This window comes from Pinus tabuliformis, chromosome Q (genome assembly GCF_031772625.1).
Source record: "Pinus tabuliformis cultivar Carrire ecotype Pingquan chromosome Q, CPIR1, whole genome shotgun sequence".
Classification (NCBI taxonomy): Eukaryota; Viridiplantae; Streptophyta; class Pinopsida; order Pinales; family Pinaceae; genus Pinus; species Pinus tabuliformis.
The window spans coordinates 925,296,969-925,369,057 of record NC_142296.1 but is presented as its reverse complement, the minus strand read 5'-3'; the positions used below and the strand labels follow the sequence as shown (position 1 = coordinate 925,369,057).

The window sequence follows — 72,089 nt, the reverse complement described above, 5'->3', positions numbered from 1 at the left end:
TTTATTTATTTATTTATTTTCAATAAAGTGTTGTTTCTTTTCTAATTTCTCTTATGCTTTTATTTTTCAATTGTTGTTTCTTTTAAATTCATGACTTTTGTTCCTTCATCAAAATAAAATAAAAAAGTTCTTAAGTTTTATGTTGTTGCTCCACATCTATCCATTTGTTCCCCAAGTCTTATGAAGTATATGGTTGCCTCATATCTAATATTAAACATTCTTATGGTAAGTCTTGTGAGGAATGATTTACACTTAATTACTCATTATATTTTGAAGTGACTATGACTATTGGATGACTAATCCTTTTCCATGTCACCTTGCTAGGATTGCCCATTGAGATAGTTTTTGACAAGGATTTCCACAATCATACTTGATACTTCATGTCCACAAGCTTAAAATGGTATGGGTAGTTTCGAGGTTGTAACATGCAATAATGGTACTATTGGATAAATAAATCTCGAATCATAATTGTTGCTACATTAGCTACAGTTGTTGTTTCCTCAGTCACAAATGTTGTTTCCTGAGTCACAGTTGTTGTTCCCTTAGCCACATCTACTATTCCCTTAGCCACAAATGTTGTTCCCTTGGTCACAATTGTTGTTCCTTTAGCCACAACTATTATTTGTGTGGTCACAGTTGTTGTTCCCTTAGTCACAATTGTTGTTCCCTTGGTTGCGGTCGTTGTTCCCTTAGTCACAACTTTTGTTCCCATGGTTGTGATTGTTGTTCCTTTAGTTACATATTTTGTTCCCTTAACCGCAAGCGCTATTTCCTTAGCCACAACTAATGTTTCCTTACTCACATTTGTTGTTCCCTCAGTCACAACTGTTGTTTCCATGGTCACAACCATTGTTCCATCATTCACAACTATTGTTTCATGAGTCACAGTTGTTGTTCCCTCTATTATAGCTGTGTTACCTAAGTCATGGTTATTGTTACCTAATTCATAATCGGTGTTACCTCAGTCATAACTATTGTTATTAGCCCATTTTTCACGCTTTTGATTCAACACTTGTAGGTCTTTCTGACTTTTTTCTCCTTGGTGAATGGGAAATACTTTTAATGTTCTAGGTCCTCTTTAACATAATGATTTGGTAGTCAATTTATCTTTGTTTTATATATAAACATAATCTTATTTTAAAGGAATAATTATGCAAAGATGATTTCATCATGCCAACTTTCAACTTTCTTAATTTTTCAAGTCCCTAATCTTGTAAACTTTATGATGATTACTACAAAATTATACTTAAATATTTCCGTCACTATCTAAACAAACTGTTCTTCAACCCAAATCTTAGCAAAGCAAAATATAGTCATCAACAATCATTTTAAGGTTATTAGTTTTTGAGAATCAAGACTGGACAAGTTGAAAATAGTTATTACAAAACTTTTTCTGCCATCGCTAGCTCTTAAGGAGTTGACTTGCCACCCCATCTATTTAGTAATATTTTGTTGATTAAAAATAAGCATAGTTGAATTTTGAACATAAATAATCAACTGAAGGATAGGAGGTCGCATCATGAGCCGACCTACCATGATCATAGGTCCTAATAAAGTGACATTACCACTACTGGTCACCAAGCCAAGGTAATGGCCTTCAGTCGTAAAGCTGAAGGACAAGAGGTCTCATTACGATCCAACTTGTTCACTTTTGTTAGCTCCCATGAATGGCATTATAATTAACTAGTTACCAAGAAAGAACAATGATCTTCAGTAGACATCTAAGTAAATTGAAATGATCTTGTAACTATGTATTTATATCTAATAGATGGGACACTGGCATCTCAATGGGTTAAAAATGCATCATTGTTGAGTCTATGGATGCCCGCTGGTAGTAGTGGCCATGCCTATTGTATAGAAGTTAATTTGGTACTATGATATACTTCGTTACCTTGTTTTTTCAAAACCAATTTCTGATAAAGCCTACTATTTCATATATAAGTTTTGCTAGAACTCATGGTTCATGGGGTAATATTTAACCAATTCTTAGATGATGATGGTAATGGTTTATATCTATTAATGAGTTCTAAATATTCACTTTACATGTCAGGGACGAAACTTTTAGGATATTTAATATTTGACATTTTGTATCATCTAATCTATCATTCCTTTATTCTACATGTTTCATTTATTTAACCAAAGATAGTTTCTTTTGCCAATTAGTTGCCATTTATTTGTAGCTTAACAACACTACTATTATTTTGGGGTAGAGTAGAGAGGCCTAATTTTGATTGTGAATGCTATGTAATTTTTTATATCTTGAGAAGAAAAGATTGAGATAACTAATTCATCCCATGTATCACCATTTGTGTTCCCATAATAACCAAAGCTAATGGGTCTAGGGAATGCATCTTTTTTTTTATTACCATTTTTACCCTCTTTTATATTTCCTTTTTATCCATTATTATCCCATGGCATTCATAACATGATTATGTCATTTTTATATATAATGAGGTAATTGAGGTGACAAATTATTTATTGAGGCTACTCATGAGATGTGTTATAGAAACCTTGATGACAGGGCAATTAATTAGTTTGGGAGAAGGAAACCTTGCTACACTTTATGATTACTTTCTTTCAACTTGCATGGTTTCCACCTTCCATATCACTTTCAGCATCAACTCAATCTACATCATCTTCAACAAATGTCACTCCATCCATGCCATTCCATGCTTTCATGGAAGTAAAAATTGAGGTAAAATAACATAAGTTTATGATTTATTAAAAGTTTAGGAGAATGTCAAGAAAATCCACTAAGCATTATTCACTCATATTTTTCAACCATTAGTTCCACTTGTTCACCACTTCCCATTTTTTATAAAATGACACAAAAGATTTCAGTTTGAGGAAGTGTATTTCTCATTAATTTATTTATCATGACCATGTCATCAATACTCTTTACATCCATCCATATCCTTATTCAATATAAAAACCTCCTCCAATCCTTGTTGTTTTACACCAAGCAGAGATTTCAACAATGATTGTAGCAACAACCTCAAATTGAATCTTTTCTAGCGTAGAATGAGGGCAGGCTATTTTTCTAGTTTGGGGAAGGAGTTGACATGCATGATGGATGTTTTCTCTTTTCTTCCTCATTTAAGGCATACAATTTCATTTTTATACAGTACATAAATTGATTCACATATATCTTTAAAACTATGAACTAGATTCTTGTGATTTTTGGACAACAAAGAGGTATCGTTAAAATACACAAACCCAAAAATTTTCAAGTTCCATAAATAATGCACTGTCACCTACAATAATTTTTCTTCTATTTCGAGATCTGTCGATCAGATGGCTTTCATTTTCGGAGTGGAGAAATATTAATATAATAGAAATATTCTTGCAAAATTTAGCAAGATTTGGTTATAGTTTTTGATAAAATGTTTAATGAAGTTTGATGTTACTTGTATCATATTTTGCTACAACTTCATACATATATTATTGAAAGTTAATGTACAAATTGTTATAGCTTCACCAACGTTTATAGAATTCAAGAACTATTGTTTTGAAGAAGCCTTTTTCTTCCATCAACATCTTGAGTTGGGGTGAGTGTCTTGGTTATTGAGTCACAAATTGGTTGGTACAAAGGCATTGGGTTGCATGAGGACATGCAACATGTTTAGTTTGGGGGAGATGTTGGGCCACTAAATTTTCATTAACATTACCATTTCTTGACATATATTTCATCCATTCCTACCATTCTTTATCATGTAATTTATCATAATCTATCATATAATTCCATTTCATAATAGTTAATGCTCTTGTGGATTAGTGATGTTTATTCTCCTTTATTTTTAATAAATTCAAGATTATTATGCATGATTTTTCCAATGATGGTTCATTAATGAATTTGTTATAACATCACTCATGATTTTAGCCTCCAAGATCTCTTTGAGATTGAAAATTTCATATTCAGCTCATAATCAAATATTCCAACTCAGAAATTCGCTAGGATAAAAAGTGATGGTTTTTCATTCGACATTTTGGGAAAACGAAGATGAAAATTAGAAATCCAAGACACGAGTTTTGTGTAGAAAAGACAATTCAATTTTCCGTTTAGAAATTTTTCAAAATTCGACCTAGTTTGAGAGAAATGTAAGGTTCTTTGAAGGCAATTTTCACAGATTTCCTATTGTGGCCATTTTCCAAATTGTCTCAATTGCAATTCCAGATTCGATTTACTTCCAACTGAATGTTGATGGGAAGTTATTTAAAATATCATCTTGCTTATTGAGATTCTGTAATCAATCTAAACTGTAAGGGAAATGATTTTGTAATCAATTTTTTATAAATTTCCCTTTGATGTTTATGTATTTAAAATGAAAAAATCAGAGAGAAAAGGGAGATAACACATATAGAGGAGATCATATATTAAAGGATGAAATCCATACATTGTAATCATTCTTGAGCTTCATTAATACAAAGCTGAGCAACATGGTTTGGATTGTTAAATTTATTATGTGAGTTCTTTTTCTTTGACAGACCGATTCCTGGTAGTTGGGTTTGCCTCCCTATTGAGGTATTGTTATGTAATTTTAGTAGATTAGTTATTTTTTTTGTTGTTTTAGTGTGGTTACTCAGTACTTCTTACAAAATTTCTTTGTTGGTTCCTCCTTTACTATTCTTGAAGCATTCCATTTGTTGGTCCCTTTGTTAAATGGTTTTTGTTGCTTTGACATTATTTGCATTCTTGTTCCTTTAGAACAGAATTGTTGTTTCCTTCAAAACAGTTAATATATATTTGGTAATTGGATTGTTGTTGCTTGCTATTTAGCATTTATTATTATGATTGTTTTTTCCTATATCATGAGAATTTAATTACAGAATTTTTTTATTACTTTTCATTCTAGACTTATAAATCAATTTTAAATTTCATTCTCATTTCATCTTTTAGATTCATAGTATAAGTTTCTATTCACAACTTCTAGATTAGTATTTCGTTTTTTTGTTGGGTATGGTAGCGTAATATTTAAATTCAGCTGTGTGATGTAGTTGTGAGTATATATTTGAATTCTTCCATTTAGTTTTTGCACTTTATTTTCTGAATTTAGCCATGTCATTTCATTTCTTATTGTTGTACAATGAAGAATGAGCTTGATAGTTTAGAACACAATCATATAGAACCAATATTAGTGGTTGGTATCTACTTGCATATATTTTGCAAACAGCCTTGAAACAAAAAGACGTTCCTCTGGATGATAATTAATGTCTACGTGATTAGTTGCTTTATTTATTAAGCAATTAATTTACCCAATAATTTGTATGAGGGTAGGAAGCTACTCAATTTGTTGACATATTTAAAGAGTAAGTTATAGGAGAAGAATCATGTAATAGAAATTTTTTATGTTAGTTATATATGTGTGCAAGGAAAGTAGTTATGTAGTAGGTATATATTAGCAAAAGAGGCGTGTTGTCAAGGGGAGATATTTCAATCATGTACACCCTTTATCACTAATGTCAAAGGGGGATAAGAAGTGTCCAAGCATTGTGATACACGAAGAACAACTAAGGGGGTGTAGCATCTAAAGAGAATTCATCCATGCAAGTGATACATCCAAGGGGATAAGATCCTGATAGGTGTCAAGGGGAGTGTAACATTGCTAAGTGTTGTTTCCATCAATGCTTCAACAGTGTCTTTTAAGGTTGCCTTCAATTCCAAAGGGGAAAATTGTTGAGGAAAGTGTTTTCATTGATGTCAAAAGAGTTTTAATTGATGTCAAGGAGTATCAAGATCAAGGGGAGATTGCTAGAGATTCATGTTATTTGTTGAGAACCATCATAGTAGTAAGATAAGTGATTAATCTTTAAAAAAAATCTGAATATGTAAATGATTGCTAGATGTATGATATAATGACCTAGATTGCTAGATGTATGATATAATGTCCTATTTTTTAAGGAATTTTATCTATAGCAGATCACGATAGATGCTTTTGCAAACTGCCTGTTTGAATAGTCCTCAAAAAGACATTTCCAACAATATATGGCACTTTGAAAAACTCCAAAGGGGTAAGGAGTTATAACTTATGGTTTTTCAAAATTTGGTAAGGTTCCATTGTTGTACGATTCCACATGCTGACGAAAGTTGTGGGATAGTATTTTTCCCATTAACTTGCCTATTATTTGATAACACAACACGAAGATTTTGATTGGAGGTCTTAAAAATTTCATAGTCCCACAATTAAAAGAAAATGCAAGACGAATATATGTTTGTTGTTGGATATTAGAGAAATTCACATCCTTTTGCAGGAGATTTCGTATGAGTATTTGTGTTGTGAGTTGATGGGGCACGAAACGATTAGCGGGAGCTATGAAATGGAAATAATATCATCACTAACATTTAATGAGAATTAGTGCCTCATGCCATTTCCAAATAACAATGGAAATCAATTAAAAACATAGAAACCCTGAGTTATCCTCCATACTTGATGAGGTGGTAGAATGATAGATGGAAGAATATGATTGGATGATGAGGATGATGTGGTATCTAGTTGGCAGGATAGATCAGCGTAGTGACGATGTGGTAGGAGACATGTGCCGTAATGTGATAGGTGACATGTGGAATGATGAGGAAGGTGACATGTGGCATGCATATTTAGAACTTTCAAGTGTCCAAGTGGCCCTTTGTTGGGTGATACATGGCACCATTCACAAGGTGACATGTGGTAGAATGATGGCATAGCATGACATGTCACCACACTATAAAGTTTCAATAAAAAGGTTAGCAGAGGTATTGATTTGGAAATAGTCATGGTTCATGGTCTCCGAGAGATGAAGATATGTCTGTTACCAGGCATGAAGATTCATAGAGTGTCGTGGAAGGGTAGTAAAAAGGTTTGTGGAGTTTTACCAATGGCATGATGTCATGTTTGATGGACTCTAAGGGATGAAAACTAGTTCATCACTTGTCGACGAGTTTCTTGGTGCACTGCAGAGGTTCTATATGAATGTCTTGCAATGGAACATTGACACAGTGGGCACGGTGCTAAACAGAAATCACAAGATAGAGAGAGAGAGAGAGATTTAATTGGGTAGAAAAAATAGAATCTAATGTGAATTTGTTGGTCTAAGTAAACTTTGAATAACAAAGAAAAATCTTGAAAATCACGGAATCTGAGAGACCCATCCATACTGGTGAGAAGTATATGCCAAATTGGTGTGACATAGTAGTACAGATAATGTGGAGCAATAAGGAAGAGAAAAGTAGTAGTGAAATGACACACATTATGACATGGGGCATCGTAAAAGAGATACATGGCAAGTGGAAATGACCTTATTTGATGGCCAAGTGGGCCAAATTTGAGGGACACATGGCATCACTTAGAGATTGCCTTGTGGAAATTTACTATGTCAGTGGTCGACGTGGAAAAACTATCGGATTTGTGCCAATGCTTCATTCCATAAAGCTACCATAGTATAAAAGTGTCAAGCACTTTTTTGCTAAGGTTTTGTTATAGCCCTCAAGCGTACAAAGCCTAAGCACTGAGGGTTAAGGGAGAAGTAACTACACCTTTGTAAAGACAAGTTCCCTCCATGTAGATAGCTTGTTTTCACTCATAGTTTCATGCAATAAAGAGTTGAAGGGATAAGTGCACAAAATTATCCAAGTTTTGCATTTCAAGTGCCAAAATAGTTAAACCACTGATAGTTTGAAAATTCCAAATTAAATAGTCAAGGTGTATAGATTGGGTTGATTGATGTTTTAAAAGGAAATTTTAACTAAAGCAGGTCTACAACAGGCTGTGGGTGCGTGGAGGATAAAAGAGCAGCTTCAGGACCAGATCCGTGAGACGGATATAGCCCCTTACACATAGTGGTTTTTGTTTTCTTGCTGAATATGCTCCAGGATTAAACGGACACTAAGTTTTTTGTTTTTTCTGGTGGCATATGTTTCTGTGAACGATTATCACACGCTTATTTCCTTTTTCATAGACTTGGGAAAGTTCATAAAAACTCTGTTTTATATTTTGTCAATATGCGGGTTGTTTTCCTGTAAATGGAGACCCGGGTTTTCCTTAACAGCCGTTGTATCTTGTTATGGCGGTGACAGGCCGAGTTCAGCTGAACTTGGTGGTTTTGTCTTTCTGCTAAAGACATGCTCGATGACTTCACGGAGAAGGATGGTTTTCACCTCTCTATCTCAGGCAGTTTCTCTGCTGAATGTTTAATCATCTGCTTTGTAGCTTTTTTATTTATATTAATAGAAAAGCTCGGTTTTTTTCCTCGGAAAAAAAAAAAGGAAATTTTACCATGAGTAAATCTAGGAAACGGATTTCCCATGGAATTCAAATTACAGTAGTCTATAAAATGCATGTGGACCAATTGAAGGAGTTGTTGATTCAATTAGAATTTAGAGTCTAGGATAGTGTGTTAAGAGTGTGTCGATGAAATTAAAGAATGACTTGTAAGCTGGTTAAATTTGCAACAAAAATTGAAGGTGTGTCAATTTGATAGGTATGGCATGAGAAAATTGTATTTTGTTGAAGTTGAAGTAGTTGTGTTGTGAGTAAATGAGACATCAATAGAGGAAAGGAAGTTGCTGAATAATTTTGCAAATATAATCAAAGAATTTAGAATTAAAGACATTGCCTAATAAATCAAATTGAAAATGTATCAAATATAGATCTGATAGGCTTGTAAACAAGTTGGTTCCTGTACAGATTTGACGTTGGTGCTTCTGGAAAGTTTGTGTTTACTGATTAGAGGGGGTTGGGGCTTCCTGTGAGTCATTGCACATAAATAATAATGTAATCTGAAGTAGGGGCTTAAGTTTTGCATCATAATAAAACAAGATTTTGTGTTTTTTTCCTAGAATGGTTTCCACGTTAAATCATTGTGTACAAATATCATATGTATGATTCTTTGTTGAGTTATTTACTACATTTAATTGAGAAATTATTTAAATAGCTTTAAAATTCATGAAATTTCATTCACCCCCCCCCCAGTATTTCCTAATTCACAAAATCCAAGAGCTCATGCTTCTCTTTTTATTATGATGGATTATTAAAAGACCATGGAAAATACCATGGGTCATTTGAATACCATGGATCACTTTTCCTTTATGAAATAAAGTGATTTTTTTAGTATTCTCTTTTCTTAGCCACATTTAATTAATTAGTTCTCTCATAGCTTGCAATAATTTTTTAATTTGTATCCTAGGCTATTGAGATGCTCTCCATTCCCAATACTTAGAAAAGGGACATTGCATTTTAGACTCCTTATCATGCACAACACTTAAAACACAACTATAATTAGCATACACAATTCATATGAACCTCATGAACATAATGGATGCTTGTGTAGCTTTGAAAGTAGAGAAATAAGACCATATAGTCATGGATAGGCAGTGCAACAAGTTATAGAAGCTCATGGATGATAGACGACTAAATAACAAACACATGGAAAAATAGAGTGATATGTTTCATGCCACCATAGTTGCTACAACTAAAATGGTGGTCAATCTATCAAAGAATCAACTGAGCGTAGAAGAAGAAAGCATTCTTAACAAGGGGCTAGGTTTTGTAGTTCCCCCAAGGATGTCCTAGTTGATGACATTATTTATTGTATCGAAGATGACATAAGATATTTAAATGATGAAGAGAAAGATGTAATCAGGAAATAATATCCACTCATACTAAGAAAGGTTAAATCGCCATGAAGAAACCTCAACAAAAAAAGAACATCCAGAAATTAAAAGCATGAATAACAATGAAAACATAGTTGTTTTGAAAGAAGACAAGGGAGGGCCACTGTGATTTTAAATAAAAATGATTACATTGCAAAAATGCATAGGAATTTTAATAACAGTGGAAATTACATGAACTTGAGAAATAAAGCAATTATCAAAATGATCAAGCAAGTTAAGAAGGTATTGAAAGAATCCAATCTTGATGAAATGATAAAAATAAAATTATCTCTGAATACATATACCACTCCAAGAATATATGGTCTTCCCAAAATACACAAAGAGGGGGTGCCACTCAGCCCCCTTGTTAACATAATTGATTGTCCTATGTATGAGCTAGCTATATACATTGGCAAGTTCCTAGGTCCTATAGTTGGTAACATATATTACTATATTAAATAATCCTAACGTTTTGTTAAAATCATTGAATAAGATAGAGTGAAGCATATATATGATAGTTAGCTTTGACGTTGTTCAAATTTTCACTAAAATTCCCATAAACAAGTGGTGCAAGTTGTTAGAGAAGTAAATGAGATTGATATATCCAAATTTGTGGATTTTTGTGTGAGATGTACATTCTTTAGTTTCCAAGGATAGTAATATGAGAAAATAAGCAGGGTAACAATGCAGTCCCCACTCTCCCCCATTATTTCCAACATTTTTATGGAGAAGTTCGAAAGGAAAGCCCTAGATTCCTATTTGTTTAGACTAGTAAGGTGGAAGATATATATATAGAAAATACTAACATGAAATGGTCCCATGGAGAAGAAGATATTAGAAATTTTACGACTCACTCACCAGGAATCTCAAAAGACATACAATTTATTATGGAACTTGAGGACAATTTGAGTATTCCCTTCTTGGATGTTCTAGTAACCAAAAGACGAGATGGTACCCCTAGACATCAAGTCTTTAGGAAGAATACCCACACAAAGAGCTACTTGCATGTTGATAATCACCATCACCCTTTATAAAAATTATATGTATTAAGAACCCTCGATACAAGAGCAAGAAGAATATCTAACAACAAGAATCGAATCACTTGAGAAAGGTATTTAAAATGATTGGTTATAAGGAAAGAGACATTAAGATGAATTTTATAAGAATAGGAAGAAAATCAAGCAACACCCAATGTCTAGGTGATACCACTATATATAAGGGATTACTGATAGGATTGTTAAGGTCTTGAAAAATAAAAATATTATAACATATTTCAAACCCTTCATTAGTATGAGATAAAGGACGAAATCTATTAAATATGGTGTTGAAACCCATTAGCTAAAATGTTTCAATGGAATTGCATGTTCATGTGAAAGGTGTATATTGGTGAAATAGGGAGATCCTTTAAAACTAGGATAAGTGATCCCTACCTTATATATAAGGGATTACTGATAGGATTGTTAAGGTCTTGAAAAATAAAAATATTATAACATATTTCAAACCCTTCATTAGTATGAGATAAAGGATGAAATCTATTAGATATGGTGTTGAAACCCATTAGCTAAAATGTTTCCATGAAATTGCATGTTCATGTGAAAGGTGATATATTGGTGAAATAGGGAGATCCTTTAAAACTAGAATAAGCGAGCACAAAGCTAACATGAAACATAAAATTATATGCTCTTTAGCACTAGGTGAACATTCAATCCAAATAAAGAACCATGTACATATAGAGGATACTCAAGTCCTAGCAAAAGAACAATCATCACTACAAGCATCATGTAAGAGAACCTTGGATATTATCAAAAACCTAGAAAACTTGAACAAAGATGGTAGTCTTGAAATTAGTAGAAAATGGCTCCCATTGACCAATTAGTTTCAAACACTCAACAATGAGGCTTAACTTAACTTGATTCCTTCCCTAGTTTAATTTTCTTCCTTCTCCTAACCCCTATTTGTATATTTACATATTACCCCCTTGAAACCTCTCTTTTACCTTCTTGCTACCTATCTACCTACTATCACTCTCTCCTTTGTGCCTTATTCCTTCCTTATTTGTTTTTGAACCTTCTCCCCTGGATTTACTACATAATATATTATACTTTAGATTGTGATCTTAACTATTACTATTATTTTTTTATTTTTATCATTTTGTATTAATTAATATACATTTAACCATAATATATTTAATATATCATTATATTACTGTAATATATTATATATATTAATTTATGTAGTATAATTATGTATTACTATTTCATTATATATTAGTATGTACTATCTTTCATATTTATTTATTTATTATATTATTACTATATTAGTTTAATAGTAAATTTAATTTACTATTTATGATATCATGATATTTTTAATTCTATCTGGTGAAGGTTTCCTTTCTTTGTTTCTTATGTAGATTTGTGATATTATTATATTCTTTTGAGTTTTACATGATAATATAATGTTATATTAACAAGTTACTTTATGTTATTTGATAATATTAATTAGTTTGGTTTAATATATTAAACTGTAATAGAATATATTATAATATATTATTTACCGATTAATAATATAAATTATTATTATTTTTTAATTAATTTAGAGTAGTTAATATTTTTCCCTATATTTATGATCTTTTTATTCTTTTCTTGTCTTTGGATTTTATGTCCGTATTGGATTTGAAAATTTGACTATTAAAAATATGTAATATGGAAGCGACGTCAATGAAGTTTGGATAAACTACCAATCCTTTATTTATTTCTTACGGTAAATAATAATCATGTAAGTTCTTTCTTTCTTCTACTATATCATTTTCTCACTATATAAACAAATTAAATTTTTTATACACATGGTTGTTTATGATTCTCGATGTTGAATATATAGATTCATTATGTATTGGTCCAAAAACTTTCCCACTATATAACAAATTAAATTTTTTTATACACATGGTGGTTTATGATTCTCGATGTTGAATATATAGATTTATTATATATTGGTAAAAAAACAAATGCTTTAATTTTCAGTTGTTTGATTTTTCCTTATTTTCTAGTTCTCATTATATTATTGATTATCAAGATTCTTTCTCTTATTTAAAAATTTGTATTAAAAAAAAAAAAGTAGTTAAGGGATTTCGTAAAAAATAATTTTGAAATACTATTCAAATTATTTTATTTACAACAACGACGATGATGATGATTAATGTCCACTAAGACTTATATTGTCCATCAGACCTTAAGAGACTAAGAGATTAATTGAGATTCTAACATTTTAAATCTATGATCGAAAAGAAGGGAGAGAAGTGTACCCAAATCATTAAGACAAGAAGGTTGGTAGTGTGGAAAATACTTTGAAAATTAGAATGGATGTAAGAGCTAGGAAATTGTTGGCCTGCCAACCAATCCCCTGCATTTTTTGTCAAAATTAAGGGGCCCCCATTATAAATTTTGAAAAAAATCCATTTTTATTGGCACTTGGGTGGTTGATGGTTCCTCCTATCCTTATTGTTCAGCTTTTAAGCTTTTTTGTTTCTTCAAGATTCGATTGTGTTTTGACTTACCTTTCGTTATGATCCTTGCGATTGTCGCTTTGATTACTTTATCGTACTTGATTTTCACATATCAATTTTGATTTCATAAAGCTTGTTTAGTTTCAAGTGATCTATTATTCAATGTGCTTCTTTCGATAATCTTCTTATGAATGGCTCTTGGCGCATTCCACTTGCTATTTTGAGGTTTGACTACTTTCGTCATTTTGACACCTTGCTTTGATGAGTTCTTTTTTGATTTATTAGATGACATTAATTTAACTTAATCTCCACATAACATTTTCATAATTCATTATTTTAAAAATATGCAAAAACATACATATATTAACCAACTTTGTGTGTATATATATATAAACTTGTATTACATTATGAATCTATTTTATATATAGTTATGTTTTATATATATTATTATATTTTGTTGTTAATAATCTATGTATATATATTTCATATCCATATTATAAACATTGTGATATAAAGAACAAGCACACTAATAAAAGAAATTTCGAATGAATATCACATATATTGTATGTATTATAAATTAAACAAATTACATATATGTAATAAAAAGTGTGAAGTCAAAACCCACGTGCATATTAAATAATAGCATAATCATATTTATATTAATATCAATGTAGTTGATAAAGGTTGATAAGCATATATTGTAATAATTTATATTAATATTATTAGTAATATGAATAATAATAACCATTTAAAATAATTTTAGAAATTAATAATAGCACATATAAATAAATATTATAAAAAATAATTGAACGCAATTTAATAAAACAAAGCATGATATTAATAAAAATTAATAATTTAAATATATAACATTATTTATGATAGAAAAATATGATAAAACAAACAATAAAATATTAATAATAAAAATTAATAACCTGAATAGAAAAAGAAAATCATATTATTAACCAATGTGAAATGTTGCTAAAATAATGTTTGTAATTAAAAATATAAAGTAATGTTGGTAATTAAAAATCTAAAATAATGTTGGTAATTGACACTATTAATAATAATACTATTTGTTAAAATGGAAAATATTATTATTCAAAATACATTAATATAATAAAATATAAAAGAATATAAATAAAATTAAAATAATAAAAGATCAAACAATATAAATTGAAAAAAAAAAAAAAGTTTAACATCGTTGTATAGTTTGTTTTCTGTTCTATTTTCTGGTCAAATTTCATTGGGACAACTTTCTTAGCTAATCTCAGTTAAATCTAGCACTAGAGTTGTATGATGTTTTTTTAGTAACTTAGAGAAAGGTGTATCTTGTTAAAAGAAAACAATTTTGACATTCCTTTGGTGTGCAGGAGTAATGTGCTCTGTCACAAGGTTTGTTGAGCTTCAACCTTGAGGTTCAAAATTTGGCCAAAAAAAAAAAATCAGAGGTTTTTCGAACCTCATGGCTGAACCTCAAGTTGAATTTGAACCTGAATTTTTATGTTTGACAAACCTTTGATTTTTTTTATGTTTTCCAAATTTTGAACCTCAAGGTTGAAGCTCGGCAAACCTTGTGACAAAGCACATGGCTCCCACACACCAAAGGAATGTTAGAATGGTTTTCTTTTAACAAGATATGCATTTCTCTAAATTACTAAAAAAAACATCATCCTACATACAACTCTAGTGCTAGATTTAACTGAGATTAGCTAAGAAAGTTGTCCCAATGGAATTTGACCAGAAAATAGAACAGAAAACAAACTATACAACGATGTTAAACTTCTTTTATTTAAATTTATATTGTTTTATCTTGTATTATATTAATTTTATTTATATTGTTTTATATTTTATTAATATAATAAAAGATAAAACAATATAAATTTAAAAAAAAAAAAAATTAATATAATTACAGAAAAATAATCTTAGAAAAAATATGTATATATCAATACAAATATTGAAGAGTAAGTATAAGCATAGGAAAAAGTAAATGCATTGAAGAGAACATAAATTTCCACATCAACAACAATTGTTGTGAATCACTAACAAGCATTGACGATAGTTAAGAAAGGACGATTATGACAATCTCGGTCGCAATGCGACAAAAAAATGAGATGAAATTTTAAACATTACAGGACCAATGACAACAACGCAAAGTTTAGTAACATTGAAAGAAATAATAATAACAATAACAACACATTCCACAACAAAATTCAAGTCTCAACACTCGACCAGAACATAATTATTTGATAGCAGCCTCTTCCAAAACACACCCAGAGTAGTGGCAAAAGCAACACCAATTCAAATCAAAAGGATAATGATCACGATAAATCACGATTTCAAGCCAATCTCTTCTCATTTTCCTCCCTGATTCTCTTTGGTGCAAACGATATAAAGTTTGAACCTCTGATTTCATTCCACTCAAAACACAGATATGTTCATTAACAAAATCAGGATGGAAGCCATGTCTTCTATCAAACCTTGCGCGAATAAAGATAACAAAACCAATGGTTTTCGTAATAGAATTAATCACTCTGATGTAATAATTACCATCATTTTTCTCCATATCTATGAATCATTGACAAAAGATACAATTAAAATCAGTACATTCAAAGAAAACAAATTAACAGAAACAAAACTATTGATTTATGATTTTGGTTATTTCATATTCAAACATAAATATAAAAGGATTCAAAAGAATGAGAGAAAAAAATGCAAACAACTACAATTCAAGCAATCAAACAACAATTGCTTTGAAATAGTCAATTTACTTACTTCAGTAATCAACAATTGTATTGAAATCAACAAAAAACAAAAAAGAACTTATGAAGGTGCATACAAATAATTGCAAAAAATAATAACAACTAAAGAGAAGTAATCTTATTTTTTCTTAAACACATGCATACAAATAATTGGAACCAAGAAGAAAAAATAAAAAATAATAATTCATGAATAGTAAATTATATTCAAGATAAATACCCCAAAAATGATATTGACTTTAATTGCTCCTCCTCTTTCTTTCTAAGTGTAACATATGCACTATCTTTCATTTTTTCATAACGTTGAAAAGAAAAAGGCAGTGAAATCCGCAAACCATCTATTGATTTCACTCTCGATATAGCTGTAAATGTCAGACCCTGCCTCTCTCTGTCTCCAATATCTACAGTGGCTCGTTGCAAATTCATCCCCTGTGATTTGTGTATTTTCAACGCCCATGCCATTTTCAAAGGCATTTGCCTCATATTCCCCCTAAGAACAGGCAGAATCGATACAAAAATTGGAGAATCCTTATCAAATGGAACACCACAATACTTTTCAAACATAACTGTAACAAATTGTGGCGTCTTTGGACCAGGCGCAAAGAAAATATTTTCAATATATCCAAGTGCAACATTCAGTAGACCAGCTTCAACCCACAAATTACACATTAACATCACACACTCTCCACAACATAGCATTACTTCACTCTCCAACATATAATCATCACTATCACTTATTTATGTTCTTCTACTGCTTTCTGCAACACATCTCGCAATAGGAGAATTTAACGCTTTAAGCATTTTTCAATTGTGCAAATTGACGAGATTATTCACCACAAATAAGTGAGGTTTGAAATATGGAAAATTTAAACACACATTATTGAATTATTTCTCACAAAATCATTCTCCTAGTTAGATAAATATTATAAAAAATAATTTGAGAGAAAGCTTTTTAATTGATTTATTTGTTGTTTTATGGAGATCAAAACAAAATTTTGTGGCCAAAAATTCCTTGGTATATGTGGTAGAGAGCGCTTATCAATGTTTTCATTAGGGTTGCAAATAATAAATCTTATAATTAGCAACCCACTCATGGAAAGCGTTATTAATTTTTTTTTTACATATAACATTTACTTAAGGTATAAAATGAGTTTACTTGCACCTCTCAACAGTTAAGGTGGAAACAGTAATTTAAAAATCCAGTTCGATTCACTATGATATACATGATTTTATTAAATACAGTATAACATATAGAATGTCCAATGTAGTTTGGTATATGATTAATTATTTATGTGATTAAGTTTGTGAGATGTGATGTATCCAGGTTTAGCAAGTGTAGCACTTATAATACTCCAAAAGTATCATGAACTTTCTCGAACTCTGCCATACGCCTGACACCTGGATCAGCTTCCATCATTGATCTCCTTCATGATTAACGGCTTGGATTAGAAGGGAGGTGGTTAGGGTATTACCCTCAACCAAACCCTCAACTTGGTGTTCATTTTCCACCGCCTTGGGTCGCGAAATTACTCTGCGTCTGGTGGTTCGTTCTGTCCGTCCAGCCCATACAACTGTACAAATTTAGTGTCACAACTTCAGATATGGGATAGGTAAGGTTATTATGTTTAGTTCTTGTTAGTCAGGGTTTGTTTCTTGTTCCTCTAATCCCGACTTACACTTCACCAAACCTGTCTGAAACAGGTATCAAGCTCCGTCGCAAACTGTAATGAGTTGTGCCCTTTGTTTCAGAAGGTAACCAGAAGATGATTATGATTGTGCATATATATTTTCCTTTAACTAGAGAAAGAGCTAAAGGAAACTAATTTCTACAGGTCGCGACTGTGTCGGGGATTGCTTCCTTGTTACCTAGGTAAGCTAATTGTAGATGTATCTGCAGGGTTGTCATGAATTTCCTAGATACCAGGTGATTTTCATGAATTTAAGCCTACTTTTTTTCATCATTGCAAGTACTTTATGTGATTTTCTATTATTTGGATTCCATGTGAACCCTCATGCTCAGTAGAGGAAATTAACCCCAAGCTTCACTTTTAGGTACCTCTTTACACCTGCAAGGGTTGAAATTGGCTCTAGGATTTTCATGTTGTGTTCCTCCATCTTTGCCAACACCAACTGACAGTTAAATGGATACAATTTTTACAGTAGTTGTTTAAGCTCTTTTTTAGTTGTGGCCCTGTTGAAGGCTCGAAAAATCGGGTCTACAAAAAGGGGGATAACCACCCGATCTAGACCTTAATGCAACTCCTTTTCCGTTTCGAATAGTGGCTCCAACTGGGGATGATGGGACTAGTTTCCCAATCTGTTTATGATGTGTGTGCTAACAGGATCATGTTTTTCTTTCTGAGGTTTTATGGGGTGAATGCTTGTTCTAAATCTAATCTATATTTTAACTATCATTTGCAATCTATTGTTATTAAAGAAAACATTTTACTCTAAACTATCCCAGGAGTAACGTTTGCTTATGCAATCTAAAATAATGTCTAAAAGAAATTGATAATGAAAATCATTCAATTTCCATGAGAAAAGAATCCATTAAAAAATGAATTGTTTCGTATAAGAAGTTAGCCGAAACAATTATGAGAAATCTATCGCATAAGAGTTATTCACATATTCAGCATAAAAAGTAAGTTATCACCATTCAGAAGTGCAATAATGACAACTAAACATTCAAACTTTCATATATAAATAACTAAAAATGATTTATCGCTTGACACATAAGTAAAAAGTATTAGGAGCTAAAAATACCATTGGTAATAAGTTCTACTCATGAGCTGCAGCAATATAGATCTATCTCCAAATCACTTAACATCCACTAAGAGTACAAAAGTGCATTTCAGTAGCAGATATCAAACTCATATAAAAATAAATATCGTTCCATTCATTTTATCAAAACCTCCTCAGTGGGGGGAAAAATGCATGTTCTGAAGAATTTTTTTTGATAAAACTTTGGACCCCTCTCTAAATGCATGAGAGGGGTTTAAATACTACTCTATGAAATCTAAAAATAAATATTACAAAAATAGATGAGGAGGTTTAAACAACCTGCCTCATTTTAAGCAAAAATAAACTAAAACAAAAATAAATTGTGTCTATGAAAAATCCTGTATCTGATCTTTTAGATCGCAAATCTCCAACATTGGTTTCAAGAACGTTGGTTGGCCGACTTCAGCTTTTAACTGCCCTGCAAACACGGCGTTGGAAAGAGTTGGCACTATCTTCTCGGCAGAAGTTATGAGGCATTTCAAGGTCAATAATTGGCTATGTGGTTTTACCAGGCACTGCCAGCATGTCTCCCAGTTTAACTTGTTTACCTGTTTAATCGCCTCTACCCTTTCCTCTATTATTCGTTTCCACACTGTTTGAAGTTGTTGTGCTTTTGGAAGGAAGCCAGGGGTGGTCTTTGCTACCAAATTGGCCTTGTGCAGGTTTTCATTTATGCACTCAATGACATTGTTCGTTGCTACCGATACCTCTTCCATTGCCTGTTCCGCTACTTTTAACTGAGAATCCCATTTCACGAATAAAATCTATTTATGTGATTCCTCAATTATGGGCATGTCTTCTCTTTTCCCTTCTTCGGATCAATGCCAGTTTAAGAAGTCTGAAACCTTCTTAAAAATTGAATCGTATTCAAGTCGCAATTCTATGACTTGATTAGTAATATTATCACTTGTTTCGCAATGGGAATTCCATTGCGAAATATTCTGACATAGTAATTCTTTTTGTTGCAAAAGCTGAGAATTAAGAGCAAGTGCTTCTGTAATGAACTCCCCAATTTTGGGATTGTCTTTATGCAGTTCTATCATATCTTGTAACTGGTTTTCTTTGTTTCCAAAACTACTTTGATGTGCCAATTGCAGCTGCTAGAAGTCTTCTTGAAGTTTTGTTAGCTGTGTTTCTGCTTCTTGATTGATGTTGACTTGTTGTAATTGTTGTTCCAAAAACAAAATCTTATCCTCTTTCTCTTCAAGTAACAATTGAACTTCTGCTGCTTTATCAATAGTTGCTGAAACGTATGCTCCTACGATCCGTGAGAGCTTAGTTAGATTTTCCGATGGGTCTGTAGTGGGGTCCTTCCAAAGAACGTGCAAAGGTTCATCCTCAGGAACGAGCACAGCATCCAGCTTTCTTTTCCTTCTTTGCCTTCTGACAACAGCCTTATGTTGAGGGCTATAAAATACGTCTAGAGGAGGAATTTCCTCTATCCTTAGTACAATTTCATATGAGAGAGCAATAGGAATGTGCTATGTTTCCTAAGTATTTATAGCCCTTTCTATTACCATCTCCGGAGTTGTCTCTTTTGGATTTGTTGGAGTCACTGGAGTTTGTTCCTTTGTGCTCATAATCTTATTAAAATTTTCCCATTCCCCTTCTAGATCAATTACAAGTGGTTTTCTTGGATTTGTAAGAGGAGTGGGAACTTCATCTTGTTTTGGGGACAAAGCCTACTGATCAGGCTTTTCTGTAGATTGAGCCATGTCTTTAATTGACCCCTCGCTTCTGTTGTGTTCACTCTTGGACTGATCACCTGACTTTTCAACTGATTCTTTTTCAGAACTTCTTTTAAACTTGTCTTTTGATCTTTCACTTATGCTAACACTAGGAGTAGGCACCCTTATTGGTTCGATGAGCAATTGGTCCAATGGGGCCTTTGATAACCTCTATTTTATGTAATTGTCGAACTTTTGAAGATCTTCTTGGTCGAAAACAATTCGTGCCATATGATGAACCTCTCTGAAAGTGTTCTTCTGCAGAAAAACATCATCAAAGGGATCTTCTTCATTGGAAAACACTTTTATTTTAACCATTGTAGTAAAATTACTTACAACACCAAAGGGATCATATTACCTCCTCGGGAACATTGGTAGTTGTAAACATAACATATTATCAATTTATTTGAAAGCATGACCTAATTCATGCAATGCAAAGGCTCTTCATACTACAGGAAATTGCAGCCAAATGGCCTTCTTGGAGTCTTTCAGTACCTTGCTCATTCCCCCCACTCCACAAGTTTGATAAGCTATTTCCCTAGCCATTAGTTTGCCAGGGATGTAAAGAGGTAGCACATGGGGTGAAGCAATGCTACCAAACACTCTGATATATGTGAACAACTCTTCCCCAAACTACCTTTCCACGGTGAGAATATCCACTTCAGCCTCTTGGAAAACCTTGGGGCATCTCGGTTATAGAGCATTTTATAAATAGGGAGCATAACTCCATGACAAATTTTGAAGAAATGTGGGATGAAATTGGATTCCCACAATACTTTATGATAAATCTGAATTGGAAGTAGATTATGTACCGTCCACTTCCATCCCATAATAGGAAAATCGGAAACAAAACAAATAGCATCCATGAAATAGGCGCTCAAAAAGAATGGAAGGTAAACCCTCGAAGCAAAGCTTCTTTTAGTTCTATATCCTAAAATTGCAACAGCTAAATTTTCTGACAAAATTTGGGCCCAATCCATTATTGTGGCATTGGTGGCCGCATCTAATAGAGGTAACCATTCTGATGAAAACTTGTTGATCTCTAGTTTCCCAAACAGTCTACATAACATTGCAGTGGCAAAATAGTAAGGAGAACAAAGAGAGTCGGTGGCATACATACCATTTTTATCCTTCTTCAATCTTTCTTCATTACTTGACCAGTGCTTTGTGCATTCCACCAAGTCTTCATTCTCTTGGAGAATTTTTCTACAAATTGCTTGTTGTAGCTAGCCTGGGGTTCTGGTAAGTGTTACATACGCCTCAAATTGTTTGGAGTGAATGACCCCCATTACTTCCTGGATTTTCTTCTTGAACTCTTTGTCGGATATGTCTGCGTGATCTATAATCCATTTCACCATGTCAGTGTAGGGGAGTATCTTCGGCCTTGCAGCAATGCAGTGTAGAAACGAGAATGCAAGTTCGGTTAGGGATGCCTCAGAAGAGCCGCGCCTGTTTGCTGTAACTGTAAGTTCCATAATTCTTGTCTTTTCGTCCTCCAACAATTGATACATGGCTTCCCACGTAGCTATCCCTGCGTCCCGACTACAGGTAGTGTCTATGAATAATGGGGCCATTTATGTCTTCTCAGACGCAGGAGCCTTGCCTTTCTTCCCCATTTCTTTGTGTATTACGCTCTATGTGCTCTTCCTAAAAGTTGCAAGAAGAGAGAAAAAATATGATAAGATGATAGTGAATACAGGAATAATCAATAGAAAGATGAGAATAAGGTGACAGGAGATCTGTAATTCTAAATCATATCAAAATATATCAACTTGCTTCAAATGGTCCGAATCGTTCTTAATAAATGACCACTAATGGACCGTTATGCTAAACTTTAATCTTCATAACTTTGCATCGAACGCAGGAAAGTACAGTCCTAGAACTCTGAGCCCTTTGATCTACAATAAGAGCGATTTTGCGATTTGCTTCGCAATATCGCACAACCCGTTCTCGATAAAAAGATCGTTACGTTGAGCCGCTATGATATGCGATTTGCGAGACGCTATTGCATTTCACGATACTTGGTTATGTTACATAAAGTGATGCTACGGTATTGGAATTTGCGATGCGATAAGGTTATAAGCTTCATGATCTTGCATTCTCGCGGATCGCATTTTCAAGGAGTGACCTTTTCTAAGGGATGCCCACTATAACCTCTTTGTGATGCAAGAATAATCATTTTAAAGCAGGTTTTTCAAGTTTTCCTTAATATTCGAGACTTTCTATTATAAAGTTTTTTCTTAGGTCTTATGGTCATGTAGTGCTTTTTATAAGGAAACTCATAGTTTGTGATGTTTTATGCGCGTGGAGTATGAAAAGGTAAATTTCCATTTTTCAGCAAGTTCCACTTTGACACCTTGTTTTATTCTAATGCTAAGATTTGATTTTTTGGAAGGGTCCCCATTTATTAATGCTATTACTAACACTAATAAAAAAAGGGGTTGTTGATGGTCACAACAATTGGTGATTCACTTGAAAGAACCAGTGATCTCTGATGGTTTTTTGAATTTTCTAAAACTTCTAAAATAGAAATGGTTTCGAAAATAAAACTTCATTGTAGAAATATAAGGTAAATAGTGCTATTTATTAATAACAACATCTTGTTCTAACTATCTTTATTTTGATTATCTTCTTCCCAAAGTTAGTCATTTTACTCACGTCAGTCATTACTTGGTTTGTAAAGATAAAAACAAAGGCATCTCTTTAGATAAGTTTAGGTTTACTCATTTGTCGTAGGTAGAGCCTCTGCTGCCAGCAGGCGTTCATAGCCTCGACAGGGTTACCTGTTACCCAGTAATGATCTAGTGTCCCACTCGAGAAGCATGCAATTTTCAAAGATAAATCCTCATATACACTTATTGCTTTTTCTTTTCTTATTTCTCTTTTAATTCTTAAATAACAATCTCTTGGTTTGGTGGCCAAAATTGACAGTTCCATTCACTTGATTTATAACTTAACTCAACAAGCTAGCTCGTGATGAGACCCCTTGTCTTTTGATTGAAATAATCTCGAGCCATTACCCTGTTTTGATATGCAATATGGAAATGTTAGTTAGTTATAATCTTTATGATAATGATAAGCCGACTCTTGATGAGACCTCTTATTCTTTAAGTTTAAAGTGCATAGTTGGATTACTCTTTGAATCTCGCAATTTCCTAAAGTGGGGGGGAAGTCATTGGTTCCTTAAGAATTCTTCTGGACGACAATTGTAGAGTTTAACAATAGCTTTTCTGCAGAGAATCTTTTTTTTGTTATCGATACCTTTTACAACCGATATAAGGAAAACTTCTTCCTAAGGTGGATTCTAACCAAAATTTGTATAGTTGAAACAGAAGAACAGGCAAAATTTTCAGAATGATAGCACTTAACTCTATGTTTCAAAAATGGAGATTAATTTTCCTAATCACTCCCACTTATACAAGCAAAAAAACAAAATTGATATGAGACACTATTCTTTTCATGGAAACCAAAAGTGAACATTCTCAACATGTTTTATTATCAAAAGAAAACTAAACTAGACTATAATCTATAGAAAATAGAGGAGATCATCTTCTATGGGAAATATTTTTTCTGGATCTGTCCATTAACAGGTAAAGATTCTCTTTTCCCTGCTAAATCTTGTAACATGAAAGTTCATGGACCAATGAGTTCAACAATCTAGAATGGTCCAAGCCACATCCGTTGAAATTTAGTATGCTTTCCTTTCTCTTCATGGGATTTATTCCATTTTAATACTAAGTTTCCAAGTCGAAAATCTTTTCAAGATACCAAGTTTGAATCAAAAGAAGCTTTTACTAATTGTTGATGACGCGCATGGGTAATTCTGGCCTTTTCTCGTTCCTCTTCAAGCTTAAGGATCTGCAATTGTCTTAATTGCAAGGATGAGAAAAGGGTTTCTTTAATGAATTGAACTAAGGCTAAAGAACGAATAGCTAGATTTGTTGGTAGGACCACTTCTTTCCCATAAACTAAATTAAAAGGAGAAGTGCGAATAGAAGTTTTCTGAGTTATTTGATCCGCCCAAAGAGCATACATTAAAGACTTATGCCAGTTCTTATGATTTTGATCGATAGTCCGTTTAAGGATTCTAATAAGATTTGTGTTTGTTGATTCAGCCAACCCATTTCCTTGCGGATAATAATTAGCAGAATATTTAAGTTTAAATCCTCTTTTGAGCGCAAATTCAGTCATGGCAATACCTGAAAAATATGATGCATTATCAAACATTAAAGCGGAAGGTAAGCCAAACCTGGTGATTATGAATTGATCTATAAATTCGATGATACTCTCAGAGTTCGTTGTCTTGAGTGGAACTGCTTCTACCCATTTGGTAAAGTAATCAGTAGTTGTAACGATGTATTTATGATGTTTAGAAGAGTAAGGAACAATCTCACCTATTATATCTAGTCCCCATTTTTCAAATAGTTGATCGATGTTGACTGGTTGTAATGGCAACGATGGCTTCCTCTGTCTTCCAGCAACAATTTGGCAAATCTGACATCTTCTTACATAGCTATGTGCATCCTTAAATACAGTTGGCCAGTAGTAGCATGCGCACAAGATTTTAGGTGTTGTCGCATCTCCTGCGTAGTGTCTGCTTGCTCATCCGTCATGAAGTTCCTGCAAAACATTTTATGCTTCAGATTTCTCAAGGCATCTAACGAGAACAGAATCATAATTCATCCTAAAGAGTACATCATTTACAATTTGATATTGTTTAGCTTTTAGCCTTAGGGCTCTTTTCTTTGTATGATTCAAATGTGGAGGAGCATATCCGTTTTTTAAGAAGAACATGATATTAGCATACCTTGATTTAGAGTCATTTAGGCTTACCTGATACACTTGTACTTCACTATCTGGAGACTATGTTTCTGATATGTGCGATGCTCCAGCCAACATCCTGCAAAAACCTTGACCTTTTACAATATTTGTTGGTTTAATTTCAGCATCATATTCTTGTAGGGTTGTGACCCAATTTGCCCTCTTTTCGCCCACGTCCTTTTGTACCAATAGGTTTCTTACCGCTAGAAATGGTACTATTATTATGGTATGAGTCTTGAGAAGGAAGGGTCTGAAGTGTTTGATTGCTTTGAAAACAACATAAGCTTGTTTCTCAACATCGAAGTAATTTAATTCAGCTCCTTGCAAGTTTGAACTGAAGAAGGCAATTGGGGCTTCGGCTTTATCTTGATTCGCTTGTGTAAGTATGGCAGCATACAATTTCTCAGAGGCGAATGTATATAAAGTGAAAGGATCAGAAAAGTTTGGAGTTACTAGAGATGGGGCATTTATAATTGCTTGTTTTATCAAGCCAAAAGATTCATGTTCTACATGACCCCATTTGAAGAGAGTTTTTCTTTATCTTGGCTTGGAGAGGTGACACTATTCGTGAGAAGTCAGGGACAAATATTTTTAAAAAATTGATCTAACCAAGGAAAGACTACATAGCTTTTTTGTTATGGGGTAGGGATATCTCAGAAATTTCCTTAATCCTATCTGGGTCGATATGGATTCTAGATTTAGACACTATGAATCCGAGAAGCTTTCCTTCACTTAATGCAAAAAAAAAAAAAAAATCGATTAAGTGAGATTCCATATTGTTGACATCATTGGAAGATCTATTTTAAGTCTCTGAGGTGATTACTGCGTTTTTTAGAATACACTGTTATGTCATCTAAGTAAATCACCACTAACCTATTCACTAATCCTTTAAACGCAATGTCCATGGCCCTTTGAAATGTGGCACCGACATTAATCAGCCCAAATGGCATCTTTTGATACGTGTAAGTGCCCCATTTCGTTCTAAATGTAGTTTTCAATTGATCATCTGGGTGGACCAAGATTTGATTATACCCTGAGAAGCCATCTAAAAAGGACATCGGTTCAAACCCTGCGACCAATTGTAATATTTGTTCCATAGGGGGCAATGGAAAATTATCCTTTTGGCAAGCTTTATTGAGGTTTCAAAAGTCAATACAAATCCGGATATCACCGTTCTTCTTTCTGAATAGGACCAAGTTGGAGACCCATTTGGAATGTCTAACAGGAAAAATAATCTTGCCTTTTAATAATTTGTTCAACTCAGATTTAATCTGGTTTTCCAAATTAGGATGGATTTCCTCAATTTCTGCTGGACAGGCTTTTCATCAGAGATCATCGGAATTGTATGTTGTATAATCGAAGTGTCGTAAGTTTTAAGATCATCATAATTCCAGGAAAAGACACTCTTGTATTGTTTCAACAGTCGAAAGAAAGATGATTTTCCTCGGATGTTAGACCAAGACCTAGGTTGATGTTCTGTGGCTTTATGTCAGTCCCCAGATTCACTAATTCATACCTCAAAGTTGAACTTTGAAGTTTTCAATTGGTGGACCGTTTGAATCTATCCTTTAGGTCATATAGGTCCTCTAACTTGACTACGGATTTTGGTATAGCATTATTGTTGTTTCCTTGTTCAAGCTGCTTGTCATGTTGGTCTTCATCAATTATCTGATTATTGTAAGAGCCTTCTGATGTCAGAAAACTCACAATATCAGGGTCATTGTTGAAAACTCTCCAATTGGTAATATTATCAGGAATGGAGGGTCTAAAGATTAATTCAATCAAGAATTTGTCCGGGCTATATTCTTCTGATGGAATAATCTTGGAAGCTACATTAGCAAGGAGATCAGCACCAGCATTTTGGAGTCTTGGAATGGATGAAATATTAAATGCTATAAAGAATCAAGTCAGGTCTTGTACTAACGATTGATAGTGCTTCAAGTGTCCTGACAGACAGTGTATAGTATTTCTTACCTGTTTAATAACAATCTTCGAGTCTCCAAATACTTGCAGGTATTTCATATTAAGCCTGATTTCCTTGTATAACCCTTGAACTAACGCTTCATATTCAACAGTATTGTTCGTGCAACATTAGACTTAGAACCATCAAAAATAATTTCCAAAACAAAGTTTTATCTACAGGTCTATCTACAAAATCAATGCATCTAGAAGTGTTTGTTTGAGAGAAATTTTCTATCTGAGATAAAATGGAATTTTTCAAAAAAGGTGAAGTATGAGCGTTGAAATGCCCTAAGAATGAATCAACATAATAGTTTCCAATTATATTTTTGTTGTACACTACAAGCTCATTTTCTCCTTCTAACTCCGTCACTATATACTTTTGGTGTCTTTCTTGTTCAGCCTTGATCTGATTTGGTTTACCGTTGTAAGGGAGCCACATATGAAACTAGTCGGTCGCAAAGTAACCGTGAAGCTTCTCTGACCAATCCCTGCTAAGGATTAGTCCATAAAATTCAAGAATGTCTGTGACAAGTATATCAATGACTTGACATACCTTCGGGTTTGATGACAGCCTGATGGTCACTTAATTAAGTTCACCGATGACCTCTACTTGAGACAGATCCAGTTGTACTATGCGTACTGTAGATTTCTGAGGTTGGACATTTAGATTTGCACAAGCTGTCTTAGGCAAAATATTAGATGAGGCACCGGAATCTACCAGACAGTTATGCAAATTTTTATTGAAAACTTCAAAGGTAAGAAGAAATGGTGAAGTATGGGATTTTGACCTTCCTCCAATCAAAGAAATATCATTTGGATCGACTTTATTTGAAATGTCAGTCGGAGGTCTTCCCATTTCATGAGTGGCTTGTGAAATCACAGCGGCATGTAGAGGCGTAATAGGTACTACATTCAGATCTTTCAAGAGAAATTTATGTTGATGTTTTAATTTGCTGAGCTCATGAAAAGTAATATTAGCCCTAGTTTTCTTCATGTCTTCAACAATGTTATACTCCATTTCATCAGAGATGATAAGTGTTTTAGATGGAGTTGTTGATCAGACTGGACTAGGTTTGTCTAAGTAGCCTTTGGTGATGATTTCTTACCTGCGATTTTATCCTGTGGAGTTGGGCTTGGGTTTTTCTATTTATAACTGGATTGTGGAGGATCAAGTTGATTTCTACTTCTTATAGCAACATGTAATACATCTTGATCTTCTTCATCTGGAAGAATGAAGTCCCACATTCCTTGTAGTTCCATGACTTCATCATCATCAATTTGTTCCTCATTTGAAACTTCTTCTTCTTCCCCTTCCAATTCTGCGTTTGTTATAGCATTTGGTGGTTTAGGATCAGTTGAAGGATTTCTCCTAAAGGGTTTAAAAGGTTTCTTGGAAGAGGTTTCTGCTACTTGTTTCTTAATATCAACCATTTCGTTGGACATGGTTTTCAAGACTTTCTGTAACCCTTCCAGGTTGAATGGGTCCTTTAATTGTTTTTTCTTAGGATCATCTCTAAAAGACACTTTTTTAGACTTTCTTTCATCTACAACATTTTTATTTTCTATGGCTAGGATACGTTTCTCTACAGCTATCGCCTCTTTCATGTTTTCAGCGAACGTTGGCTTGGCAGCTCTATCTACAAAGATCGTTGAATTTGAAGGCAAAGCGGAAATATACCATTCATTTTGGACTTCATTGCTAGGCTTCGACATTGCTGGTATTTTGTTTAATAAGTTATTGAACCGAGAATTGAAATCCTTAATTGGTTCTCTCGGTTCGGCTTTTAAATTGGAGAGATCATTTATTAAGGTTGTTCTAGATCGATCATCTCCGAATTTAGTTAAAAACTGATCTTGAAAAGTATCCCAGTTATTAATGGAGCCTGATGGTAACGAAAAATACCATGATTCTACTGCTCCTCGTAAAGTATAGGGGAATAATCGTACAACTGCGTCCTCTTCTGTTACTCCATTTAAATTAATAAACAACATGAAATTATTTATGTGCTCTTCGGCTGATAGGCCATTGTTAGGATTAAACTTGGGAAGCCATTTCTCAGGATGAGCTGGTAATTGTGATAAAGGTGCAAGCATTCTTACAGCTCTTGGATTAGCCCATGGCCTTGGTGGTGGATTTCCTGCCATTGTTGGACTATGAATAGGAGGAGGAGTAACAGTAGTTGAAGGTGGTTGGGTAGAGGAGGATGTTGCTCATGTACCTGTGTGAACCACCATCTGGGGTTGAGAGATGGATGAATGACCTTGTGATAATATAGATGGGATGGTAGATGAAGATGATGAAAGAACCTCACTCTGAGATTTTGTTGGTGTTTTCCTAGCTTTCTTACGACTCAGTAAAGGAAACTCAACTCGCGGGATTCCTAGCTTTTCGCTTTGTGCTCTAGTCAGTCATTGAGATGGGGTCAGATGAGAAGTGACACTACCTTGGAAAAACTCAGATTCTTCTTGAGATAAAGAAATTCCCTATAAATTATGAATTAAAGTTTGTAATTCAGGGGGATTTGAAGAAGAATGATCTGGCCTGCTTGGGATTTCAGTAATGTGCTATGTATTTTTCTTTTCAACTCTTGGTTCAGTGACGGAAGATTTATCATGTGAACGAGAAGTTGAGGGTGATACTGAGGGAGTTTTACTCTTAGAATGTCGTGAATATGTAGATTTACTTTCCATTCATAGTCAGGCCCTCCTTCTAGCGCCAAATATGTTGAAGGCTCGAAAATCGGGTCTACAACAAAGGGGATAACCACCCAATCCGGACCTTAATGCAGCTCCTTTTTGGTTTGGAATAGTGGCTCTGACTGGGGATGATGGGACCAAGTTCCTAATCTGTTTATGATGTGTGTGCTAATGGGATGATGCTTTTCTTTCTGAGGTTTTATGGGGTGAATTCTTGTTCTAAATCTAATCTATATTTTAACTATCATTTGCAATCTATTGTAATCAAAGAAAACATTTAACTCTAAACTATCCCGGGAGTAATGTTTGCTTATGCGATCTAAAATCATTTCTAAAAGCAATTGATAATGAAAATCATTCAATCACCATGAGAAAAGAATCCATTTAAAAATGAATTGTTTTGTATAAGAAGTTATCTGAAACAATTATGAGAAATATATCACATAAGAGTTATTCACATATTTAGCATAAAAAGTAAGTTATCACCATACAGAAGTGCAATAATGACAACTAAACATTCAAACTTTCATATATAAATAACTGAAAATGATTTATCGCTTTACACATAAGTAAAAAGTATTAGGAGATAAAAATACCATTGGTAATAAGTTCTACTCATGAGCTGCAACAATATAGATCTATCTCCAAATCACTTAACATCCACTAAGAGTACAAAAGTGCATTTCAGTAGCAGATATCAAACTCATATAAAAATAAATCTCGTTCCATTCATTTTATAAAAACCTCCTCAGTGGGGGGCAAAATGCACATTCTGAAGAATTGTTTTTGATAAAACTCTGGAACCCTCTCTAAATGCATGAGAGGGGTTTAAACACTACTCTATGAAATATAAAAATAAATATTACAAAAATAGATGAGGAGGTTTAAACGACCTGCCTCGTTTTAAGAAAAACTAAACTAAAACAAAAATAAACTGTGTTTATGATAAATCTTGCATCTGATCTTTTAGATCGCAAATCTCTAGCATCGATTTCAAGAGCGTCGGTTGGCCGACTTCAGCTTTTAACTACCCTGCAAATACGGTGTTGGAAAGAGCTAGCACTATCTTCTCAGCAGAAGTTATGAGGCATTTCAGGGTCATCCATTAGTTATGTGGTTTTACCAGGTACTGCTAGTATGTCTCCCAGTTTAACCTGTTTACCTGTTTAATCGCCTCTACCCTTTCCTTTGTTGTTCGTTTCCACAATGTTTGAAGTTGTTGTGATTTTGGAAGGAAGACTGGGGTGGTCTCTGCTACCAAATTGGCCTTGTGCAAGTTTTCATTTATGCACTCAATGACGTTGTTCGTTGCTACCGATGCCTCTTCCATTGCCTGTTCCGCTTCTTTTAACTGAGAATCCCATTTCATGAATAAAATCTCTTTATGTGATTCGTCAATTCTAGGCATGTCTGCTCTTTTCCCTTTTTCGGATCTCTACCAGTTCAAGAAGTTTGAGACCTTCTTAAAAATTGAATCGTATTCAAGTCACAATTCTACGACTTGATTAGTAATATAATCACTTGTTTCGCAATGGGAATTCCAATGTGAAATCTTCTGACATAGTAATTCCTTTTGTTGCAAACGCTGAGAATTAAGAGCAAGTGCTTCTGTGATGAACTCCCCAATTTTGGGATCGTCTTTATGCAGTTCTATCATATCTTTTAACTGGTTTTCTTTGTTGCCCAAACTGCTTTGATGTACCAATTGCAGCTGCTGCAAGTCTTCCTGAAGTTTCGCTAGTTGTGTTTTAGCTTCTTGATTGATGCTGACTTGCTGTAATTGTTGTTCCAAAAACAAAATCCTATCCTCTTTCTCTTTAAGTAACAATTGAACTTCTGTTGCTTTATCAATAGTTGTTGAAGTGTATGCTCCTGCGATCTATGAGAGCTTAGTTATATTTTCCGATGAGTTTGTAGTGGGGTTTTTCCAAAGAACATCCAAAGGTTCATCCTCGAGAATGAGCACGGCATCCAGCTTTCTTTTCTTTATTTTCCTTCTGACAATAACCTTATGTTGAGGGCTATAAAATACGTCTAGAGGAGGAATTTCCTCTATCCTTAGTACAATTTCAAATGAGGGAGCAACAGGAATGTGCTCTGTTTCTTGAGTATTTACAGCCCTTTCTATTAGCATCTCTGTAGTCGTCTCTTTTGGATTTGTTGGAGTCGCTAGAGTTCGCTCCTCTATGCTTAGAATCTTATTAAAATTTTCCCATTCCCCTTCTAGATCAATTACAAGTGCCTTTGTTGGCTTTGTAAGAGGAGTGGGAACTTCAGCTTGTTTTGGGGACAAATCCTGCTAATCAAGCTTTTCTGTAGCTTAAGCAGTGTCTTTAATTGACCCCTCGCTTCTCCTATGTTCACTCTTGGACTGATCACCAGACTTTTCAACTGATTCTTTTTCAGAACTTGTTTTGGACTTGTCTTTTGATCCTTCACTTATGCTAACACTGGGAGTAGGCTCTCTTATTGGTTCAATGAGCAATTGTTCCAATGGGACCTTTGATAACCTCTGTTTTCTGTAATTGTCGAACTTTTGGAGATCTTCTTGGTCAAAAATAATTCGTGCCATATGCTGAACCTCTCTGAAAGTGTTCTTCTGCAGAAAAACATCGTCAAAGGGATCTTATTAATTGGAAAACACTTTTATTTTAACCATTGTAGTAGTTGTAAACATAACATATTATCAATTTATTTGAAAGCATGACCTAATTCATGCGATGCAAAGGCTTTGCATACTACAGGAAATTGCGGCCAAATGGCCTTCTTGGAGTCTTTCAGTACCTTGCTCATTCCCCCCACTCCACAGGTCTGATAAGCTATTTCCCTGGCCATTAGTTTGTCGGGGACGTAAAGAGGTAGCACATGGGGTGAAGCAATGCTACCAAATACTCTGATATATGTGAACAAATCTTCCCCAAACTACCTTGCCATAGTGAGAATATCCACTTCAGCCTCTGGGGAAAACCTTGGGGCATCTCGGTTATAGAGAATTTTATAAATAGGGAGCATAACTCCATGACAAATTTTGAAGAAATGTGGGATGAAATTGGATTCCCACAATACTTTATGATAAATCTGAATGGGAAGTGGATTCTGTACCGTCCACTTCCATCCCATAATAGGAAAATCGGAAACAAAACAAATAGCGTCCATCACATAAGCGCTCAAAAAGAATGGAGTGTAAACCCTCAAAGCAAAGCTTCTTTTAGTTCTGTATCCTAAAATTTCAGCAGCTAAATTGTCCGACAGAATTTGGGCCCAATCCATTATTGTGGCATTGGTGGCCGCATCCAATAGAGGTAACCATTCTGATGAAAACTTGTTGATGTCTAGTTTCCCAAACAGTCTACATAACATTGCAGCGGAAAAATAGTAAGGAGAACAGAGAGAGCCAGTGGCGTACATACCATTTTTATCCTTCTTCAATCTTTCTTCATTACTTGACCAATGCTTTGTGCATTCCGCCAAGTCTTCATTCTCCTTGGTGGATTTTTCTACAAATTTCTTGTTGTAGCTAGCCTGGGGTTCTGGTAAGTGGTACATACGCATCAAATTGTTTGGAATGAATGACCCCATTACTTCCTATCTTTTCTTCTTGAACTCTCTGTCGAAAATGTCTGCATGATCTATAATCCATTTCACCATGTCAGTGTAGGGGAGTATCTTCGGCCTTGCAGCAATGCGGTGTAGAAACGAGCATGCAAGTTTGGTTAGGGATGCCTCAGAAGAGCCGCACCCATCCGCTGTAACTGTAACTTCCATAATTCTTGGCTTTTCGTCCTCCAACAACTGATACATGGCTTCCCACGTAGATATCCCTGCGTCCCGACTACAGGTAGTGTCTGTGAATAATGGGGCCATTTCTGTCTTCTCAGACGTAGGAGCCTTGCCTTTCTTCCCCATTTCTTTGTGTATTACGCTCTGTGTGCTCTTCCTGAAAGTTGCAAGAAGAGAGAAAAAATATGATAAGATGATAGTGAATACAAGAATAATCAATAGAAAGACGAGAATAAGGTGACAGGAGATCTTTAATTCTAAATCATATCAAAATATATCAACTTGCTTCAAATGGTCCTTTACACTGATCTGAATCGTTTTTAATAAATGACCACTAATGGACCGTTATGCTAAACTTTAATGTTCATAACTTTGCATCGAACACAAGAAAGTACTGTCCTAGAACTCTGAGCCCTTTGATCTGCGATAAGAGTGATTTTGTGATTTGCTTCGCAATATCGCAGATTGCAATATCGCAAAACCCGTTCTCGTTAAAAACATCATTACGTTGAGCTGCTGCGATATGCGATTTGTGAAACGCTATCGCATTTCACAATACTTGGTTATGTTACATAAAGTGGCGTCGCGATATTGGAATTTGCGATGCGATAAGGTTATAAGCTTCGTGATCTCGCATTCTCGCGGATCGCATTTTCAAGGAGTGACTTTTTCTAAGGGATGCCCGTTGTAACCTTTTTGCGATGCGAGAATAATCGTTTTAAAGCGGGTTTTTCAAGTTTTCCTTAATATTCGAGACTTTCTGTTATAAAGTTTTTTCTTAGGTCTTATGGTCATGTAGCGCTTTTTATAAGGAAACTCATAGTTTGTGATGTTTTATGCGCTTGGAGTATGAAAAGGTAAATTTCCATGTTTTAGCAAGTTCCACTTTGACACCTTGTTTTATCCTAAAAACAAAAAGGCAACATTAAATGCTAAGATTTGATTTATTGGAAAGGTCCCCATTTATTAACGCTATTACTAACACTAATAAAAAGGGGTGTTGTTGATGGTCACAACAATTGGCGATTCACTTGAAAGAACCAGTTATCTCTGATGGTTTTTTGAATTTTCTAAAACTTCTAAAATAGAAATGGTTTTGAAAATAAAACTTCATTGTAGAAATATAAGGTAAATAGTGCTATTTATTAATAACAACATCTTGTTCTAACTATCTTTATTCTGATTATCTTCTTCCCAGAGTTAGTCATTTTACTCACATCAGTCATTACTTGGTTTGTAAAGATAAAAACAAAGGCATCTCTTTAGATCAGTTTAGGTGTACTCATTTGTCGTAGGTAGAGCCTCTGCTGCCAGCAAGCATTCATAGCCTCGACAGTTTTACCTGTTACCCAGCAATGATCCAATGTTCCACTCGAGAAGCATGCAATTTTCAAAGATAAATCCTCATATACACTTATTGTTTTTTCTTTTCTTATTTCTCTTTTAATTCTTAAAGAACAATGTCTTGGTTTGGTGGCCAAAATTGATAGTGCCATTCACTTGATTTATAACTTAACTCAACAAGATGGCTTGTGATGAGACCCCTTGTCTTTTGATTGAAATAATCTCGAACCATTACCCTGTTTTGATATGCAGTATGGCAATGTTAGTTAGTTATAATCTTTATAATCATGATAAGCCGGCTCTTGGTGAGACCTCTTATTCTTTAAGTTTAAAGTGCATAGTTGGATTACTCTTTGAATCTCGCAATTTCCTAAATTTGGGGGGAAGTCATTGGTTCCTTAAGAATTCTTCTGGACGACAATTGTAGAGTTTAAAAATAGCTTTTCCGCAGAGAATCTTTGTTTTGTTATTGATACCTTTTTCAACCAATATAAGGAAAACTTATTCCTAAGGTGGATTCTAACCAAAATTTTTATAGTTGAAACAGAAGAATAGGTAAAATTTTCAGAATGATAGCACTTAACCCTATGTTTCAAAAATGGAGATTAATTTTCCTAATCACTCCCACTTATACAAGCGAAAAAACAAAATTGATATGAGACACTATTCTTTTCATGGAAACCAAAAGTGAACATTCTCAACCTATTTTATTATCAAAAGAAAACTAAACTAGACTATAATCTACAGAAAATAGAAGAGATCATCTTCTATGGGAAATATTTTTTCAGGATCTGTCCATTAACAGGTAAAGATTCTCTTTTCCCTGCTAAATCTTGTAACATGAAAGTTCATGGACCAATGAGTTCGACAATCTAGAATGGTCCAAGCCACATTTGTTGGAATTTAGTATGCTTGCCTTTCTCTTCATGGGCTTTATCCCATTTTAATACTAAGTCTCCAAGCCGAAAATCATTTCTAGATACCAAGTTTGAATCAAAAGAAGCTTTTACTAATTGTTGATGATGCGCATGGGTAATTCTGGCCTTTTCTCGTTCCTCTTCAATCTTAAGGATCTGCAATTGTCTTAATTGCAAGGATGAGGAAGGGGTTTCTTCAATGAATTGAACTAAGGCTAAAGAAGGAATAGCTAGATTTGTTGGTAGGACCACTTCTTTCCCATAAACTAAATTAAAAGGAGAAGTGCCAATAGAAGTTTTCTGAGTTATTCAATCCGCCCAAAGAGCATACATTAAAGACTTATGCCAATTCTTATGATTTTGATCGATAGTCCATTTAATGATTCTAATAAGGTTTTTATTTGTTGATTCATCCAACCTGTTTCCTTGCGGATAATAATAAGCAGAATATTTAAGTTTAAATCCTCTTTTAAGCACAAATTCAGTCAGAGAAATACCTAAAAAATATGATGCATTATCAAACATTAAAGCAAAAGGTAAGCCAAACCTGGTGATTATGAATTGATCTATAAATTCTATGATACTCTCAGAGTCGGTTGTCTTGAGTGGAACTGCTTCTACCCATTTGGTAAAGTAATCAGTAGTTGTAAGGATGTATTTATGATGTTTAGAAGAGTTAGGAATGATCTCACCTATTATATCTAATCCCCATTATTCAAATGGTTGATTGATGTTGACTGGTTGTAATGGCAATGATGGCTTCCTCTGTCTTCTAGTAGCAGTTTGACAAATCTGACATCTTCTTACATAGCTATGTGCATCCTTAAATACAGTTGGCCAGTAGTAGCCTGCGCGCAAGATTTTATGTGTTGTTGCATCTCCTGCGTAGTGTCTGCTTGCTCATCCATCTTGAAGTTCCTGCAAAACATTTTCTGCTTCAGATTTCTCAAGGCATCTAAGAAGAACAGAATCATAATTCATCCTAAAGAGTACATCATTTACAATTTTATATTGTTTAGCTTTTAGCCTTAGGGCTCTTTTCTTTGTATGATTCAAATGTGGAGGAGCATATCTGTTTTTTAAGAAGAACATGATATCAGCATACCTTGATTTAGAGTCATTTAGGCTTACTTGATACACTTGTACTTCACTATCTGGAGACTGTGTTTCTGATATGTGCGATGCTCCAGCCAACATCCTGCAAAAACCTTGACCTTTTACAATATTTGTTGGTTTAATTTCAGCATCATATTCTTGCAGTGTTGTGACCCAATTTTCCCTCTTTTCGCCCACGTCCTTTTGTACCAATAGGTATCATACCGCTGGAAATGGTACTATTATTCTGGTATGAATCTTGAGAAGGAAGGGTCTAAAGTGTTTGATTGCTCTGAAAAAAGCATAAGCTTGTTTCTCAACATCGGAGTAACTTAATTCAGCTCCTTGCAAGTTTGAACTGAAAAAGGCAATTGGTGCTTTGGCTTTATCTTGATTCGCTTGTGTAAGTATGGCAGCATACAATTTCTCAGAGGCGAATGTATATAAAGTGAAAGGATCAGAGAAGTTTGGAGTTACTAGAGATGGGGCATTTATAATCGCTTGTTTTATCAAGCCAAAAGCTTCATGTTCCGCATGACCCCATTTGAATAGAGAGTTTTTCTTTATCATGGCTTGGAGAGGTGACACTATTCGTGAGAAGTCAGGGACAAATCTTTTAACAAAATTGATCTACCCAAGGAAAGACTGCATAGCTTTTTTGTTATGGGGTAGGGAAATCTCAGAAATTTGCTTAATCCTATCTAGGTCGATATGGATTCCAGATTTAGACACTATGAATCCGTGAAGCTTTCCTTCACTTAATGCAAAAAAAAAAAAAAAAAAAAAATTGGATTAAGTGAGATTCCATATTTTTGACATCGTTGGAAGATCTGTTTTAAGTCTTTGAGGTGATTACTGCATTTTTTAGAATACACTGTTATGTCATCTAAGTAAATCACCACTGACCTGTTCACTAATCCTTTAAACACAATGTCCATGGCCCTTTGAAATGTGGCACCGGCATTAATTAGCCCAAATGGCATCTTTTGATACGCGTAAGTGCCCCATTTTGTTCTAAATGTAGTTTTCAATTGATCATCCGAGTGGACCAAGATTTGATTATACCACGAGAAGCCATCTAAAAAGGACATCAGTTCAGACCCTGCAACCGATTGTAATATATGTTCCATAGGGGGCAGTGGAAAATTATCCTTTTGGCAAGCTTTATTGAGGTTTCAAAAGTCAATACAAATCCGGATATCACCATTTTTCTTTCTGACTGGGACCAAGTTGGAGACCCATCTAGAATGTCTAACAGGAAAAATAATCTTGGCTTTTAGTAATTTGTTCAACTCAGATTTAATCTGGTTTTCCAAATTAGGATGGATTTTCCTCAATTTCTGTTGAACATGCTTTTCGTCAGAGATCATCGGAATTGTATGTTGTATAATCGAAGTGTCGTAGGTTTTAAGATCATCATAATTCCAAGCAAAGACACTCTTGTATTGTTTTAACAGTCGAAAGAAAGATGATTTTTCCTCAGATGTTAGACCAAGACCTAGGTTGATGTTTTGTGGCTTTATGTCAGTCCCCAGATTCACTAATTCATACCTCAGAGTTGAACTCTGAAGTTTTGAATTGGTGGACCATTTGAATCTGTCCTTTAGGTCATATAGGTCCTCTAACTTGACTACGGATTTTGGTATAGCATTATTGTTGTTTCCTTGTTCCAGTTGCTTTTCTTGTTGGTCTTCATCAATTATCTGATTATTGTAAGAGCCTTCTGATGTCAAAAAACTCACAATATCAGGGTCATTGTTGAAAACTCTCCAATTGGTAATATTATCAGGAATAGAGGGTCTAAAGATTAATTCAATCGAGAATCTGTCTGGGCTATAGTCTTCTGATGGAATAAGCTTGGAAGCTACATTAGCAAGGAGATCAGCACTAGCGTTTTGGAGTCTTGGAATGGATGAAATATTAAATGCCATAAAGTGTGAAGTCAGTTCTTGTACTAACAATTGATAGTGCTTCAAGTGTCTTGACAGACAATGTATAGTATTTCTTACCTGTTTAATAACAATCTCCGTGTCTCCAAATACTTGTAGGTATTTCATATTAAGCCCAATTGCCTTGTATAACCCTTGAACTAACGCTTCATATTCAGTAGTATTGTTCGTGCAATCGAACTCTACTCTACATGTTAGCATGGTTTTCTCTCCTTTTGGACTGACTAATATACAACCTGCTCCTGCTCCATCATTAGCCTTAGAACCATCAAAAAATAATTTCCAAAACAAAGTTTTATTTATAGGTCTATCTACAAAATCAATGCATCTAGAAGTGTCTGTTTGAGAGAAATTTTCTATCTAAGATAAAACGGAATTGTTCAAAAAATGTGAAGTATGAGCATTGAAATTCCCTAAGAATGAATCAACAGAATAGTTTCCAATTATATTGTTGTTGTATGCTACAGGCTCGTTTTCTCCTTCTAACTCCGTCACTATATACTTTTGGTGTCTTTCTCGTTTAGCCTTGATTTGATTTTGTTTACCGTTGTAAGGGAGCCACATATGAGACCTGTCGATCGCAAAGTAACTGTGAAGCTTCTTTGACCAATCCCTACTAAGGATTAGTCCACAAAATTCAGGAATGTCTGTGACAAGTATATTAATGACTTGACATACCTTCAGGTCTGATGACAGCCTGATGGTCACTTGATTAAGTTCACCGATGACCTCTACTTGAGACTGATCCAGCTGTACTATGCGTACTGTAGATTTATGAGGTTGGAAATTTAGATTTGCGCAAGCTTTCTTAGGCAAAATATTATATGAGGCACCGGAATCTACCAAACAATTATGCAAATTGTTATTGAAAACTTCAAAGGTAAGAAGAAATGGCAAAGTATGGGATTTTGACCTTCCTCCAATCAAAGCAATATCATTTGGATTGACTTTATTTGAAATTCCAGTCAGAGGTCTTCCCATTTGATGAGTGGCTTGTGAAATCACAGTGGCAGGTAGAGGCGTAATAGGTACTGCATTCAGATCTTTCAAGAGAAATTTCTGTTGATGTTTTAATTTGCTGAGCTCATGAAAAGTAATATTAGCTGTAGTTTTCTTCATGTCTTCAACAATGTTATACTCCATTTCATCAGAGATGATAAGTATTTTAGATGGAGTTGTTGAATCAGACTAGACTGGGTTTGTCTGAGCAGCCTTTGGTAATGATTTCTTACCTGCGATTTTATCCTTAGGAGTCAAGCTTGGGTTTTTCTGTTTAGAACTGGATTGTGGAGGATCAAGTTGATTTCTACTTCTTGTAGCAACCTCACTCTGAGATTCTGCTAGTGTTTTCCTAGCTTTCTTACGACTCAGTAAAGGAAACTCAACTGACGGGATTCCTAACTTTTTTCTTTGTGCTCTAGTCAGTCATTGAGATGGGGTCAAATGAGAAGTGACACTACCTTGGGAAAGCTCAGATTCTTCTTGAGATAAATAAATTCCCTGTAACTTATGAATTAAATTTTGTAACTCAACGGGATCTGAAGAAGAATGATCTGGCTTGCTTGGGATTTCAGTAATGTGCTTTGTATTTTTCTTTTCAACTCTTGGTTCAGTGATGGAAGATTTATCATGCGAACGAGAAGTTGAGGGTGATGGTGGGGGATTTTTACTCTTAGAATGTTGTGAATATGTAGATTTACTTTTCATTCACAGTCAGGCCCTCCTTCTAGCGCCAAATATGTTGAAGGCTCGAAAAATCGGATCTACAACAAGGGGGATAACCACCCAGTCCAAACCTTAATGCAGCTCCTTTTCCGTTTGGAATAATGGCTCCGAATGGGGATGATGGGACCATTTTCCCAATCTGTTTATGATGTGAGTGCTAATGGGATGACATTTTTCTTTCTAAGGTTTTATGGGGTGAATGCTTGTTCTAAATCTAATCTATATTTTAACTATCATTTGCAATCTATTGTAATCAAAGAAAAAATTTAACTCTAAACTATCCCAAGAGTAACGTTTGCTTATGCAATCTAAAATCATTTCTAAAAGCAATTGATAATGAAAATCATTCAATCACCACGAGAAAAGAATCCATTTTAAAATGAATTGTTTCGTATAAGAAGTTAGCCGAAACAATTATGAGAAATATGTCGCATAAGAGTTATTCACATATTCAGCATAAAATGTAAGTTATCACCATATAGAAGTGCAATAATGAAAACTAAACATTCAAACTTTCATATATAAATAACTGAAAATGATTTATCGCTTTACACATAAATAAAAAATATTAGGAGATAAAAATACCATTGGTAATAAGTTCTACTCATGAGCTGCAGCAATATAGATCTATCTCCAAATCACTTAACATCCATTAAGAATACAAAAGTGCATTTCAGTAGCAGATATCAAACTCATATAAAATAAATCTCGTTCCATTCATTTTATCAAAACCTCCTCAATAGGGGGGAAAATGCACATTCTGAAGAATTGTTTTTTATAAAACTCTAGACCCCTCTCTAAATGCATGAGAGGGGTTTAAATACTATTCTATGAAATCTAAAAATAAATATTACAAAAATAGATGAGGAGGTTTAAACGACCTGCCTCATTTTAAGCAAAACTAAACTAAAACAAAAATAAACTGTGTCTATGATAAATCTTGCATCTGATCTTTTAGATCGCAAATCTCCAGCACTGATTTCAAGAGCGTGAGTTGGCCAACTTCAGCTTTTAACTGTCATGAAAATACGGCGTTCGCAAGAGCTGGAACTATCTTCTCGGCAGAAGTTATGAGGGATTTTAGGGTCATCCATTGGCTATGTGGTTTTACCAGGTACTGCTAGTATGTCTCCTAGTTTAACCTGTTTACCTATTTAATCACCTCTGCTATTCGTTTCCACACTGTTTGAAGTTGTTGTGCTTTTGGAAGGAAGACAGGGGTGGTCTCTGCTACCAAATTGGCCTTGTGCAGGTTTTCATTTATGAACTCAATGACGTTGCTCGCTGCTACTGATGCCTCTTCCATTGCGTATTCCACTTCTTTTAACTGAGAATCCCATTTCACGAATAAAATCTCTTTATGTGATTCATCAATTCTAGGCATGTCTACTCTTTTCGCTTCTTCGGATCTCTGCCAGTTCAAGAAGTTTGAAACCTTCTTAAAAATTGAATCGTATTCAAGTCGCAATTATACGACTTGATTAGTAATATTATCACTTGTTTCGCAATGGGAATTCCATTATGAAATCTTCTGGCATAGTAATTATTTTTGTTGCAAAAGCTGAGAATTAAGAGCAAGTGATTTTGTGATGAACTCCCCAATTTTGGGATCGTCTTTATGCAGTTTTATCATATCTTGTAACTGGTTTTCTTTGTTTCCCAAACTGCTTTGATGTGCCAATTGCAGCTGTTGGAAGTCTTCCTGAAGTTTTGCTAGATGTGTTTCTGCTTCTTGATTGATGCTGACTTGCTATAATTGTTGTTACAAAAACAAAATCCTATCCTCTTTCTCTTTAAGTAACAATTGAACTTATGTTGCTTTATCAATAGTTGTTGAAGCATATGCTCCTGTGATCTATGAGAGCTTAGTTAGATTTTCCGATGGGTCTGTAGTGGGGTCTTTCCAAAGAACGTCCAGAGGTTCATCCTCGGGAACGAGCACGGCATCCAACTTTCTTTTCTTTATTTTCCTTCTGACAACAGCCTTATGTTGAGGGCTATAAAATATGTCTAGAGGAGGAATTTCCTCTATCCTTAGTACAATTTCAGACGAGGGAGAAACAGGAATGTGCTCTATTTCCTGAGTATTTATAGCCCTTTCTATTACCATCTTCGTAGTCGTCTCTTTTGGATTTGTTGGAGTTGCTAAAGTTTGTTCCTCTGTGCTCAGAATCTTATTAAAATTTTCCCATTCCCCTTCTAGATCAATTACAAGTGCCTTTGTTGGCTTTGTAAGAGGAGTGGGAACTTCAGCTTGTTTTGGGGACAAAGCCTATTGATCAGGGTTTTTTGTAGATTGAGCCATGTCTTTAATTGACCCCTCGCTTCTGTTGTGTTCACTCTTGGACTGATCACCAGACTTTTCAACTGATTCTTTTTCAGAACTTGTTTTAGACTTGTCTTTTGATCCTTCACTTATGCTAACACTAGGAGTAGGCTCTCTTATTGGTTCAATGAGCAATTGTTCCAATGGGACCTTTGATAACCTCTGTTTTCTGTAATTGTCGAACTTTTGGAGATCTTCTTGGTAAAAAACAATTCGTGCCATATGCTAAACCTCTCTGAAAGTGTTCTTCTGCAGAAAAACATCGTCAAAGGGATCTTCTTCATTGGAAAACACTTTTATTTTAACCATTGTAGTAAAATTACTTACAACACCAAAGGGATCATGTTGCCTCCCCGGGAACTTTGGTAGTTTTAAACATAACATATTATTATTTTCTTTGAAAGCATGACCTAATTCATGCAATGCAAAGGCTCTGCATACTACAGGAAATTGTGACCAAATGGCCTTCTTGGAGTCTTTCAGTACCTTGCTCATTCCCCCCACTCCATAGGTTTGATAAGCTATTTCCCTAGCCATTAGTTTGTCGAGGACGTAAATAGGTAGCACATGGGGTGAAGAAATGCTACTAAACACTCTGACATACATGAACAACTCTTCCCTAAACCACCTTGCCACGGTGAGAATATCCACTTCAGCCTCTTGGGAAAACCTTGGGGAATCTTGGTTATAGAGCATTTTATAAATAGGGAGCATAACTCCATGACAAATTTTGAAGAAATTTGGGATGAAATTCGATTCCCACAATACTTTATGATAAATCTGAATGGGAAGTGGATTCTGTACCATCCACTTCCATCCCATAATAGGAAAATCGGAAACAAAAAAAATAGCGTCCATGACATAGGCGCTCAAAAAGAATGGAGGGTAAACCCTCGAAGCAAAGCTTCTTTTAGTTCTGTATCCTAAAATTGCAGCGGCTAAATTGTTAGACAGAATTTGGGCCCAATCCATTATTGTGGCATTGGTGGCCACATCCAATAGAGGTAACCATTCTGATGAAAACTTGTTGATGTCTGGTTTCCCAAACAGTCTACATAACATTGCAGCGGAAAAACAGTAAGGAGAACAGAGAGAGCCAGTGGCGTACATACCATTTTTATCCTTCTTCAATCTTTCTTCATTGCTTGACCAGTGCTTTGTGCATTCCGCCAAGTCTTCATTCTCCTTGGCGAATTTTTCTACAAATTGCTTGTTGTAGCTAGCTTGGGGTTCTGGTAAGTGGTACATATGCCTCATATTGTTTGGAATGAATGACCCTATTACTTCCTGGCTTTTCGTCTTGAACTCTCTGTCGGATATGTCTACCAGATCTATAATCAATTTCACCATGTCAGTGTAGGGGAGTATCCTCGAGTCCCGTCATGGTGACGAGCCCAATGTTGTCAGGGTTTAGCGAGTCCAACATAGGGAAAACTCAAAGTCTTTTTCATGTTTAGAGAGTTTGAAAAAGACAAGGAAAAGAAAACTCCAGAGAGGTCCTTTTTCGTAAATTTGTGTCTCTTGAGCCCGAAAAAGTAGAAAACAATACTCGAGAGAATCGCTTGACCATTACAACCAAGGAGTACTTTTCGTAATTAATGTTCTCGATCCGAAAAAGTAAAAAATCGATCGGAGACACGACGTTTCATAACCAAAATCGAACTTGAAACGACAAAAGCCCGACCATCTTTTCGCATTTATACGATCGGAAAGGAGCTAAAATTGGAACACCCTTTTATTCCGTTTAACGAGTCAAAAAGGGAAAAACTCAGCAATCTTTTCATATTTTATGAGTCAGAAAAGAGCTTAAAGGTGACTCGTCTTAGAGGAACGAGTGGTATAAAGGGTAGCAATTGGTTCCAACAATGGTGGAACTGCTCAAAACATGTAATGGTCAAGAGGCTGGCTAATAAAACCACTCATCATTGCGGTCCCTCAGGAAAGGGAAAAAAACCAAGTGAAAGCATACGATTGGCCAAAGAGATGGCGATGATGGAATGAAACAACCAAGGCTCATCTAGCAGAATTTAGTGGATAAAAAACAGCAATCACGAGGTGTAAATCGGGTATGGGTTCATGTTTACACAAGCTTGAACCATGGAGAACTCTACTTGGATTCGGTTTCATGTTTACACAAGCTTGAAATGAAAAACTATGCTTGTTATAAGTTTGCATGCCTCCAGCATAATAACGCAAATCGAGGTACATGCCCCTCAAGCTTCATTACATCCAACGGAGTGGATGGAATGAAGGTTCACTTTCAAGATCTTGGAAAGACTCAACTTAGATTTTACGAGATCTTAATCAAAGACTCTATTTGGAAAAGCGAGTGGTTTTATTTTTTAATGAGGTTGACACGGTAAAAGAACTATCCTCATAACCCTTGTTTCATTTTTTAACGAGGTTGACATAAGATCAAGAACTTTCCTGAAGACTCCTTGTTTCATTTTTTAACAAGGTTGACACAAGATCAAACTATCGTTGGACTCCTCAATTCATTTTTTAACGAGCTTGACACAAGGTCGGGAACTATGCTCACTACGCCCAGTTTCATTTGTTAGTGAGGTTGAGACAGGAACAAATTATCCTCGGGCCCTTGCTTCATTTTTTAACGAGGTTGACACAAGATCAGAACTATCCTTGGACCTCCTTGTTTCATTTTTTTTAACGAGCTTGACACAAGACAAGGAACTATGCTCGGAACTCCTTGTTCATGGGCCATACGAGAACATGCCACCCAAGAGATCTTCACTGGATGGAAGAACCACGCTGTTGGAGGAACACATGTCATTAGGAACCAATGATAGATTGGGTTCCAATGCCCCCAGTACATGATGTACGAGACCATCTGCATGATCATCAGCAGAGGTGGAGATGGAACAAGTAGCCACATAATTGACCCATGGCAAGGAAGGTACTACTTTCAGATGAGAACCAATGGGGGATGATGGTAGTATACAAGGCACCGGGTGACTAAAGAATGACAATTGATCAATAGTCACCATTCTTCCATCATGCGGAAAACAAACCACACGGAAAAGTGAAGAAACAAGAGCTCCCATGGCATAAATATAATCATGGCCAAGGAGAAGACTGAAATCTAAAGCACCTTGGACAACCATCACATCTATATAGACAGTTTTGCCTCCCAAAGTAACAGGGAACTTCGGAAGGATCCCTAAAGGTTGACTAGTTCCTCCGTCAAATGCCAACAGACTCTAAGTGACTGGCACAAGCTGTGGGGAGCCCAAAGCTTGCCAAGTAGTGAAAGGCATGAGGCTAACCGACACACCCTCATCCAAGACAGTGCCAGGTACTGCCTTATCATAGGCATGTACTGTAATCTGAAAAGGCACATAGGATGGAAGGCGGAAAGCAGTCAAGTGACTCCAGTCGAAGGAAATGACTAAACTACTTGGTGGGGGTATCATATGATTGCCCCCATGCTCAACAGGAACCGAAGAAGGACCCTCTAAATCAGCTAGGATAGGAGGGTCGTTCTCGGACTTAGGAGAATCTGACGAGACGAGAAGAACATGAGCAGTGTAATCATGATGCTCTTCTGGAACAGAGTGGACTATTGGTGGTGAATCCAAGTCGACACTCTTTCCGACCAATGGTTGGTCAAGAACAGGCTGAGCACAGCCAAGTTTAGGAAGAGAAGGGTGGACAAGATAAGAATCTAAGTTAATCTCATTGTCAACTGAGAGAGGGTCTGAAGAGAGCCTCTTATAACCAACGGGAAGTCAGGGTGAAGAAGTTGTAAGACTTTCTAAAATAGCGGAAACTTTATTCATGAACGGATAAAGGTGAAGGGGATGATTTCCTTCACACAGTCTACAGGGGAATCAAATATTCCCTTTCTTCTTACGACTGCCAATTGAGGATTGAAAATTTTCATGAGATTCAGAGGACGATGAGGACGAGCCAAATCGTGAGACCATACTTCTAAGATCCTAGGAATGCCAGGACAATCACGAAGAAGATGGTCACCCTTGCACAATTTACAAGGAAACTTAACCTTCCGCGGAGGAGTAGGAGGTGTTCCGACCTGAGATGTACTCAGAGCAATACTTGCACGGGTGATCTCGTGCTGAACGGACTTCTTCTTCTTCTTCGTCTTCTTCTTCTTCTTCTTAGTCTCCTGGTTACTAGATGTGGAACTTTCACCAAGCGAAGTGGGAGATGAAGATGAAGGAATAGGGGAAGAAGGCACAGGCTCAACCTTGGAATCATCATGTCGTGATTCAGACGAAGGAGACGGTGGAATAGGAGTCATGATACTTGGGATCACCGAGGTTGAAAACAACCAAACGGGCAAAGCGATGGTTAACCTAGGCAAAGACAAGGTTGCCATATATGGAGCACCAGCATTTCCAAATGGAGGAAACGGACCAGGAGTTCCATCTGGGGGAAGACCTTGGCCGATAGACTCGGGGAAGGTTGCCATCGGGAACAAGCCTGAAAAACACTTGCACTATAACCAAGAACTCGAACTGTTACCAATAATATTTCGTGGGCAGTAAATTTTATGACACGGGAACAAAACTTGAACTTTTCATGTTTCAAGAGTAAAAAAAAGACGAAAAGGTGACTCTATCTCTTTCGAGGTTTAATGAGCTTGAAAGGACAAGTGCTCAGATGAACCTTTTCTTTTAAGGAGTCGAAAAGGAATGAAAGTGACTACTCTGGAGAACTAGGCAAAAAGGTTTACCAGACAAACCGTAAAACTGCATATACACCTTGGTGATCAAATGAAAGAGAAATGACCAAGGACTTTCCGTACGGCAGTCAATCTTCCTGAATGTTGTGTTCAATGTGTTACGGTTCGCAAGGCGGCAGACACGACTTCCTATGGATGTAAGATGATAACCTAGTGGGGTCTCTTGATATATACTCGACGGTACTCGGAGCACAAGTCCGTACTAGTAGCTATTGAGTCACAGAAGGAGGAATCACCCAACCTTAAGCGAAAACAATAGTGACTAGTTTTAACGACGTCGGAGCACGTTTCTAGCCTAGACCTCTATATAATGTGCATTAATTTCCAATGCATTGTTAAGTTCATTCAGTTAATTTTAGATTTGATCTTGAATTAGGTTTCAAATTTCAGGCCCTACAGTATGTATATCAAAAACCCTAGGATGCAACTAGAATGAGTAAAGCATCTTTCATTTCGATGAACACCTACTTATAGAAAGGTAGAGAGTTCATTCCCAAACCAAGACAAAACCAAGACACGCAAATGCAAGCACTAAGAAACATAATGCATTAATCACACCGATCCTATAGTGCATCGATACTACTAATGATAGATCTAAAGTTTGCTTTCCAATTTCTCAAACATGAAAATTTGAAATGCAAATGTACTTTCACTTTCGTATACTAAATGAATGCAATCTTTTGATTTTGATTGTTTTTAATTTAAAGAGGTAGACAAGCAAGCTTGAACTGATTGATCCAAACAATTGTAATCTATGCTTGGCAATGAAGAAATCGAATCAACATCAAAAATCGGCTCAATAATCGACACTAAAAATCAACCAGCGAGAAACAAGCAATGAAAAAGTTGTAAGCGAATCAATAAGACGGTTGCAATGAATCTTGGATAGAAAAGCAGCCCGGACCAATGATTCAAAAAACTTGAAAGAGTCAGGTTACATAGCCAAAAAACACAAGATTCACTCAATGAAACCAAAGAGACAGTACCTTAACCAAAAGCAATTAAAACAAACTAATGGGCAAGAGGAAAACAGTAGGGGATAAACAGGACTGGTGGATTCAGGAGGTAAAGTTGAAAAAACAACTCTACAGGAATCGTCGCGGGCATAACACCAGCAACTAGTGATGATCAGTCAATAGACGCAGCAATAGAGCGACGTCGTCGTGACAGTACACATCTCTTTCGCGACGTGCCGATTTCAGGAATCGTCGCGACTGTACAACCAGATTCAGTGACGCACAGGTTTATAAAACAGAGACAGGGCGACGTCGGCACGACTGTTAAACTTTTATCAGCGACGAGCTAAAAAATAATAGAAAACAAATGAAAAACTCCTAACCAAAGACTAGACTATTCTTCCAGACAGCAAATTGATTTCCCATATGACCCAGGCGATCCAAAAAATGGATGGTTTAACCCCAAAATTCAAGAGACACTAAATCAAAAACCAAACAAAAGCAAACAAGAGAAAAAACATACAAAGGACTCCCCAGTGGAATCGCCAGCTTGTGAAGTAGGAAAGTGCTCCCTCTACAGACAAAGGCAACCCCTCTAGCCCTAGAGTGGGTCTAGTCACAGCAAAGAAAAAACAACAATCTATTCCCTTAAATAGTCATCGTTGGAGGCCTACCTCAAACCAGTGGTTGATGAAGTTTCGTTGCGCTGCTCCAGCTTCCATTTCTTTCTCCTTAGTGAGCAATCAACTTGAAACACCACAAGAAAACAACAGAGCACATAACCGAGAACAACAATGATATATTTACTTATAAATTCAATAAATCATAAGCTATCAAGTAAATTGTACACAAGATATAGGAAATCATCATTGATTGTATTAAAATGAATCAAGAGCAAAGCTTACAACCAAGTCTTGACATCGCAAGCCTTCTCGGAGGGTCCAACCAGTATGTTTCTTCAAGCATTCACTCTCAAGAATGGGTCTCCCAAATAGAAAATATCTCTCTCTCACTCACAAGCTTTAATACAAATTTAAGGGCACTCCACAACTTTTCACAAAACTATTATCAATCCCACACTTGTCACACTCACACCAAAGCTATCTACCAAACTCAAAATAACTAGCAGCACTGTCTAACCAAAAGAACTAGCAGATCACAACAATGGTGAGTGATTTTATATGAGAAAAAGTCTTCATGAAATGAAGGAGAGGGAGCTTATCCTCAAATAAGGTTGCACAAAAGACGGAACCACCTTCCCAGAGGAGGAAGGGTGACCCAAACTAACCCAACAACCAGGTCTAAAGACATCTAGAAGGCTGACAGTTGGAACAAATTTGCCCAATTTGGATCGTCGCTTGCCGTGAACTACGTCTCCGCAACGACATCGCAAGGAGGCAATACATGCAGACCAATCGTTGCGATAAATAGTTGATAGCCTTGCGCCGAGCCTTGAATTTCAACCGTCGCGGGAAACAGATGTACACCTGCGACGGTGTCACAATGAGACTATTTATGACCATGGATTGTCACATATATTAAGGGCTTACTCGCGACGAGGAAGAAACTTAGGGAATTAGGGTCAACTTGCAGCATCCGAGAGCATTTTCTTAATCTTCTTTCATAAGTGGGAATATATGAACATGTTTATTTGACACATGATACAGCAGAGGGATTGAGATGATGACAATGACAAATTACTATGTAACAGATGCCCCCTAAAGCATGAAGCCTAAGAGAGTGGGAGGGGTGAAATGCTTTACGAAACTGTCTGAACTGGAACACCACTGTGAAGAACCTACAGGCACAAGCACAACTGATATCTCTGATAGTGAAATACATGTAGTCTAAGCATGGGCGCAACCATCCAAAAGACATATGAAACTTGGTCTATGGTATGGACGCAGCCACTCAGTCGATAAGACCATATATATAATGATAAAGGCATGGGTGCAACCATCCATGAAGACTCTGGTATTGTCGCAGCCATCCAATCAAAGAGTCATGTATGTAATCACGAACCAATCCACGCAGCTCGAACATATGTGTTCTTAGTTCAGGGTCTTGAAACCCAACCGATCATAGTACAGATTCTAGCATGCGAAGAGATGTGCTGAGGTTGAGCATGATAGAAAGTCGCTTGATTACTGGTCAATGATGAAAACCATTAACAAGCGCGAGATAAACCACCAATAACGCTAATGGCTCTCAAGGTACTGTCCAGTACAATCCACCAAGTGCGAAGAATGAGCTGAATTCAAACACTCATGGAATCACCCAATCAAAGACCAGTGATGAGAGTCTATCGTCAGGCATGAAGAACTTGCCATTGAGGCATGCAAGCTCCAAGGTATCGAAAGGGATCTCTAGATCAATCTCCTGGATAATGAGCCGGTGTTGACGAGATACAATTCGTCGCAGGAGGGCAATAATTTTTCCCCCATCAACGACACGAGATAAGGAACAAGTGGTAGATGGTGAAAAATAGTAGCAGAGGAGGAGGTAAGGGTGTGAGTTGTAAAAGGTTTATACTCTTGAACATATTGGCGACAAACTCCGGAAAGTGGCATCATTTTGGGACCAAAGGATCAAAGGTTTGATGGAGACAACATAGATCAGATGGAATGAGACGAAATGGCAACCCAAAACCCAAGAAGGACAAATGACTATATGAGGATATCCCAACCCGACAAGATGCAAAAGTGTCGATGTTCAAGAGTGACTAGCCGCCACGGGTAACCAATGATGACTTCCAAATTTTCCCCCACCATTGCTGGCGAGTACCCCAATTATTTTTTTGAAACAAGCTTGAAGGGGATAGCATATGCTTGTAATATGAGTTTTTCCTTCGGACGAATCCAACCTAGTAACAGTTTAATGAGCCCTAGGGAGGAAAAGCTCGAGTCCCGTCATGGTGACGAGTCCAATGTCGTCAGGGTTTAACGAGTCCGACATAGGGAAAACTCAGAGTCTTTTTCATGTTTAAAGAGTTTGAAAAAGACACAGAAAAGAAAACTCCAGAGAGGTCCTTTTTCATAAATTTGTGTCTCTCGAGCCCGAAAAAGTAGAAAACAATACCCGAGAGAACCGCTTGACCATTACGACCAAGGAGTACTTTTCGTAAATAGTGTTCTCGATCCAAAAAAGTAAAAAAGCGATCAGAAACACGACGTTTCATAACCAAAATCGAACTTGAAACGACAAAAGCCCGGTCATCTTTTTGCATTTATACGGTCAGAAAAGAGCTGAAAGTGGAACGCCTTTTTATTCCATTTAATGAGTCAAAAAGAGAAAAACTCGACAGTCTTTTCATATTTTACGAGTCAGAAAAGAGCTTAAAGGTGACTCGTCCTAGAGGAACGAGTGGTGTAAAGGGTAGCAATTGGTTCTGACAATGGTGGAACTGCTTGAAACATGTAATGGTCAAGAGGTTGGCTAATAAAACCACTCATCATTGCGGTCCCTCAGGAAAGGAAAAACAACCAAGTGAAAGCATACGATCGGCCAAAGAGATGGCGATGATGGAACAAAACAACCAAGGCTCATCTAGTAGAATTTAGCGGATAAAAAACAACAATCACGAGGTGTAAATCGGGTATGGGTTCATGTTTACACAAGCTTGAACATGGAGAACTCTGCTTGGATTCTGTTTCATGTTTACACAAGCTTGAAACAAAAAACTATGCTTGTTATAAGTTCGCATGCCCCCAACATAATAACTCAAATCAAGGTACATGCCCCCCAAGCTTCATTGCATCCAATGGAGTGGATGGAATGAAGGTTCACTTTCGAGATCTTGGAAAGACTCGACTCAGATTTTACAAGATCTTAATCAGAGACTCGATTTGGAAAAGGGAGTGGTTTCATTTTTTAATGAGGTTGACACGGTAAAAGAACTATCCTCATAACCCTTGTTTCATTTTTTAACGAGGTTGACATAATATCAAGAACTTTCCTCAAGACTCCTTGTTTCATTTTTTAATGAGGTTGACACAAGATCAAACTATCCTCAGACTCCTCGATTCATTTTTTAACAAGCTCTACACAAGGTCGGGAACTGTGCTCACTACGCCCAGTTTCATTTGTTAGCAAGGTTGAGACAGGAACAGACTATCCTCGAACCCTTGCTTCATTTTTTAACGAGGTTGACACAAGGTCAGAACTATCCTCAGAACTCCTTCTTTCATTTTTTTTAACAAGATTGACACAAGACAAGGAACTATGCTTGGAACTCCTTGTTCATGGGCCATACGAGAACATGACACCCAAGAGATCTTCACTAGGTGGAAGAACCACGCTCTTGGCGGAACACATGTCATTATGCACCAATGACAAATCGGGTTCCAATGCCCCCAGTACATGATGTACGAGACCATTTGCATGATCATCAGCAGAGGCGGAGACGGAACGGGTAGCCACATAATTGACCTGTGGCAAGGAAGGTACTACTTGCAGATGAGAACCAATGGGGGATGATGGTGGTACAGAAGGCACCGGGTGACTAAAGAATGACAATTGATCAATAGTCACCATTCTTCCATCGTGCAGAAAACAAACCACACGGAAAAGTGAAGAAACAAGAGCTCCCATGGCATAAATATAATCATGGCCAAGGAGAAGACTAAAATCTAAAGCACCTTGGACAACCATCACGTCTATATAGACGGTTTTGCCTCCCAAAGTAACAGGGAACTTCGGAAGGATCCCTAAAGGTTGACTAGTTCCTCCGTCAAATGCCAACAGACTCTGAGTGACTGGCACAAGCTGTGGAGAGCCTAAAGCTTGTTGTTGGGCCATAAATACGACCACTTTTTAACACTTATTTCATCCATTTTTACTCTTCCTTATCATGTCATTTATTATAATTTATTATATAAATCCATTTTATAATGATTTATGTTCTTATGGAAAAATATTATTTATTCTCCTTTATTTCTAATAAATTGATTATTATGCATGATTTTATCAATGATAGTTTTAATAAATTGGTTGTAATATTATTCACCATTTTTAGCCTCCAATACAATTTCCAAATTGAAGATTTGATCATTAAATATTCCAACTCAGAAATTTGTTGGAATAACAAGTGACAATTTTGCGGTTGATATTCTGGGAAAATGAAGAAGAATCTAGAAAATCCGGAACATGGGTTTTGTCTAGAACAGACCAAATTAACTTTGTTGGAAAACAATTTGCCCAAATTCGGCTTGTATTGAGAGAAACGCAGGGTTCTTTGAGCATGATTTTCTCAGATTTGCTATGTGACCATTTTTCAAATCTCAGCTACAAAGCCAAATTCGCCTTGCTCTTGTTGAAAGATGGATGGAAATATATTTTCTTGTTGATCAATTGGTTATAAACAATCCAATATTGTTATGAGAGATCATATTTACTATTCGATTTCTCCTCTTTATGATTATAAAAGGAGGGTATGTATTATGTATTGGGGGAGGATGGCTGAGAGAATGCAGAATTATGATTTCAGAATTGAGGATTCAGAATTATGGATTCATGATCCATGATGGATGATTAGATAGAGATAATAGGATAGGATAGGAGAAAATAGCATGGGTCTCTATTATTTCAAATTGTAATTCTGATTTACAGACTTGTGGTGCCAAGAGGACATGATCATATAGTAATGCCAACCAAGTTTAATGATTAATATATGATTTGGGAGTTGTTGTTCATTCTTCTTGTTTGAAGTAGCCCAGCAACATCCTCTGGCGGCTAAGGGCCTAGCCTCTGGTGGATTGCTCTACTGCTGTGTATTATATCTTTATGATTTCTGTCGTGTGATGGTTTGATTTAATTCTTATTCCTTTTAATTGCATTGCTTTACAGTTTCATGTTTTTACAATGAGCTGTTATAGTATTTTATGAAATTGTTTTATTGCACAAGTTGTGATTGAATCGCGTGGCTGTTCTTTTCCATCATAACAGAGATTATTATCCTTCTCAACTTATATTGTTATGCTATTCATTTCAAATATAAAGCTTTGCTGTTCATTTCAGACTTTGATTTTCATTACAGATTGCTGTTAATTTAGCTTTGCTGTTGTTCATTTCCATTAATTTAGTGTTGTTGTTCATTTTCGGTAAATTAGCTTTGTTGTTCAAAAATACTTTGATGTTATCTCTTTCACGCAAGGATTTGTTTTTGTCTTTTAAATGTTATTGCAGCAAGCGTGTTTATTCCATTTCTGTTAGCAGCATTATTGATTTATCATTTTCAGTTTATTGCTTTAGTATGGATTGTAAGATCAACAACTGTAAAGGACATTGGCTATCGCTGCCTAAGTTCTCAGATTGTGGATCTTGTTTATGTTTGATTTCATTTGCATCAGTTTACAAGGAATGAGTTATTGCTACTGTATCCTTGACTGATAAATTGTTGTAGTTTTCTGAGTGAATGATTTAAGTTTCAGAGTGTTAAGTTTCTTTTAATTGTAAGTAGATTTTATTTCAAGCATTCATTTACTTTTGGATTTTAAGCACTATACTGCAAAACATTACTCTTGAGTAAATAGCCGCCTCAGACTGAGTACACTCTTGAGATAAAAAGTCGTCCCTCAGTTGACAATTAATGTGAAGATAATTGGGAGTTAAAAAGACACCTTTTTATCGCTCAAAATTTTGGCGCCGTTGTCGGGGAGAGTGTAGCCATTTTTAAAGAGTAGTATGCATCTGATGAGTGCCTGTTAGGAAAGAATTGGGTATTAAAAACGGAAGGTAAGAACCTGCGTACGAAGCATGCAAAAGCCCTGTTCCCCCACCTGCTTTCCAACAGAATTGTTAAAGAACTTAGGGTAGAAATAAATGTTTGAATTTCTGTGTGAATAGCTAAGAAAAAAATAGAAATTTTGAAAAACAAATCTCATGATTTCACTCAAGTGGTGATGTAAGCACCACCCATTTCACTAACCAATTGACAGGAACATTTGAAGAAGGAGCCTCAAAGAAACACATGAAGAACATCTTCTATTATGGTAAGAAATGGCTCACATTGCAACTTTTGAATTTCCTATCAAAGATCTAGGAGGAGTGACACAAATGCACATAATTCCCCCATCTTCTCTACCAAATTTTCATGGTTTGACAAATGAGGATCCAGATACATTCTTATTTGAGTTTGAAGTACTTTGTAGAGGATATGATTATTGTACTAATGATCAAAGGTTGAAAGTGTTTCCTCTTACTCTAAAAGGAGTAGCTCTCCGATGGTTCATGAGCCTAGGTGGGAACTGCATCCAAACATGGGAGGACATGAAGAACATATTCTTGAAGAAGTACCAAGACTATTGCAAGGCCGATGAAGATATTTTCAATATGATACAAGGGGAAGATGAAAGCTTGGAGGACTATGTAGATCGATTTCAATACAACCTTCAAAAATCAAAACATAAGCATTTGGAAAAAGAGATCTTAAAAACACTCCTACTCAAAGGAATCAAAGATAAATTTTTAGAACTCTTAAATCTGATAGGAAAATGTGATGTTTTTCAGTTATCATATGATGATGTTTATGAATTGTGCATAAGGTATTCAAGAGGAATTTCCAAGGCTGATAAGAATTCTAGAGAATTTTCTTTTTTCTTTTCCAAATTTGCTACAAGAACAGGAGACATAAGAGCTAAAATCAATGTTTTATTTGAAAATTTTAAAGTTGATTTTATTAGCTCTCTAAGTTCAAAATTGAATGTTTTGTAGGCTCGGAAAAATCAAGAATTTGATGAAGTGTTTTGCCCTCATTACCAAAAGGAGCATCCCATAGATGGTTGTTCATCCTTATCTAATGTGGAAGTGGCATATCAAAGAGATGGGGAAACTGTAACAAGGTCAAAACCATGGGAATCATGGCCTATAGGTATGGTTCAAAACACTTCTTTTCCATTCTCTTACTTGCAAAATCCATTATGGAATAGTAATGTATTAGGACAGCCATGTCAATCTAAATATAACCACCATCAATCTTGTTTACAAGTTTGGCATGGTTCACCTTATGATTACATGACTACTCTCCCTCATCTTGTAGCACAAACACATTCTTCATATTCTTCACTAGCTCTCCCACAACATCTTGTTTGCCCATCAAAACCATCCACACAACCCAATCATCTACATCATAAAAATGCTCCATTCTGTACACAATTTCCTGCTCAACTCATTCCACACCCTCACCATAATAAACCAGTACAACATGCTTGCAATGTTGAACTACAAAATTTACCCACCCTTCCCATTCATTCTATCTCACATGCGCCATTAGAGAAAACTTACAATGAGATTCAAAATGTTTCAAATTCAAAAATTGTAAAAGTTATGGAAGAAAATGAGGTTTCTTTTAGTTTGCATCAACAAGCCATTTTAAAAGCTCAAGAACTTCATGATATGATGGATATGGGAAATCAAAAAAGTAATGGATATGTTGAATATTGGTTTCACTCCATCACCTTTTTGCAGTATCACTCCATACTTCAACAATTTTTGACACCATCTTTTCAAGGGAAGTTGGCTTCTCATACCCTAATATTCATTAATATGCATTTTTCAAATTTGGGTATGTGCATACATGAAGCCTTATTTCAAAAATGGTTCCACTGGAAGTACTCATATATGTAGTCATATTCATTTTTAAAATCAAAATAGGTTAGTGTAAAAAAAAAAAGAGAGACAAATAAATACATTTTGTTTTAATGTAAAACTAGTTGTTTTTTTGTTGCAACATGCTACAGAAATCAACATCAGTGATAATTTTTTTTTAATTAATTTGTGTATGTAGATTAATTATAATGGAAATAATAGTTCTACAAACACTCATATTCACTTTTATCACCAATTTGAAAAAATGTTCAAATATCATATTTTTTTGGCTTGTGGGCTTGATGGAATTTCTGAAAACACAGTCGGGACAATCATGTTTTGAGAGACCAAAAGGGAATATTTTCAAAACCTGTTTCTATCCTAAGTATCCCTTGATTTTTACTTTCCAACCCAATTTGAATCACTCAATTTGGATTTGAAACGAAAAAGTTAGAACCAAAACATTGATAGGATGTCTAGTGGGCAGCTCAGGAACAGAGTTGGGACAGTCGGTTTTTGGAGGCCTAAATGACCATATTTTTAAAACCTATTTCTATGGTAGATTCCTCTATGAATCTAGTTTACAAGGAAATTGGAATCACTCATTTTCGATATCATATGGGGAAGTTATGATCAAAATACTAACTGTCAATCGTAAATCAGCATCCTTAAAACTCTATCTTTCCAACTGTTCCTTAGAGTATTTGACCTATAAATTCTTCTTGTCTTCAAAACCTGTTTCTATTGGAGATAAATAAATGAATCTACTTTCATTTCCAATTTGAATCATTTGAATATGACATCAAACGAAGAATCTATGCTTAAAATATCCACTGTTGTTCTAAATGGGGTAATCGAAAATGACTCTGTTATGCGGGTTGTTCTAACTAAAATTGACATATCATATCAATGAATTTCTAAAACCTGTTTTTATTGGAGATACATCTTTGAATTATCTCTTATCTAGCTTTGGAATCACTCAATTTGAACGAAAAACAAAGAAGTTGTGATTAAAACACTGCTGGTTGGTATGGTCAACCACTGCTCTCACGAAGGTGACAAATAAATTTTACTTTGTTATTTTCTCCATGGATTTGTTATACAGAGTAACTACTTGTTATTTTTTTGCATAATTATTGGATTAGGAGAGCCGATCACCTCTCTTTCTCCATGATTTAATGTTTTACTGCAGGTAGACATTCGTTTTTTTGCAAGTCCTAGGAGAAAAAGAAAGTAAATTTATGGATGAGTGATTCTTTAAATAAATTTTAATGAAACAAGGGAATTTCATCCAAATCATTACCCAACGGATTCATAATAGAAGAAATGAAGAATTGATTTCCATTTGAAGATTCATTTCTTGTCACTGCTGGCAAAACATTTTTCAAAGAGATCATTTTTTTTACATAATATCATAGCTATTGTAACTTAATTTATTTATTTACATACTGTTTTTAAATAAAATGTTGTTTCTTTTCTAATTTCTCTTATATTTTGTGTTCCAGGTGTTGCTTCATTCAAACTGTAACCCATCCTCGGCATTAATACAGTGAACAACTAATTCATTCTTTGCGCGCTTGCATTTTATGATTGTGCATTTTGTTGTTCAAGAGGAACAACACTGTCATTTTTGTTGTTCCTTTTCTGAAGGGACAGCATTTGTGTGCACTTTTGTTTTTTCTCTGCTGTTCCTTTTCCAAAGGGACAACACTTTTGTTTTGTTGTTCCTTTTTCAAAGGAACAACACCTTTTGTGTCAGTCATTCATTTTTCACTTTTATTCTTTTTTTCATTTTCCAAAGGAATGGCATTTGCGTTTTTGTTGTTCATTTTCCAAAGGAACGACACTTTTAGTTTATGTTGTTTCTTTTCCAAAGGAACGGCATTTGTGTTTTTGCTGTTCATTTTCCAAAGGAACGACACTTTTAGTTTCTGCTGTTCCTTTTCCAAAAGAACAGCATTTGCATTTTTGCTGTTCATTTTCCAAAGGAACAACACTTTTAGTTTCTGTTGTTCCTTTTCCAAATTCCAAAGGAACGGCATTTGTGTTTTTGTTGTTCCTTTTTCAAAGGAACGACACTTTTAGTTTCTACTGTTCCTTTTCCAAAGGAACAGCATTTGCATTTTTGTTGTTCCTTCTCCAAAGGAACAACACTTTCAATTTCTGCTGTTCTTTTTCCAAAGGAACAGCATTTGCGTCTTTGTTGTTCATTTTCCAAAGGAACAACACTTTTAGTTTCTGTTGTTCCTTTTCCAAAGGAACGGCATTTTCGTTTTCTGCTGTTCCTTTTCCAAAGGAATGGCACGTTCAGTTTTTGCTGTTCCTTTTTCAAAGGAACAACACTTGTATTTTTTTGCCCTTCCTTTTTCAAACGACACACTTTTTCACATGCATTTTTTTGCTATTCCCTACAGGGAACAACACCTTTTTCGTGTGTATTTTTGCTTTTTGGTGTGCATTTCCTTTGTTGTTCCCTACAAGGAACACCACTTTTTTTTAGTGTTTTTGTTGTTCCTTTAAAGGAGCAACACTTTGAGAGTATTTTCGAGAACAATCATTTTTTCTTCTTCTGAGATTCTTCCTAGTTCATCTCAACCACATTTTATTAATTCCCTTTCATGACATGAAGTACACTACTTTTATGAGGACAAGAATTATGGATTCTATTGAAGCGAGTTAATATCATTCACGTTATGATCTATAATACGACAACTCCTTGATGATAGATTATTTTCAAAAGAGACGCAATTATTTATATACTACTTTACTACATTGTTTTCTGTTGAACATGATATTGATTGATCATCTTAATACCATGTTGGTTCCACCCTTCCTGGTTATAATCTTCTCTGTCTGTAATAAATGAGATTATGAGTATATTTTTTTCTATTGACATGTTCAACTTCTTCCACCATCCCTACTCTTAAGGAATATTGTGCCTCCCTCTTTTTATCATAAAAATGTGTAATAACAACAAAATTTTGTTCGCAGATGGAGAATAGGGGGTCTCATTACGAGCTGGCCTACCATGTTCATAAGGTTGTAACAAAGTGACATTCCCATTATGGCCACCACACCAGGTTTATGATCCATTAGATAGCCAAATTATCCTTGGAACAGGAGGTCTCATCACGAGCCGGCCTGATCACTTTTGCTACATCCCAATGAATGGCAGTGTGGTTATCTGGTTACCACGCCAGCACACCGATCTCTTTTGTAGAACAACACTGGAACTCTCTAGTTATAAATTGAGGATCCTGGCTCATACGGGTTAAAAAGCAACCATGCCGAGGCTACGGATGCCTACTGGCAGCAGAGGCTCTGCTTATGGTATTGAAGTTATATCTTATCATCAATTATTACTACAATACCCTTTTCTTATTTTTTCTTTTTATCAGAAAAGTTATTTCCGTAATTTTTTTCCCTATTTTGAACCTTTACGCATGAGAAATTATTTTCTGATCAATCATATCATTTTTCAGCTAGAATACCGCTAGCAAAACATCTTTTTGGCATATTGCTGTCCTTTTTATTTTTTCCATAACTTATCATCAATCCAAAGCATCCTATCTTTTATTCATAACTATCTTTACACACTTTGCTCTCATTATAACCATAACTCTCATCGTCCTATCATTGATATGTGTACTCTACTTCATTTACTGTTGTATTGTTCATTCCCTTGCCTTGCCGTCAACATAACACCTTTCATAGGCTTTATGGTCATGGAATCCCTTTTCCAATTGGAGGGGGGAATGTATGCATTATGGGATTGCATGCGATATGATTACTGCACTCTGCCATCACTTGTTGATTTGATAAAATATTAGTATTGCATGTATACAAAAAGTTTTTCTGATTGAAATTTTTGCATGCATCTTAATCTATTGCTATTCAAAACTAACACTATGGATTCAAGAACATTGTATGCAAAATAGTGATTTGTTTACAGGAAAACAACAAGTATGGGCAGAACTCTATTCGCAGCATGACCACACTATTGCAACTAACAGAAGAGGCTTGAGCAACTCGCGAACGTGAACAATTCTTCAGACATGATGTGCTTGCCTGGATTCCACCTTTTGCATCACTTTCAGCACCAACTCTGCCTACATCAGCTTCAACAAATACCAGTACATATATGTCATTCCACATTTTTATTTTTGGAGGTAAAATACCATAATTCTCTGATTTATTACGAATTTAGGAGAATTTCATGAAAATCCATTTTGAGCATTATTTATCATCCTTCATTCCACATCTTTAACACTTTCCATTTTTCAGCAGCATATCATCTTTCAGTTTGGAAGAGTGGTGTTTTCATTCATTTCTTTCTTATGACCATGTCATTCATATTCTTTATCATCCATTGCTATTCTTATTCATTATCAACCCCTCCCTTATTCCATGTTGTTTTACACCAAACATAGAATTCAACAGATGCTAGCAACCACCTTTACTTGTTTTCTAGCATTGCATGAGGGCATGCTAATTCTTCAGCGAGGGGGAGGAATTGCTACGCATGATGGATGTTTTCTACTTTCTTCCTCATTTAAAGCATACAATTTCATTTTTATACAGTGCAGAAATTGATTTCCATATATTATGAACTCAATTCTTGTGATTTCTGGAAAACACAGACGTATCATTAAAATACACAAACCCAGATAATTTCAAGTTAAATTGGTTCATAAAATTTCGGAAATCATGCACTATCACCTACAACCATTTTTTTTATATCTCATGATCCGTGCATCAAAACAATCTGATTTTTGGATCATAGAAGCATTAATATATTTCAACAAAATCAGGTTCATAGTTTTTGAGAAAATGGTTAATGAAGTTTGTTGTTACTTATATCATATTTTGTTGCAACTTCATATACACATAACTTGAACGTCAATGTAAAAATTGTTACGCCTTCATCAAGATTGCTAAAATTGAATATTCATTATTTGAGGAAGAATTCATTTGTTCCATCCATTTCATGACCTAGGATGAACAATTTTTTTTTATTGCTTGGTTAACACATGGGTTTTGTCTTTGGGTTGCATGAAGACATGCAATATATTCAGTTTTGTTGCATGAGGACATGCAATATATTCAGTGTGAGGGTGTGTTGGGCTGTGAATACGACCACTTTTTAACACTTATTTTATCCTTTTTTATTTTTCTTTATCATGTCATTTATTATAATTTATTATATAAATCCATTTTATAATGATTTATGCTCTTATGGAAAAATATTATTTATTCTCCTTTATTTCTAATAAATTGATGATTACGCATGATTTTATCAATGATAGTTTTAATAAATTGGTTGTAACATTATTTATCATTTTTAACCTCCAATACAATTTCCAGATTGAAGATTTGATCATTAAATATTCCAACTCAGAAATTCGCTGGAATAAGAAGTGACAACTTTGCGGTTGCGATTCTGGGCAAATAAAGAAGAATCTGGAAAATCCGGAACATGGGTTTTTTCCAAAACTGACTAAATTAATTTTATTGAAGAATGGTTTGCCCAAATTCGGCTTTTATTGAGAGAAACGCAGGGTTCTTTGAGCACGATTTTCTCATATTTTCTGTGTGGCCGTTTTTCAAATCTCAACTGCAAAGCCAAATTCACCGTGCTCTTCATGAATGATGGATAGAAATATATTTTCTTGTTGATCAATTGACGAGAAATAATCCAATATTGTTATGACATATCATATTTACTATTTGATTTCTCCTCTTTATTATTATGAAAAGAGGGTATGTATTATGTATTGGGGGGGGATGGCTGAGAGAATGCAAAATTATGATTTCAGGATTGAGGATTCAGAATTATGGATTCATGATCCATGATGGATGATTAGATAGAGATAATAGGATAGGATAGGAGGAAAGAGCATGGGTCTCTATTATTTCAAATTGTAATTCTGATTTACAGACTTGTGGTGCCAAGAGGACATGATAATATTGTAATGCCAAACAAGTTTAATGATTAATATATGATTTGAGAGTTGTTGTTCATTCTTCTCGTATAAAGTAGCCCAACATCATCCGTTGGCGGCAAAGGACCCAGCCTCTGGTGGATTGCGTTGCTACTGTGTATTATATCTTTACGATTTCTGCCGTGTGATGGTTTGATTTAATTCTTATTCCTTTGAATTGCATTGCTTTACAGTTTCATGTTTTTACAGTGAGTTGTTATAGTATTTTATGAAATTGTTTTATTGCACAAGTTGTGATTGAATCGCGTGGGTATTCTTTTCCATCATAACAAAGATTATTATCCTTTTCAACTTATATTGTTATGTTGTTCATTTCAAATATAAAGCTTTGCTGTTCATTTCAGACTTTGATGTTCATTACAGATTGTTGTTAATTTAGCTTTGTTGTTGTTCATTTCTGGTAAATTAGCTTTGTTGTTCAAATAGACTTTGCTGTTATCTCTTTCACGCAAGGATTTGTTGCCTTTTAAATGTTATTGCAGCAAGCGTGTTTATTCCATTTCTGTTAGCAGCATTATTGATTTATCATTTTCAGTTTATTGCTTTAGTATGGATTGTAAAATCAACAACTGTAAAGGGCATTGGCTATTGCTGCCTAAGTTCTCAGATTGTGGATCTTGTTTATGTTTGATTTCATTTGCATCAGTTTACAAGGAATGAGTTATTGCTACTGTATCCTTGACTGATAAATTGTTTTAGTTTTCTGAGTGGATGATTTAAGTTTCAGAGTGTTAAGTTTATTTTAATTGTAAGTAGATTTCCTTTCAAGCATTCATTTACTTTTGGATTTTAAGCACTATACTGCAAAACATTACTCTTGAGTAAATAGCCGCCTCAGACTGAGTACAATCTTGAGATAAAAAATCATCCTTGGGTTGACAATTAATGTGAAGATAATTGGGAGTTAAAAAGACACCTTTTTATCGCTCAACACTTGCCAAGTAGTGAAAGGTATGAGGCTAACCGACGCACCTCATCCAAGACAGTGCCAGGTACTGCCTTATCATAGACATGTACTGTAATCTGAAAAGTCACATAGGATGGAAAGCGGAAAGCAGTCAAGTGACTCCAGTGACCAATCGAAGGAAATAATTGAACTACTTGGTGGGGGTATCATATGATTGCCCACATGCTCAACAAGAACCGAAGAAGGACCCACTAAATCAGTTGGGATAAGAGGGTCGTTCTTGGACTCAGGAGAATCTGACGAGACGAGAAGAACATGAGCAGTGTAATCATGATGCTCTTTGGGAATAGAGTGGACTACTGGTGGTGAATCCAAGTCGACACTCTTTCCGACCAATGGTTGGTCAGGAATAGGCTGAGCACAGCCAAGTTCGGGAAGAGAAGGGTGGACAAGAGAAGAATCTAAGTTAATCTCGTTGTCAACCGGGAGAGGATCTGAAGAGAGCCTCTGATAACCAATGGGAAGTCGGGGTGAAGAAGCTATAAGACTTTCCAAAACAGCGGAAGCTTTATCCATGAACGGACAAAGGTGAAGGGGATGGTTGCCTTCACACAGTCTACAGGGGAATCAAATCTTCCCTTTCTTCTTACCACTGCCAATTGAGGATTGAACATCGTCATGAACTTCAGAGGATGATGAGGTATGAGCCAGATCGTGAGACCATATTTCTAGGATCCTAGGAATGCAAGGACAATCACGAAGAAGATGATCACCCTTGCACAATTTACAAGGAAACTTAACCTTCTGCGGAGCAGCAGGAGGTGTTCCGACCTGAGATGTACTCGGAGCAATAGTTGCACAAGTGGTCTCGCGCTGATCAGACTTCTTCTTCTTCGTCATCTTCTTCTTCTTCTTCTTCTTAGTCTCCTGGTTACTAGATGTGGAACTTTACCCAGGCGAAGTAGGAGATGAAGATGAAGGAACAGGGGAAGAAGGCACAGGCTCAACCTTGGAATCATCATGTCGTGATTCAGACGAAGGAGACGGTGGAACAGGAGTCATGATACTCGGGACCACTGAGGTTGAAAATAACCAAATGGGCAAACCAATGGTTAACCCAGGCAAAGACAAGGTTGCCATATATGGAGCACCAACATTTCCAAATGGAGGAAACGGACCAGGAGTTCCATCTGGGGGAAGACCTTGGTCGGTAGACTTGGGGAAGGTTGCCATCAGGAACGAGCCTAAAAAGCACTTGCACTATAACCAAGAACTCGAACTGTTACCAGGAATATTTCGTGGGCAGTAAATTTTATGACACAGGAAAAAAACTTGACATTTTCATGTTTCAAGAGTCGAGAAAAAGACGAAAAGGTGACTCTATCTCTTTCGAGGTTTAATGAGCTTGAAAGGACAAGTGCTCAAAAAGACCTTTTCTTTTAAGGAATCGAAAAGGAACGAAAGTGACTACTCTGGAGAACTAGGCAAAAAGGTTTACCAGACAAACCGTAAAACTGGAAATACACCTTGGTGATCAAATGAAATAGAAATGACCAAGGACTTTCCGTATGGTAGTCAATCTTCCCGAATGCTGTGTTCGGTGCGTTACGGTTCGCAAGGCGGCAGACACGGCTTACTATGGATGTAGGATGATAACCTAGTGGGGTCTCCTGATATATACTCGACGATACTGGGAGCACAAGTCCGTACTAGCAGCTATTGAGCCACAGAAGGAGGAATCACCCAACCTTAAGCGAAAACAATAGTGACTAGGTTTAACGATGCTAGACCACGTCTCTAGCCTAGACCTCTAAATAATGTGCATTAAGCTCCAATGTGTTGTTAAGTTCATTCAGTTAATTTTAGAGTTGATCTTGAAGTAGGTTTCAGATTTCAGGCCCTACCGTATGTATATCAAAAACCCTAGGATGCAATTAGAATGAGTAAAGCATCTTTTATTTCGATGAACACCTACTTACAGAAAGGTAGAGAGTTCATTCCAAAACCAAGACAAAACCAAGACACGCAAATGCAATCACTAAGAAACACAATGCATTAATCACACCAATCCTACAGTGCATCGATACTATTAATGATAGATCTAAAGTTTGCTTTCCAATTTCTCAAACATGAAAATTTGAAATGAAAATGTACTTTCACTTTCGTATACTAAATGAATGCAATCTTTTGCTTTTGATTGTTTTGAATTTAAAGAGACAGACAAGCAAGCATGAACTAATTGATCCAAACAACTGTAATCTATGCTTGGCAGTGAAGAAATCGAATCAACATCAAAAATCGGCTCAATAATCGACACTAAAAATCAACCAACGAGAAACAAGCAATGAAAAAGCTATAAGCAAATCAATAAGACGGTTGCGGATGAATCTTGGATAGACAAGCAACCCGGACCAATGATTCAAAAAAATTGAAAGAGTCAAATTACAAAGCCAAAAAACACAAGATTCACTCAATGAAACCAAAGAGACAGTACCTTAACCAAAAGCAATTAAAACAAACTAATGGGCAGGAGGAAAACAACAGAGGATAAACAGGTCTGGTGTGTTAGAGTCGGTCTTAAGCCCTCCATCAGCGATCAAAACTCTTTGCATTTGCATATGTAGGTGTCTCATCAGTGTCAATTTTTGCATCCCGTTAGGCATGCCATAACCCTGATGGAGGAGCTGGTGTGTTGTACCCCTCTTGGCATTGCTGGTTCAGGTCATTTCAGTCATTAAGCTCTTTCAAGCTTGTCTTATCTTGTCTTGAGGTCAATTTCCTAGGTCTAGGGTTTTGGTCAAATATGTTTACAGGGTCATGTGTCTGAAAAGTCAATGAGTATTCAGCAAGCCAGAGGGATGATTGTAAAAGTGTTTCTTCAAGATTTCTTATCTGGTACAGTTAAACTTCACCTTGGATTTAAAAACTCTGTTTTTAAAGCCAAGGTCATTTTCCAAGTTTGTAAATAAGTGATGAAATTTCAAAAGTCTTCAGTGAACAAAATGCAACCCTGGTCCCCTTGCCAAGATCCCTCAGATGATCTACCTGCAAAAAGAATCAAGTCAAAGCACTCAATGAGTCAAATTCAGGACAAAAGAAACCAAAAAGTCAGTGTTATAAAGTGTCAAAGAGAAAACATTAGAAAGTGGGTTTGTGAATGAAATTTTTTCAAATGAAACTTATAAAACCCCAAATTCCATCCTATCACTCTCATTGTGCATCCTAGACGCTTGCAAGAGAGGCTTGAGAGAGTGATTGAGAGAAAGGAGCGAATAGAGAGCGAGTTCGGGCATTGGACTGGTGCGCGACCCGTCAGGCTAGGTGCGCGACCTGTCAGGTGTGCGCGACCCGTCAGGCCAGGTGCGCAACCTGTCAGGTGTGCGCGACCCGTCAGAGGGTCTTCCACAGTGTGAAAATACAACAGGCGTGACCCGTCAGAGGTGCGCGACCCGTTGGGCGTGGTGCGCGACCCGTCGAGCTGTCTCCCTGCAAAATGATTTTAAATTTGCTCAAACGCTCTCCGAGCCACAAATTTGTTTGAGGTAGGTGTTCTAAACTTGAAATGGGTGTGGTTATGATTGGTGGATATCATAAAACATTTTTAATGATTGAAATTGTACAAGTGAAACCTCTTCATATGACTGCAATGTTAATGGGTAAAATGTGCTAGGGTTTGTGTTGTTTCAAGGTGTTTTCCCTTTGTAATTGTTTCCCTCCTTCCCCTTTCCACTCACACTTGTATGTATGCCTATTTTTCTCCCATGCTATTTATAAATTAAATGCAAACCCTCCCTTCTCCCTAATAACTAAAAGTGTAAACCCTACCCCTCTCCCAAAGCATTCAAAACCCTAATCTCCCTCTACCATATGCATGTGTAAACAATGGAAAATGTTGGTGAATATGTCAGCAGTTTTGTGCATATGTTTCCCTATCTTCCCCTATTAATGCTGCATGTTTTCATATCCCCATATGTTCACTTTCATACATATTTTTCCCATATGCAATGATTTTTGCAAATGATTTCCTAATATCCCTGATTTTAAATATGTACTCCTATATGCATAATGGTTTGCAACATCTTCCTTAAAAATTCCCTGTCATATTTATATATTCCCAATTCCTTGTAAAAAGGTCCTTCCCCTAAAATTTCCCTCATGTCTTTTTCCCCTTGAAACAGCATAGAATTCAGCACTTTTTACAGGCAGAGACAGCAGTACAGTTTGTCCACTTTGCTCCTAAACTATGTCAGAAACCGAAACTTACGAGCAAAGTGATGACCATTCATCATCTGTAGAGGTTGAGGTACAGAGGAGGCCTCGTAAGGGTGGTAAGGGTGGACATCATAAGCGAGAGGAGCCCACTTCTTTAGCAGAGTTACAGGCCTGTCCTATGGCAGTCACTTGTTTTCAGTACATGTCTTGTTATGAGTTCTGTGAGAGGATTTCTCGGATTCAGCACCACAGAGAGTTGGCCCGCCTTTTTGTTTTACACCTCCATGATGGACATGTCAATCTTGCAGGGGTGAACTTTACATTGACACCCGAGGTGATCTCACATGCTACAGGGATACCTAATGTTGGTGAGGTGTGGAATAAGCGCAAGATGCTAGATATTGTTCACTTTGAGCCTTATGTCCGGCCACCATTCACAAGACATTTGGTGGGTCTTTTTCCATTCAGGTTTCTCCGGAGCGTGTATGCTCCCATCATGAGGCTTATTATGCACTATTTTACCTGTGAGGGCAGATTTTCACAGGTGTACTCATATCACATTCGCCTTTTGATGCACTTCACCCGAGTGAGGATGATGAACATCCATGTTTTCTTCTTTCGGAACATTCGGAGGATGGTGCCCATGTTGCAGAGGAAGACCCCGGCACAGCAGTATAGGAGCGTTCATCATTATGGTTTGATTCAGCTAGTAGTATTGCATCAGTTGACTCAGCGGGGCATCTCATGGGAGGAGTTCATCTCTCGTGAGTTTTTCACAGCGCCATCAAAGCCACATCCTGAGGTTGTTCATGAGGAGGGAGGACCATCACATCCCTGTCACTAGACATGTTAGTTCCTCATCTCAGCTCACTTATCAGAGAGGCCAGAGGGCCTTGTTTGCAGCAGCTCGGCGAGTACTATCTCCACAGCAGGTGGAAGGGGTCTCGCCTTCATCTTCAGCTCAGCGAGTGTTATCTCCACATCAGGTGGAAGGGGTCTCACCTTCATCTTCAGCTCAGCGAGTGTTATCTCCACATCAGGTGGAAGGGGCCTCGCTTTCTTCACCAGCACAGGTACCAGAGAGGGGCAAAGAGCCCATGCTTGATGAGGGTCCATCAGGAGTTCCCGATGTTGATTTTGTTGATCTTGAGACCAGTTCTCCTAGCCAGGAGGCAAAGGAGATCATTCAGCATCTCAGAGCTGAAAATGATGCTTTGCAGAGGAGATTTGAGGGCGCCCAATGGACCATCACTTACCTGGAGCAGCGCAACAAACAGTTGGAGGAGGAGAAAGCACTTGATGAGCTATGGAGGATTCGTAGTGACCGAACCTTAAACCATAGAAGACCCGGTGACCCATTGCCTGCTGACCGAGAGTCTATGCTTATCCAGGAGAACGCACACTTGGAGAGGTTGTTGGCTAAGGCCAACCAAGATAAAAAGTTGTTGAGGAACATGAAAAACCATTACTGGGCAAGAATGCATGTGTGCAAGGCCAAAATGAAGATGTTTCAAAGGCGGTTGTCCGAGGCCCTAAAAGGGAAGAAGAAGACCAATCCACTCCGTATCTTGGCTGAGGCTTCACTCAAAGATCATGGCACTCAATAGCCTAGCCACAGCTCAAATCCCAAAAAAATTTGAGAATTTTGGGTAATTTTGGCATTTTTTTGGTAATTTACAGGTTTTGGCTCTTTAACGGGTCTCACCCCCCGTGAGACCCTTTGTCATGGCAACTCCTTTTCACAAAAACTCAGCATTTCCTTATTTTTTATGCAAAGTTACATATGCCCATGGATGGACTTGAGTTTTTATGGAGTTTTGGGCCTCCAGAAGGTCAAAATACATGCAAAATTTGACTTTCTGCCACTTTTTTGAATTGCAGAAAGCTGTCTTGGGAGAATTGGTTTTTGACAGGGCAAATTAACTCCAAATTCAGAAATTCCAGTTGGGTTGGAAAGAAGACTCACAGACCTTTCCAACAAGCCCCAAACAGAGCTCCAAAGGGGCGCGACCCGTCAGGCACGGGGGCGCGACCTGTCAGGCAGTTTTTTGCCAGATTGCACTGTACAGCTCAGAAAACGCAGATTTGACTCAGTTTGACTTTTTGGGGTTGAAGATGATTATCTTTGATGTAATTTTTGTAACTCTAAGATACTTTTACTCTTGTTTAACACTTCTAGAAGATTCATTCATGTAATGGGTAAATATGTAATGTATGAATTGGTGTCCAAGTTTATAGAGGCAAGTTGTTTTGACTGCCTAGTTTATAGTGCTTAGTTTAGAAGTGGTTGAAACAGCTCCTAGGATAGTGAGCTCGACCCATGGAGGCAGGGAAAGAGGTTAGATCATCTATATTATGTACTTTCTTGCTCATTTTCATGGTTGGACTCTTGAGGGAGAAGCTATCATTGTATTATTTCACTGTATCTCTGCAATTTTTGGCTAAGGAAGACCAGGGTTTTACAATCCTCTTTGGGATTCTTGTGGACTCATGTGTTGATGGTGTGTTTCTTAATTTTCTTGTAAGTGTGTTTATGTGATTCATCTCCTTTCTTTCCTTCTGCATATTAAACAAATGAAGTGTGAAAGTAAGAATTCATGCTTGCCATGCTCTGCTTTTAAATTTGTTTAATTTCAATGTTTTCTACTGTCTAAAGGGAATTCAAAGTCATTGTTTGCTCTCTTTAGCTCCTCATATTTCATTCCTGATCATCCATCTCAATTTAAGGCATCAATACGGTTTCCTACCTCGCCCCAAGGAACCCCCTGCAGAAACTATGTCAAATCCCCGCACCCAAAATTGCAATTCCTCAAATTGCCACCAAAAACCCAAAAAACCCCAAATCAACATTTTAAATCAGTTTACTAGCCTAATATCAGTGTTACCTTGTTGGTCATCTCATCCCATTGAAGATCTGCTGAGATTGACCGGAGAGAGCCTTCTCCTGCCCCGTAGGGCTAGCTACGAGGCTAAATGGTTTGATGTAGCCTTGAGGTTTACCTTTCTCAGCCTGAGGCGAAATTTCAAGCGCTAACATGGTGGATTCAGGAGGAAAAGTTGAAAAAACAACTGTACAGGAATCGTCGCGGGCGTAACACCAGCAACTAGTGAAGATCAGTCAATAGACGCAGCAACAGAGCGACGTTGTCGCAATAGTACATGTCTATTTTGCGACATGTCACTTTCAGGAATCGTCGCGACTATACGACTGGATTCAGCGACGCATAGGTTTATAAAACAGAGACAGGGTGACGTCGGTGCGACTGTTAAGCTTTTATCAGCGACGACCTAAAAAATAATAGAAAAAAGAATGAAAAACTCCCAACCAAAGACCAGACTATTCTTCCAGAAAGCAAAGGGATTTCCCAGATGACCCAAGTGATCCAAAAAATTGATGGTTTAACCCCAAAATTCAAGACACACTAAATAAAAAACCAAACAAAAGCAAATAAGAGAAAAAACATACAAAGTACTCCCCAGCAGAGTCGCCAACTTGTGAAGTAGGAAAGTGTTCCCTCTGCGGACAGAGGCAAACCCTCTAGCCCTAGAGTGGGTCTAGTCACAACAAAGACAAAACAACAATCTATTCCCTTAAATAGTCATCGTTGGAGGCCTACCTCAAACCGGTGGTTGATGAAGTTCCGTTGCACTGCTCCAACTTCCGTTTCTTTCTCCTCAGTGAGCAATCAACCTGAAACACCA

The 72,089-nt window shown here is 36.1% G+C and overlaps 1 long non-coding RNA gene across 1 annotated transcript; it reads left to right on the top strand.

Moving 5' to 3' along the window:
* The first annotated feature begins 17,135 nt into the window (after positions 1 to 17,135).
* On the top strand, positions 17,136 to 56,690 carry LOC149222491 (uncharacterized). Its single transcript, XR_016249662.1, has 5 exons — positions 17,136 to 17,144; positions 17,345 to 17,490; positions 17,582 to 17,632; positions 17,713 to 17,750; positions 56,394 to 56,690. It is a non-coding gene; the product is annotated as an uncharacterized LOC149222491 (long non-coding RNA).
* Positions 56,691 to 72,089: the final 15,399 nt, after the last annotated feature.